Below are 72,089 nucleotides of genomic sequence, written 5' to 3' on the forward strand. Positions count from 1 at the left end.
TTAGTTTTAATCTACATACATGAAAATAAAATAATATTGGCAGAAATGTCTATTTTTATTTTTCAAAGCTGTTATTATTATTTTTTCTTAAAGAGACAATAATAAGTATAAAGTAATAACTAAAGGGAGCGGGGATCAAATTGTTGCCAAAATATTTTTCTACAAAAAACAACACAAAATATACATTTTTTTACTTTTTTATTGAAAATCAAAACTAGAACGAGCATATAGGTATAGAGTAGCCATTCATTCGATATAATCACCGTTGGTATCGATAACGGCCTCAATACGGCCTCTGAACCAGCCGCAGGCTCTTCTGACCATCTCATTGTCCATGTTGCCGAATACCTCCTTGATGGAGTCCATCAGGCTGGCCTTGGTGCTATGGGGATGTCTGTTGGTATGTCTGTCGACATAGCCCCAGACAAAATAGTCCAAAGGATTAAGGTCGGGAGAGTTAGGAGGCCACAAATCCTTGGTTACGACGTCATAACAGTTCTCGGTTAACCACTGCATGGAGATTTTGGGCACATGGCAGGGTGCTGAGTCTTGTTGCCACACCCAGAGCCTGTCTCCGGCCTTCATGGACCTGGTAGGGTCATCCTCAACTTCACCTTACCGACAAAGTCGATGTCCCTGACCCTCCTCCTTGGGTACCCTCTTTATGGTGGCATCAACATCCCAGGTGTCCTCTAGCTTCTTACGGATACACTGAACAGTCCGTAAATTCACCCCTAAGGTTGAAGCAATCGTTGAATTGGAGATTTCCCCTCCATTATTAACCAATGCCATGACTACGGCGGACCTCGAAAGCTCCTCGTTCCACTTATAGCTCTTTATCTCCTTATATGATAACGACATGATGCTAACAGAACTACTTATCGTCAGCTGATGAGAATAGCTTTCCTATTTGGTAACCGGTTTTTATTTGATAATGTCGTCTTCATGTTATCAAGGTTTAAAGTAGGCGATAATTTGATCCCCGCTCCCTGTAGTGTGTGAAAGACGAAATGAAACACGGAGGATTTTTGCAGAGTTATAAGTCCTTGTTGGACTCGGAGTAGAATTGAGGATCCACATTCGAGTAATTCCTATCTATATCATTGCTACATACGCAGTGGGATTGGTGTTTTTTCCCCCTTATCTCACAAATGCTCACAGCTAATTTAATAAAATAGCATGACAGCTGTACTTATCTTCCCCCAAATATAATTCAAATTGTCAGGGCACCACGTTCATTTTCATTTTCGATTTTTTTAACGTAACGCTGTATAATATTATGCTAATGTTACCGGAGTAAGTACAATTTAAAACAGTTCAGTTCTAAACGAACATTGAAATTAACTCCTTGTAGTGCATTACGTCATATAGAAATTTACCAGTAGATGACGCAATCGCCCATTTTTTCATTTATAAATCAATTAAAATGTTTTTCAAGTTTTAATCAAATTTCTGAGCTAGCTCCAAGCAAAAACCCAGAGGAGTCCCCTGTAAATGTATGTATGTAAATTGCCCTAACCAAATTTTTGTTTTATATTTTCAGTTGAAAAGTATCTTAGTATCGAAACACATTTCGGTACTGGAACCTCAAGCGAAAATAATAATTACAAATATAAATTCAATGCAATTTATAGTCTCTTATGGCAGCCTTTTCTCCCAAACATTTTTAAAATTGTGGGGTGATCTCCTTGAGTAGATATGTCGTTTATAAAAGGTGTCAACAAAGTGTACATTTTGATTTAACAACTCTATTGATCTGTCCCTCGCTTCGTTCCTTAGCTCCTCTTAAAGATAGGGTAGGTATGATTATAAAGAAACAGCGCAGTTACCCTCTTTGTTTGCTCACTCTTCTCAAAACCTTCCCCTCGCTGTTGCGAAGCAAACTTTTGAGCGATTAATAAAATAAAACTTTCTGTGTAGATACAGAGAGAGTGGGAAAAAACACGTACGATTATGTAAAATATTGGAAGTGGTGCAAAAAGAAAATGTATTCAACATATTAAACAAACAAAACATTTCGAAAGGGCTGAATTTGCAAAATAGTTTAAACATATTTATGATTTGAGAAATTATTTGAAAATCTTTTTTTTTTACGGGACACGTTTTATTTTTGAAATGGAATTGAGCCAAAAAACAAACCCGCACTTCAATGCATTATACGCAGTTGAAGGATAATCTTTCGTCATTTATATATAGTATCAATTTTTTAACCATTTTATCCATTTTACACTCGTAAATATCAATTAAAATGCTATAAATACTTTGGTAAATATAAGACATCGAGAAAAAGTAAATCCTTATCTTAAAATAATCTTAAGAACATGATTTTGGGGTTTCAACAAGATAAAATTTGCTAATCTCTTAGAAAAACATTAAATTCTTATTTTGATAAAAATTATTTCTATTAAATACCTTATCCAAATTTTGGGAATTAAATTAAAACTCATTAGTTTTGATGAGGTTGAGTGTATTATATAAAATAATAGCTACAATATTATGAGTTTATAGCTAGAATTGTAAACATAAATCCTCACATTGAAAAAAAAAAAAAGAAGAATCTATGACATCAAAAAGAAAAATAAAGCAACTACTTTTAAACGAAACAGTTAATCAAATTCGCTAAGCCTCCATAAAAAATTGCTAGATATACGATAAAATTATACACAAGACATTATCAAGATAAATATAGAAATGCATATTAATGTAAATTGAAATGAATAAGAAGTAATTTTATAAATCTAGGGTTGTATAATATCCCAGCTCACTAACGGAGGGTTAAAAAAGGGATAATCGATCCCTTGGGACGTCATTTAGGATGTTTTTCCATTTTGAATTATTCTGTCATTTGATAGAATAATTTTTATAAATACGTAAAATAATATATGTTCGCCTTATATTACATTATAATGAAAACATGAATATTTTTAGTGAGATGTATGATTTGTTCTCAAACACATTTCATATGTCGTATTTGCCTTAATAAACTATTGAGATTTGTAAGAAAAATTTAAGGTTAAAGACCAGTCCAAAGGAACTGTCATAAGACCGGACTGAATGAATAAGGACTGACAAAACTTTAACCGTGATATCCTTATCCTCGTCTTGACAAGCGCTTCAATTAGGTCATTAGTTGTGGTCATGGGGTTGTTGTTGAGCTATTGGTATCTTGTAAGTTCGGGGAGACACTTTATTTTGTAAACTTTCGTATACATTTTTGTCCGTTAAATCTGATGAACACACGTTTCAATTAAGCATAGATATCAGGGTTACCAAGATATTGTGGTTGACACTTGTTCCGGATTTAATTTCTCAACCCTGTATATATTATATTAACCAAAGGAACACAAAATGATTGAATAACATTCCACTTGCTAATTCGGTTATTTATGAGATTATTTGACCTAGTTTTGGAAGGTGGTTACACCCACACATCCACTCCCACCCCCCTTTTTTTACTGTCTATTAAACAATATGTCAAGACAGTTTACATATTTTATATATCTCGTGTATAAATATATGTACTTTTTAAAGTAAAGCAAACTTCCTGTCAAATAAGGTAAATTTATTCTTCAATTACTCAGTCATCATTTCCCTAGAATAAATTCATTCAAAAAGTACCTACCTTTGCAAAAAACAAAACAAAAACCTTTCTAACCTTGGAGCTTTGAGCCTCACTCAACATATGTATGTAAAAGTCATTATTAAAAACCAATAACAACAAATTTAAAGGTTTTTTGCGTAGGTGGACTCTCAATGACATTTCCTTTCTTGTAGGCTATGGGCCTCAAGGATTGAGTATTAGACATGAGTTTGTGGGGAGGGGAAACCAAATAATAAAATAAACAAATATATATACCTATTAATAATAAAAAAACAACAATTGTTGGTGAGTAAGGTAATTTACAAATATTTGAATATGTAATTAAAATACACTACGAATATGTTTGTTTTTTTCAATTTTGAACAATCCTTTTTTGGTGGATAATTTATTTACTTTTTATGTTAACAAAATGGATGAACCAATTCGTTTAATGAATTATTAAATTATAAGACTGTAGAGTGTTCTCATTTGACATAAGCATTGCTGATGCCAGCCATCTTGGGGATCTAAACAACCAAGATTTAAATATAAGAATAAAGAAGGCCCTTTTCCATGAATTTTGAGTAAATAGTGTTCTATTGCTGTGTAGTTCGATGTCAAAATAAGACCAACATATAAAATGACATAGATCTGATTGTCAAATCAAAAATGACTATTTTTAACATCTACCTTTATTATTTAATATCGGGAGTACTTGATACAGCGGTATTTACAACTCAGTCTTTGTTTCTTGAATATATTTTAACAAATGCCCATTTTATGTTTATTCAAAATAAACAGATCGAAATTACCGAGTTTCGTTGTCGTGTTGCCTTGTCATTATAGCCTACATAGCTAAATGCTTATTACTTGACTTTTTAATTCCTTTTGTCATGATAAAAAACGAAGTTAATTCTTCCTGTAGGTATAAAAATTATTTAAAAAGTAAATCAATGTAGCTACTTCTGTGTAAAAAAACACAAGGCTCAATGGTCACTTTGCAGGGTTGAATCTTTTCTGATCTTCCTAACCCTTTATTTCACACTCATTAATATATTTTTTTCTCCCACAAGTTTGTCAGAACTACTACACATGAGGATATATACAATGTAGCATTATTATAATAATGTTTATTATTAACAAAAACAAGAAAGAAATAACTCTAATGATGGGTCTTCGTGATGTAAGCCGTCGAATCCCTTCCGACTAATCATATAGACATACCCACATAGGCATTTAAAAAGTTATTACTCGCTACTTTTGAGTAGACAGATACTCATTATTTAATACTTTAAAGAGTGGTTAATAATATTTTTTTAGGAAGAAAAGGATTTACAAAAATAACATTACAAAGCGCCATCTATTAAAACTCTTTCAGGAAGTAAAGCCCGTTAATAACCCACTTACTGATTGAAAGTAGTTTTTTTTTTCCTCTCCACCCACGTTGGTTGCATAGAATTTGATATATATGATTTATTACTAATATAAACATGTCAAAACCAATTTTATTTCAATCTAAATGCATTTTATCTCTTGGGGATTTCATTTAGTTGTGTGTAGGACAAGTTATTAAGGATATATATTTTTTTAACCTATGCACATTTTGCTAATTATATTCTTCTTAAAGACTATGAGGAAGAGATGTAAAAACATAAAATAAAAACATCTGTGACCCTCAGTTTTTTTACTATTCACTTAATGAGTACCCTTTTAATAAATCATCCAAATGATTGAGTTTAAAGTTATATGTTATGTTCAATTTGCGAGGTCTGTACAAGTTACAACTTGTACTAGTTTCAATTTCTTAGTCTTCAAATGCATTATTTTAGTACAAAATTGGTCATTCTATTTAGAAACTATGCATTGGCCCTATAATTTTATTTACATATATTCAAGTTATAATGTTATTATGTATTCATTAGTAATACAACTACGGACATTTGAACTTTATAATGTGCCACAGAATACTAATATTTTATTAATTTGCATTAAAAGAGTAAAAAATAACAGCATGAATATATCGATCATCCATTGAATATTCAATTACTGCATTATCCTCTTTCGAAGTACTGTCAATCTTATAATTTAGTTCATTCATTCCATTTTTGGGTGACAACTTGTACACAAGATATACGTGTATAAATAATTTATCTACAGTGTATGGGATAGATTGGATAAATCTCGACAATGTAAAACCTGATCTTAAACATAATACGGAGAAAATAGCAAAAGTTTATCTTTTGGAAGTGCGAGATTATATGTTTGGAAACATATTGATTCTCTCACATCAAATAAACAATCAGTCTAAAGGTGAAAAAATGAGCAAAACAATACAATGTTTGAATTAAATCACGCGAGTTACTATCTTGATAGAATCAATAACTTGCTTGGTTACCCTAATAGTACAGTTTATGATGTTTATTATCGGTGTATTAATGATTGAAAGAATGTAAAGAAAGTCAACAAGCTAAGGTGTGACAAAATGAGGACTCCCCATAAGATATCATTCTAGAATTGCATCAATAACCTGTCGAAAAAACGCAGTTAGAGCCATTCAACTGTCTCCAAAGCAATCAATTTAGACTTAGAGATGAAGTCATACAAACGCCACATCCTTAGAAAAATAAATAAAGCGTCAAATATGGTTAAAAATTGTTCCAAATATGAAGTCTCATCAGGCAATGAGATGTACTGGATCATTAAATGATTATCAGAATGATCGTTGAGCAGCTGAAGTGGAAAATGATGTTTCTCACGTGTTCAAAATAGTAGTGTCCGTACGCAAACATTTTACTAAATGATCACTTTGTCGAACGAGCACATTACCAAATGTTCATTTTGCTGACTAACATTTTCCATTCATATTACTCTAATTTTAAAAGATGAAATGTTTAATTAACCATTTGCCACAAATTGCAATCGTTAGGTGTTCATTAACAAATAATTTATTGACTAATTTCATTATGAGGATAATTAACAGTTAGCTCGAACGCCTATTAGAACCGCTGTAACAAAAATCATGATAGTCCCCTAATAAATCACAGTGCTGTCTTACTAACCCATAAATATACAGTGTATTTACAAGTCCACTCTCAATGTTTGGATTTCTTGAGTGAATATTTTTCGTATTACTTTTCGCATGAGCTTGTGTTTCATGGTTAGTGTAAGTTTCTTGTTCAATGACGAAGCTATTTGAGAATTATAGAGTCAGAGACGATAAATAAAATGAATGAACACTTAATCTTTGAAAGTTGACAAATTATAGTTAAACATTTAATCTTGTAATACTTTTTTAGGCTTAATAGAAGTCATAGTTACATAAAATAGCAGCATGAATCTTCATAAAAAATAGTTATTACTTTTTCGGTAAAGTGCCAATTCGGCAAAATGTCCATTTTCCAAAGTATTCTATAACTAGCAGGGGAACTGAGTAGATATTTAACCCTTGGATGAGGTGGACGCCTATAAGTTTTTGGGATCTCGTATTAAGACAATGATTGTTGTTGAAGAGAATCATGTTCAATAAATGTATAATTTTAGTGTATTTATCTTTCACTACAACTATTTGTTTTTGAAATACGCTTTTAAAATAGCCATGATTTACTTCATCGACCCTGTATGTATTGTAAAGCTAATTTCTAAGTTTCAAATATTACTTATAAACAAATATGGAATTAAATTGAAACGTTGACTGATCATGGATCCTTCAAAAGTAATATACAATTACATAACAAACAGATAGACATACTGCGCATGTTTCAATTTATCATTACCATCTTTTTTGAATGCGAATACATAAAAGTATACTCTAATCAATCTCTCTTTATGTAGAATATGTGGGTGTTGAGAGCTTCTGTTAGGAACATACGTAGATGTATTGTATCCTTTATTTATTTTTTTAATAAAAGGATGAATATGATTTGATAAAAGTCATATACCTGTGCTACGAATTCTTTTCTACTATTCAATGTTATCAATCTAGTATATAATGCATAATAATATTTACAGGTCGTTAAGATCAAATCAGCCCTTGTGTGCATCGGTAATTTTGTTATGATGCAGCTGTATGATCATATGACTCATAAGAACTGTAATACTGCAAAAAAAACCGGGTCAAGTAAGAAATTTTATCATTTCAAGACACTCATGAGTCTATTTATACATAAAGGTATATTACAGTAAGTATTTATAGCTGTATGAATGACGTAAGACTCCGAAGGGTCTCACACATAAATACTTTGAAAGACAGAATAAAAGGTCTTGAAAAACAATAAAGAAGAACCAAACCCTCAATCAAACAAAAAGGTATTAACCTATCATTATACCAACTTATAGGTTGATTCATTCCATTGCATTAATGATACCTTTGTAGAGAAATATCCCTTTTTCATGACGACTTAATACCAAAAAATAAAATAAAATAACAAGTATAATTTTTTTATTACTAATTATAATACTTTGTAAACTAAGTACGTAGATAATTCATTTATAGTAGAGTTCAACAAACTACAGGATTTGTAATATTAATTCATCAGTCGTGACGTATTTGTGTTCGTTTATTAAAACATAAACTATTGACATTTTGATGTAATTTGTGCACTCATAAATACAATAAATCTTCTCTTCCATTATATGTATGTACAAGGAATACTAGAAACTATTCACTGCCTTATAGTATAGGTGTACTATGTACTCTTAATCTGTATGAACATTAGTTAGTGTTGTTAAGATTCACAATTTTAAGTTACGTTAAATGTAATGGAGGTACAATAACGACGCAACATTTTTTTAAATGTTCCTTTAATTGGTCAGATGGAGTTGCATTGATTAAGTATAAATAAACATTATCATATTATAATTACTCCATCTGATATAGTAATTGTTTTTGAAGTCGTTATACATAATGTATATTTCCTTCTCTAAATAAACGACCGAGTATCGAAGAACCTACGCACATTGACATTTAGTTCAAGAGAATAATTTATTTTGAGCGCGTTGTCCATTAAACTACGTTGGAACGATAGAGCAACTAAAAAAAGATTTTGTTCTAATTTTTTGATACTGTAAAAATGAAAAAAATGTGTTCTGTACAAGTTGGAATTATGGTAGAAATTGAATCAATTCTTACTCATTCATAATAACAGTTCTAGGACACATTGCCGAATTTCATTTTGCTGGGATACATTTGCTTTGCCAAACGGACACTTACAAAAAATATTCAACCTAGAAATCCAAATATTGACGACGGACATCAAAACACACTTTATATTTTTGTATTAGCAAAGTAACACCATGATTTATTGGACGATTGTCATGAATTTTGTTACAGCGGTTCTAACCAACTATTGGGAGCATCCTCATAATTAAATGACACCATTAATTATTAATTAATGAACACTACTGATTGCAATTTGAAGCAAATTATTATAAATTCGAGTAATATGGAAGTAAATTGTAATTACATAGTCTATTTTAGTAAGAATCATAATCGATATAATCCTCAGTTTTTTTTTCTGCAAAGTGACCGTTCACATATAATAACATAATCCATTATAACTATTGACAATCATTTGCTAATATCTTCAGCAAATATTTCGTTAGCATATAGCGAACTATAATTTTTATATTCAATTTTTAGCAGACCGTTTGAAGTTTTTTTGCTCAGCGTTTTAACATTAGCAAAAATATATGAAAAAACGACCTTTCAGGAGCTTTTCATACTTTAAATAATTATATACAGGCGTTGAGTATTGAAATGCTTTGTTAAGTGATATTATTCAATCGAAAGGAATGATTCAGTCACATTATTAATTGAATCTCAATCATTGATTGATTTATTGACTGCTTCACTTCTTTAAAACTGAATTATATTTCTAGTTTATTTTATTTAATTCTGGGACGGCTGACATGATTTTTGGTCTAATATTGGTTCGAGTTAACTATTATTAATCTTCATAATAAATGAAAGAATGAATGGTTAATTAATTAACACTAAATGATTGCAATTTGTGGCACATAATTAAACATTTTATCCTTTAAAATTGGTGTAATATGAATGGGAATAATAATGAATAATCATAGAATATATTTTTTTGGCAATATGTCCCTTCCGAAAAGACGTCATTTGGCAAAGTATCCGTCTGGCAAGATGACATTTTACAAAGAGGCATAAGTGTCAACACACGCTCTAAATCAATAGTAATGTTCGTCAAATTTTGGTGTCACGAAATATCGTAATACCTTCAACATTATAAGTATTTTTATTAGGAGAACTATGTTTCAGCGCAATTATGAATGCTTAAGTAAAATATGATCACGCTACAAAAACAAATAAGTTTGCATTAAAAAACCCACTTCCTCGTAACTAATATTAATAACAAGTAACGTTTCCTTATTACTCAATACTAAGAAACGAATAAATAACTTAATATATTTCACACTCTTTATTTGTTTAAAACGTCCTAATTCATACTCACTATTGTTCCAAAAGGCAAACAATTTGACACTCTAATAGTAATATATATTATTATACAGTGTGCGACAGCATAACTTCCTATTTCCAAAAGGCATTAAAACAAATTGTATAAAAGATAAAACTCTCATTTTGGTTTCATAATGATAGTCCACAATTATTTTTCTGTTTTACACAGTTTTGAAAATCATTATTTTAATTCCTAGTGATTTTTGGTTTTGGAGATATTTTAGACGGAAAGTTATTTGTTACAAAGCAAAATTTAATTTACAACCTTTTTATTTTATAATTGTAAATTATTCGTTGATTGAGAAAATTGAGATTGGTGATTTTGTAAACAAATTTTAAAATCCATTTTTTGGCGATATTCATTTTCAAGAGCAAACACACGTTCCCGACAACTCCAACGTATGATAGAGACTGACTGTATTCGAAAGAAAACTTTAGAATATCGTCTCTAGAATGAAACCCCAATAATACTTCTACAGCCTGATTGCCACCCATTATTATATAAAAATTCTGTATATATTCAACGTATAGGCTATTTTACACATTTTGAGATACGAAGGAACCTTATGGGTTTCTCACGAGTAGATTTCCACCTCAGCTCTTCGTTAGCCTTTAGGTGTTTTGACACAGGTAAAACACTACTCATTCTTGAAGGGTGAATAATTGTAAATTAAATCATTACTCATACATTAATGAGCTATATAATGTATATGTCAGTATGATAAACAATACACCCTTCAAAAAAATCTTTGTTGGAAAGTTTTTTAAACGCTCAATGTATTAGTCATTAAAGTATTTAATACGCTCAACTATGTGGAATATTGATCAAATATGACAAATTATATAACATGATCAGAATCCATTATTAAAGGGTTTGAATGAACACCACGCTTTCAAGCACACAAGTTGTAATTATTGAAAAATTAATTACCCTTTGCAATGTCGCTATTATAATATAAAATATTTGATCAATTCTTTACAAATCAGTACGCCACTATTCTACTGACATGAAAATATACATTATATCATGTTGTCAGCAGTGGTTATTATTGACTCTGCTTAGTGTTCTAAACATTGATTGGTTAAACCAAGGAATACTCTATACATGGAACAATCGTGCAATGAATTTCTTCAAAATTTAGTTGTTTTTTTTGGATTGATCTATAAATTTTCTGTCATGATAATAATAATTCAGGAATAAAAATTATTTTAGTTCCTAAAGACATTCATTAAAGGATTATTTTGATTCAATTATCTCATTCATATCCTTACTAAAAAGAAAAATAACCCTTAGTTGGTCAAAAAATGTAAGGAGAAAAAAGAATACAACTTAAATTACAGAGCTGTAGGATAAATAAATTAGGGAAATCGTGATATTTATTGAATCATACGGGTACTACACTATAAATAAATGAAATAATAAATAAATTAATTTTGCTTCAAAAAAGACTACCGATATTGACACATACCCTATAAATATCCAGAAAAAAGTGTCTAATATATTGCAAAATACACCTATTAATGATTATATTTACTTTTATTTAAGTTATGTCATTCCTAAACTTGTTTTTTCATAATCTCTGATGCAAAATACCAGTCTAAACATCAAATGGAAAAAACAAAACTTATATATATAAAGAACGATCTTAATTAGATTGAACTAAAGGAAACAAACAATGCATTTTTCATCATAACTAAATGTACGTTTAATGACGTTGTTTCAACTCACAAAAAAAAAAAAAAAATTAACAATGAAAATATAATTACAGATAAAGCCTTTCTTACCATGTCAGTACTCTATGCAAAAAAAAATGAATGAATGAATTGATATCCAAATGTGATGAAACAAAATATAGTTATACCCTAAATTTGACACTGATGCATTGTACGCTAGAGAGTTGTACTCAACTCAAATATGCAATTCGAGTCGATCACATTAATTTGCATAAACATATGCAATAAAAGATGAAAGTGAAGTTTGAGCTACATTCACGAATAATTCTTTATGGGGATTATATTAGTTCCTTAAATTTGCCCATGCCGTCCCAATCCTCTTAAAAAACCCAAAATTTAAAACGACTATTTCCATGATCATTATAAATGTGAAAAATAAGCAAAAAAAATAAATACAAAAGTTAAATTAAATCAGTATTTGTGCAATAAATAACATGCTTGGTTACCCCAAAAGTACGATTTGTTATGTCAGCAATCACAGGAAGTACATTTAAAAGAATGTTAGAAAAGTCTACAATCAAAGGTGCAACAAAAAGTAGACAACCATCTTTTTTGCTTCCATAAAATAGCTCATCAGTAGTGTCATGTCAGTCCTTATGAAGGACTGAAGCCTGCAGGCATGTCCAATTGAGTCTCAGCCTGGTACAGTTGAGTCCTGCATATACGCCCTAAAACAGATAAAGATCCGTCCTCGATTACCTCACTCAACCTTTTTTTGTCATTTTTTATCAGTTCTAGTACTGATAGTCCGAAATACCGACAGTCATGGGACAAGTCTCAAGGACTGATAAGACTGGACTGGACCGAATAAATAAGGACTGACCCAACACTACCCATCAGGTCTAATCCTGGAATCACATCAATCATCCTAGCCCAAAAATGGTAAGGGATTAATTGGACTTAAAAATTATTCCTACAAAACACACATCCTTACAGAAAAGTATATACATTACTATACTTGTGACAAATGGTAAAACATTGTTCAACAAATGGATTTCAATGCAGAAAGAAGGACTGTCTTCGGTGATGAGATGAACTGGATTGTGAAAAGATGTTTAGGATTATCGCTGAGTACCTAAGATCCGAAGTAATGGTTTTAACATGCTCAAAGTAAAGTTTTTAGCCTTTATTGTGACCTTAGATGTTCTATAGTGCAGTGGCAGTAACATTGGGATGATATATTTTCTGTACAAGTGGAGTTAATGCATATTAATCTTTTTGATCTTGTATCAAGTTGCAAAACATGATCAAATTAAAAAAATGTTGAATTTTAGGTCCATAAATTTTGATAATTATAATTTTTTTTGGACTATTATTTGAGTACATTAAAAAAATATATTTTCATGTTGGTATATACTGGATATCTGGCGCTGCATATAGGATGACGGAATTCTACAATGTTTTTTTGTTTTTTTGTTCTGAAATATACATATATACACTTCATTTTGTAGTCAAAACACCGTCATGAAGTCAACACCAGAAGATTTCTAGCCTATTCCATTTTGAAAGGTAGAACTAATGTGCACAATTGTAAGGGGTTTGATGAAAAACGCTGGGGATACTAGCAATTATCTCATTGATGACAGAGATCGATAGAAGAAGGGTCGCAGAGTTGAGGAAGACCTAGGGAAACCAAAGAGCTCCGAGCAGTGATCACAAGGAAGTAAGTACTAGAACACAGCAGAAGGATCGTACGGAATAAGGAGTGCATCAACAAGGTGCAGGAGATGATTAATGTCGTGGATCGGTTCCACCATCGGTTTGGAAACAGGACTCTAACCCTGCTACACGTTCGAAAAGGCTGAACGTACGAGTACTGCTATGACTGGGTGTCCAGATTATTTCGTTAACAGAAGTCCTCACACCACCAAAAAATCCGTTATCGACTCCATCGTCATGGAATGTAAGAGTTTAGAAAGGGTTCAATGATTTAGGGCATGCCAAATTGCGGGTGTTTTGAGACCAATAGAGACTACATTGAGTAAGATATATTCTCAATGATGTAATCTGCAGCTCAGTTTTTGTTTTGTGAATACATCTTAAAAACTACCATTTTATGTTAACTTAAATTAGATGGATCAAAATTGCGGGATTGCTTTGTATTACCCTATTGAAATAAAATCTATTTCTCGCATGAAAATGGAAGACGATTAATCATTAAACAGAATAATAACAACTTTATGATATAAGTACATAAAGTTGTATAAATCTATTAATAAACAGTCTAACAAACTAATGAGGTCATAAGTACACCATACTTCTATACATTTGACGTGGCGTTTTTCAGGAGATCGATTTACACCTGTTTCTTATCATAAATCATACACTCTTTATCTTCCTCTCTCTTGTTTCACTTTATTCAACCTCATTGAATAAATTATCTCGGATCTTTATTCCTTGCATATATGGAAGGAGAGTGAAACTTTTTTCAATATAATATGTATATCGACAGATAAATATTTCTTTATGCTATTTAAATAGATAGCATTAAATATGGAAAATCGAAGCCATAGTTTGATCTGACTCAATATGGTAATTCATATTTTACTTTTTCTTCAAAGCATTATAAAATGTAAGTTCTCTAAAGCCATTTTTCAAGAACTAATGTCTAAAAATGGTAATAATAATTATAATATATTAAATTTATAAACTCTGTGCCTTGGATTGTGTGACACTGGCTATGTGAGTTTTTTAAACTCCTATGAGTAGTGATACATAAAATATGTTCTGTCATTATGTAAAAATAAAATATACCGAAAATGAACGTGATATCCTGACAATTTGAATGATGTTTGGGGAGAGAGCAGCTTCGACATCTTGAGTAGTCGTGAGAGGAAGGAAATAAATACAAATCCCACTCCGTATATGAAAAGGACATAAATTACTCTGATGACAATCCGCAATTTTGTAGGGGATAGCGAGGATACTTGTTACGGAGGAGACATGTTATACTGACAATAACTTTAAAATGTAAAGTTATCTAACCACCTTGTTATTATACAATTGAAAGTCTTCCCCTGTTTATCAAATCAACATAAAAACGCAGGTTGCTTAATGCTTACAGTTATAGAGAATTTCGACATTGAAATTTTTGACACAAAAAGTTAAAATTTTCGGTAAGTGTTTGTTAAGAAATATTTACACTATAAAACATGAGATTTTAATTTTATTCTATCAAATGTCATAGTCTAGCATATTGTTCAAATTAATTAACATGCCTATAATATATTATTTGTTTCAATATTCAGTTCACATCATTCATTTGATTCCAACACTATGGAGGAGACTAGTTACACCCCATTTTTATTAAATATACTCTTACTATATATATATATATAATATTTAATTATGTTTTGTTTTTTGTGTAATTTCATGCTATACTTTGAATATATATCAATCACAGTAAGTAGAAAAAAAATTAGTTTTTTAATTTTATTATTCACTATGTTCTATGTCTGTAAGTGCTTTATTTGTTTATCTTATATATGTAATTATAAGTATTTCCTTAATACTGACAATCTGTGGTAAAAAGTGAAATAAAGGCTTGAATATAACAAATGACAGTTTTTACAATTTGCCTTCTGTTGTAACATGTCTAATCCTACACTGCTCCATGTCTCCTCCTACCCTGTATCATTTCTCTTCATGGAGTATCAAGTATCCTACTTTTGGTTAGTTTCGAAAACTCAAATAAATGTCTATAATTATTGCCCTACATCAAAAATACTTTGGAATTATTTGTCTTAGGTAACTACCTATGTTATGTGACCCACACGTTGAATTATCTGTTAAATTGTGAAAATTAATAATGGTAACATGTATCTTCACTCTCCTCTACTAATTATTACTTTATACTTAGATGTTCAGTCTTGAAAAATATAAAAATATTGAAAAAAATATTTCCTGTCCGTTGAACGTGGTAATGCTGATAATTTTGAAGAATGTCTGTGAGGATAGAAAATTTGAATACAAAGTATATAAGTGACTTAAACATGTCTATGAAATATTTCCCCTGTATGTATATATAAAGTAAAATTAAATTGGGATCTTGTTCTTTTTTGATTTTTGTTGAAGATTATTTTTATGTTGACGCATAAAAAATTGATATAGAACGTTGCATGTATGATAAATTGATCCAATTTAATAATTTTAGAGTTCTAGGTATATAATTTAAATTGATTTTGATACAAGTTGACGCACTCATAAAAATCATCAGATATGGTTGAAACTATTGCTTGAATTCTTTAACTGAGACTTTCGAAGACTTGTACATGACTCAAACTTGAAAAAAAAAAAAAAAAAACTCAAGGGACACCTGTGTACAATGGTCAAACCATTTCCACATTAGAATAGGACAGTGGCAGTGAAAACCATTCAGCTTCTTTTTATCAGAGACACATCGATACCAATTGAAACATATCTTTAAAAACCTAGCATTGGACCAGTTCTAGTTTATGAGCATTTCTATATTATACATCCTTGTAATCCAAGATTAAATTGTATTTACAGAATGATGCTCTTTTTAACAACAAACTTAGAGCGCATATGCAGGCATGACGTTGTTTGTTCTTTTGGCAGCTAGCCATGAGTGTTTGGCGTCAGTTTAAAAAAAATTGCATCCATCAACGAAGTATTTATTCAACAATTGGGGAAAAGGCAGAGTGACCTTGTTGCAATTTGCGCCAGACGAAACAATGATGAAATTGCAGACTTATCATACTGGACAAGCTCTTTTTGTGGAGAGTCATGAATAAATTGGAAGAGATCGGAGGTGATTATGATTATTTTCTATGCCATACTTCAAAGAAAAGTTGACCTGGTTGTCAGAACTTTTTTACTCTATTGGATACAGTGTTTGCCCTACAAGCTCATCAAGACCTGCTCCTATTTCCGAGGTGAAGTCGAAGCCATTATGGACACTAAAGACAATTATATAAAATAATATATATACCTATTTCTTTTCATTAAGCTTTCATTAGGTATTGATTTTTATCAAAATCGGATGATTATTTAATGGCAAAATCAATTTAAAAAAAAAAAATTGTGTCGGTTATTAAATAGAGTTCGCACTATTCTCTTGAAATTAGAGATTATTAAGATGCTGTTTTTGAACGCAATATAATCTCTTTTTTTCCTTCTCTCTTTCTATATCTCTCTATGTTTATTCCCTTTTCTCTTTCTATATCTCTCTATGTTTATTCCCTTTTCTCTTCTCCCGCTGTCTCTTTCTACATCCCTCTCTCAGAGACTTTTATTCTACCTTCATTCTTTGTTTCTATTTCCTTCTATCCAGCTCTGCAACACGGATACCCTCTGTTAGTGTCCAATAATATATCAAAGTAGATCAGGGCACTAATAAATTAATTTTAGCATTTTTGCAGTAAAATAAGAAGGATCTATGACTCTAAATGACGTCAAATAGACTTCCATGGATTAGAGGACAGATTCATTCAGTATATTGCCACTTGATTCGTTGATTCAAGCAGGCCAATGTATGAGAAAAATAAAATGCATAATCCAGGGTATGTCTGTATTTGAAAAATAAAATGCATATATAAATATGCATATATTGATTTGAAACACTTGAAACATCTTAGAAGCTAACGCTAATAATACATAATTAGCAAACATTATTAATTTTTTGACATGTAATGAATCCCATCTACCTTTTTATTTTTTAGCATTCTTGTCAACGATACCTCTGAAATACTTTCTTTTTGGAAAAATAATTATTATCATGAAGTCTGCACTCATAATAATACAACTTACATAGTCTTTAATTTATTTACATTTATCTATAAGATTCTTTATTACTTTTTCTACATAAACCATCCAATTTCAACACATGAGATACCCATCATACTTATTTAATCATAAAACTGGTTTTATGTTGATTAGTTTGATTATAAACTCATACTTCCACTCATCAAATATATGGTTAAATATGGTCGTCCATAGCTTTTTTCTCCTAGTTGTTACAGCATTATTTTACAAACATAACAGTTTCAACAGTAATTTGTTGTCAGCCCTCATTTTTTTACTCATCTACCAATTATCAATGTTCTGAACGTTGATTGGTCGAATTCGAATGAGCTCTTTTTAATCTCAAAACAATTTTCAACAATAATTATTGAATCCTATCGCTACGCAAACATTAAGAAAATAGAAAATTAATATGGTCACCATGTTTAAGAGGAGAGCTGCTAAGCTGTAATGATATTTTATAAGATCAGCAGTAGTGTTATGCATATAAATTAAATACATCTCATAGTTACATGTAGCAGCCTTTCCTCCTCATGGATAGGATAAGATCACGCATAAAATATCTCCCAGATAACCCATTAAAAAAAAAAAAAAAAAAAAACAGTGCGAGGAGAAAACCGGAGCGAGACATATGGTACACCTGAAGTAAGACCCTTGTAAATACCAATCGACTATTCTATGATTTTGAGGGAGAAAATAAATTGCAGCTATAAAGAAGATAACCTTCTACATTTCAAAAAAAATAACAACAGAGAAAATATTATAATTATATTAAAATTCATATATTTAATAAACACGGAGGAATTTTTTTATATGAATTTTATTTCTAAAAGTAAGGTCCTTCAAATGATGAAATTGACCACATTTTTTTTTTTTTTTAAATTCCATCTCTCCCTCCCCCAAAAAAAAAAAAAACCAACTTATACCAAAGATAGACAATAATTATTTTTATACATGGATATGCTAATACTCACACGAATGATTAAACAACTGTTTGTCCTATTTTTACTACAATTCCTAGTTTTTTCTTTACAAATTGTATCACTCTCACCTTCTCCTCGCGCTCTATATTTTCATTACAAACTACTCAACTCTAAACATTAGTAAGTTAAAAAAGGGAATCTCTACGTAATTTTCAATTAAATACAGATTCACATTGCCCTCTATGTTATTAAAGTAGACCTATATTTTATTTTGAATAATGTAGTTAATTAGGAAGTTGTATTTTTTTCCGCAAGACGACGCCACTATATGTCACTTTGTTTACTATCTAATATAAGTAAATACCGCTCATGCCCTACTAAATGCAGGATTTCCTATAGGTGTAAAGCCTAAAAACAGGATTCCGGGAGAGAAACTCCACTCGTTACTGATTTTGAGCATTTTTATGTATCTCTTTGGAGGAAAAGTTGTGAGATACAATAAAGGGGTAGTGATCATAGTTTTATAAAAATAAATAAATGTACTAATTGACAATAATTTATTTCCGTATTTCTCAGCATTAAGTATTCATTTGATACGCATGGCCTGCGTGAGTATGTATACCCATAAATATGTATATATATATTCATACTATTTACCTCTATGAAAAATTTACTTAATATACAATAGACACAATAAAAGAATATTTAAGTGTGTGCTATGTATATATATGTATGAATCGTCAAATCATTTAACAACAATTCCTCTGAATATGAACAATACGACATTCTACACTTTTTTTTATTTTTTGTTTTGATACCATCAAAGAAATGTGCACGAACAAATAGAAATTTTTGCAAACATTTAAAAAAAAAATGTTTTTTTAAATTAATGGAGCTCTACAGGGTGGGGAATATATATCCGAAACAAGTTTGGACCTCCATATTTTCTAACCCTGAAATCTATGTTTATGAAAATGTATTCATCAGATTTAGGTAACAAAACTATATATGAACGAATACAAAATCTTTGAGTTGTCCTCCGAATAGGAACGCCGTGTAGACATTATTGTATGCCTTCGCGCGAGGAGCATGCCCAAAGATCTAAGTAACTCCATAGATAATGATGTTTGAAAGCTTAAATTGATATTTACAAATTTTGATGGGATATTATCATTTCAAAATGGCACGGTCTCTCTTAATATTTAAATGAATCAACTATTCATCAATAACCACTTAATCATTGCAGTTTGGTGCAAATAATTCAAACTTATCTCTTTTAAAATTGGTGTAACATGAGTAGAATCGTAATTATATATTATTGCAACATCAAGTATATTTTTTATTTTTCAGCAAAGTATCTGCTCGGCAAAATGGCTTTCGACAATAAGGATATCTGCAAAAGACCCGCGCACAATAAATAAATAAACAAACCGAACTTATTCGGTCATTTGAAGAAGTAAAATCACACAGAAAAATTCGCTTTAGATTGTTTCTATGAAAAAATATTGGCCTTTACCAATTTTATAGATGAACCATTATTCACGTAATGTGTGTTTCCAAGTTATGCAAATCGATTCAATGACGCCCTATGAAGTTTAAACTTTTTCATATGTTTCCAACTAGAAAAAAAGAAGAGGGGCTGAGATCTAAATTCTGTCTCTTTCCGTGCTCATCTTAGAGGGAATATAAAAATGAAAGTATTACCCTCTGCAACGATTTATCAAGGAATCCTTTGTATTTCCGATTTTTGAAATAAATATCACAAAAAATCTTATGAAAAAGTGTAATCTTTTTTAAGTTGTAGATAAATGGTAGAATATACTGATTGAATCAGAACATAAATGAAAGTTAATGGTATTTTAAAACTTATTTGGGAATGATTCACAGGAGTAAACTAATTTCAATTACCATTAAATGTCTGACAATTTTACTAATACCCATTGGCGTATCCTTTTATCACATACTATCATGTAATAAAGTAGTTGATCATACATAACTAAAAATATATTGTTCGATACACAGTTTGCTTGATTTATGTACTTTCCAGAAAGTACTTCGTGATTTCAAGGCGAGGCATGTTCTTTTAAAATAATTAATAGATGTTACTTAAAAGTAGGGGCAAGGTGTGTTAAGTAAAAAATTCTCATTTATGATGTGTATGCCTCTACTTTTGTATGTTGTAATAGTAAAATTAAAGAATAAATAATATTTTTTCACAAATTTTTCCATTTTTCTAAAAATATATTCAGTTTGATTTACAGTTTTTTTAATGAATTTTATTAATTTCAGAAATTATTTGTACTGGTGTTGTGTCGACATGAGTCGATTATGTCGAGTGTTTAATGATTGACTTGAGTCGATACATTCAAAAAAGAAAACATTAAGTAGCAACGCACGCTCATGAATACACTGTACAAGTTTACTCGCAAGACTTAATTCATCTTTCTATCTCGAATTGGAAGATCTTGATAGCAAAAAGTTGAAATTCAATTATTAGAACCTTTCAATAATAAGAAAATAACTTCTCTAAGTAAAGTAAAACGAAGCTAATATATGGAATAGAAGGAGATAAATCTCTAATGTTTCATGATATTTCGACAATATTACAAAACAGAACATGGGCTGAAGATTCTCAGGCTTAACAGAGAAAACCATCGAATCAAGCCGATTCGACAACAAACTCATTTTTATCTTGTCGTACACACCTAAAACGTATATTTTTGAATATTACAAAAATAATTTTACAGTCACGTTTCTAACAGTTCCCATCCCACCAGCGTTAGTATGATAGAAAAAATACATACATATATTCAATTCCTTAGAATGACAAGGATATATAGTGAATCGGAAATTAATAATGTCATGAGTTACTTGAACAATACATCATAGAGGCACATAAAAACATCCAACAAATGTTCTTCAAAGTAGGTATATACAATAATAGGCATATCGAAAAAAACAAAAAAGACAGGGAATATACAAAAAAATGCCTTAACGTACATATACTTGGCAACAGGGATTAATAATAATCCAGTCACATGACAGTTCAATATAAAATCATTAAAAATATAATCTATTGAAAGGTTATATCATTTATATGATTTTAATTTATATTTTTTTTTCTCAAAGAACGATATTTCCTCCCCCAAAATAAAATTATAAGGTTTTTCTCATTCCTGAAAATGAAAGACACGGAAATATAAAACTAATGATATCAAAATAGAATATGTACCAGCAATAAAAACCTTGTGAAAGGTCATTAAAAACAAATATAGAAGGACCTTGCTGTAAGGCATCAAAAGGTACACAGTTGTACAAATTATGAGTATTTAAGAAATAATCATTATTCTTTTTGTCATTCAGAGTAAAAAAAAAAAAATATTAGATACATGTGGCTATAAGTAGCTTACCTGGATTAATTAAAGTTTTTATAATATTCCAATTTAATATTCAAAATGTCTATACAGAGTAATTACGTTTATATATTTGCTAAATATTTCGAATAAAGTACATTAATTTCCATCCAAAAAATAATTCATATACTTTTTTAAATTTTTTCTAAATACTCACTCAATGTCTACATTTATTTGAAAAAATCACATTGATTCCATTTATATATATCTTACCTAGAAAATACATAAAAATACACGATTAGTGGACAAATAACGCACTATATACAAGCAAAATCAATATCTATATTAATAAAGTAAATTTTGTCTGTCTGTGTAAAGCTCGTATTTGAGATTTTGCTCAATATCTTAGAAATACATTTCTATTTTATCTCAGAAATAACAACGTTGCAGCAAGGGGGGTGTGTAGCTAAAGCTCACTGGATTATATTAAAAAGAAAAAAAATTGGTTGCATGATTCAATAAAAGTATTGACGTGATCATAATAATTAAGCAAAGTTTATTTGTCATTTTGTCTGTTCGTCAACACATAATAACTAGTAATATAAATGTTGCGTATAAGTTGTAATTTGTTTGTCTTAGAATGTATTGTTTATTCTAATTTATTATTGAATCTATCATTTTTTGGTCTATTCAAATTACATGGTTATTATGTGTTTATGAGTAATCTAATTCTGGACGTTTGAGCTTTATATTGTACCACATAAAACTAAATTGTTAGTTTTTTTTTATATTAAAATGGTCAAAAATGACAATATTAATATATAAATCGTCCGTGGAACATTCAATTATTGCATTATTCTCAACCAAAGCACCTTAAATCCTTTATTTAAAATTATTCATCTCATTTTGATTTTAACTTGATAGTATCTTACTATAAGAACAGCTATACAGGCTCGTCGAAAAAAATTTCTAATTTGGCGCATCAATGTTTATTTATATGTATATATATATATATTTTATGGAACAGATTTGTATTCTTATGATTACAATTCTTAATCAATATAGCTGCCCTCAGTGGCAATACAGAGCTCAAAGCGAGGTCGGAAGGCGGCGCAGGTTTTCTGAAGGTACTTGGCGAACATTGAAGCCCAGGCCTTGTCCATCGTGGCCACGAGGGAGTTCACGTTAGGGTGGCAAACTTTACAGGCCTTGGCTTCAATATACACCTAAATTCTGTAGTCTAGTGAGTTGAGGTCGGGACTCTGGGGCACCGAAAGTCTTTGGCCTAGTAAGCAACGTTCTTGGGGAGATTCTTGACGAGGAAGTTATTGAACGGCTTTAGGTGAATGTGCGGGAGCCCTTCCTGTTGAAAACGAGGGACCCCTCAATTTTTGGGGCCACTGGACTACTTTTTTCTTGAGGATGTCGAGGTAATCAGCTTTAAGGCAATGTCCGGTGGGAAACCAGATTGGTTTTATCATTTTCCCGTTGGATGCGACGAGGCCCATCATCATCACGGACACAACATACTTTGTGGTGGTCACGTACCGGTAGAGTATGACATACTTTGGGGAATGTAAATATCCGGTCCTTTTTCCGATTAAACACCGGATCTACCGTGAGAGTATCCTCATCTGAAAATACAACTTGTTTGGCTGGATTTTGCTTCCTCGCGTTCAAGAGTTTTTAAGAGGCTCACTCAAGCCTCTTGTCAAACTGTTCTTGCGAAATTCTTCTGAGGGATTCGCAGTTTATTTTTTTTATCCGGAGAGATGCAGTCGACCTTGCTACCCCGAGATCATCTGCAATAGATGTGATCGTGGACTTCAGATTGGCGGATACAACCTCCTTGTACCTCGCCGGAGCCACTTTTTGTTGTCTCCCACTTCCACTACGTCGCTAAAGGTCCTGGCCAGCTTCTATGCGCTTTGTAACGCTGTAGACGTTCTTGCGGTTGAACTTGAGCTGTTTAGCGATCTCCTTGGTGGAGACGTTGGCGTCAAGGAGAGCGGATATCTTTTCTCGTAGGGATTCCATCGTGAAAATGACTCATATTAACGTACTGGATAAAAAAAAAATATATTCAGAATCCTCGGAATTTTCTGTAGAAATACAGAAAACCTCTTTACTTAATTTAGAACCCAAGATATAAGCCTACAAAGGTGTAGGGATTTTTTTTTTCGACGACCCTGTATTGGTCAGTGATTTCCAATCTTTTAATCATTGCGGATTTTTTCCAAAAAAATTAATTTTCTGCGAATAGTTATGGATTATAAAAAATTTCAAAATTTGAAATTTTTTTCGAAAAATTTTAAAATTGAAATTTTTTGAGAACACTTATTTAGAATTTTTTTTCAAAAAAATTTCACTTTTAGATTTTTTTCCCATACAATTCCAACATTCCCCCTCCCCCAATAAAAATTAATATATGTATATATAATCTTCGGACGTCCTTGACTATTGATAATTGCTGAGAAGTGTTTGCAGCCTCACAAGATCGCAGAAACATCGACAACTGACAACATATACACTGCATATTTCTGTGTTAGCGAGGTAACTCCGTGATATATGTAAAAAAAAATCTTCCAAATGACTCTATAATTACACCATAATTTTCAAGAATAACGATGGAAATCTCCTAGCTTTTGTAAATCAAACTATCACGTTTTCATAGTCATATTTTTGTATTTTAAAGTTACGTTCAGGTCCTGTTACACCAACTCGACATAAATGTAAAACATGAATTTATGGCGTCACTGTATTGTAGATTAAGCTCAACTGAAATTTCAATGAATCCAACCATATATCTCCAAACAAATATAAGGTTTATCAATGATAAATATTACATAAAGATATACACGACTATGCTGTTATGATCATCTCGTTGCTCATTTCCTGATGTGGTTCGTCCATATTTGGTATTATGAAACAAAGTATTAAAATAAAAGTTATCTACCATCACTATGTAGGTAATAGGAATTGAAGTTCCTCGAAAACGTGTAGAGATTGTTAATGAGTGAGGCAAAGGTTCTTAGAGGGGTAGGTTAGAATCTTTTTATTTTGCTCCCCTTCCTACAACCTCTTCCTTGTATTCAAATTATAGACCACCATAATTTTATGGAGACTACATGGATATAACAAGGCCTTAAAACATGATCACGAAGGAGCAGCTGTACTACTGAGTCGTCGTCTTCATAAACATCAGTGGAAAACATAATACTTATCTATATGAATTTGATAAATAATTCTAATTTCGAGCCAGTTATTAATCTTTGCTTCTTAGCATGTATCATAAAATATGTTTATACGTAATTTCCCGATAATTTTTATTAGAGAAGTCATAGTCATAAAGGTAGTAGGGAAGACCTGGGATACTTTTTTCCGGGCAGGATGGTAGAGTTGTAGACATCCAATTTTACAAAGTTGGATTCGGAGTTGTTGTATTTTACATACAGAGTAGATATTCTTCCCCAAGACACCCCAAACCACACGGGGGGTCAAACATAGAGTACATAGCATGACTAAACTAGCAATCAAGAACAGACAACCATATAGTATTTTTGTATTAAAAAAAGGGACTGTTCCAACTTCTCATGTCTACCCTAGTAAACAGTGTTATGAATATAAAAAAATCTGCTATTAAAGTCTGTGTTTGGTACTCAATGTTAAATCATTTAACATCATAAACAAATACAAAATATGTACATGGAATACATTTCCAAACAATGGTGCATCGTTGGAATGAATAATTAATTATTCATATCTATTATATAGAGAATAATTTCTTTTAAAAAAACAGAAAAACTCATACACAGAAATATGTAAACAATTTCTTAGTCAAAGAATTGAGGAGGGGAGGGGGAGATAGGCTATAAAAATTCCTACGGAAAGTAAAAAAGAAGTACAGTTAAACCTTGGATAGCGAGCAATATCCGTGTGAGAAAAATGCTCGAAATAGACAGTGCCTTCTTTAAAATAGTCTAGTTATACTTAAATGGAAGAGGTATGTTGTACTTACAACTATTCAAAGACTATATCCAAAATAAAAATAGATTCAAATTCACTAACACCGGAACTTAAAAGGTCATAGGTAGTCTTGTGTGAGTCTTTATTTCAACGGTCTCGGTCTCTGCAATAGACTGGAATATTTCATCAAAATGTTGAGGGTTGACTAAGCCAAATAAGATTTTTGCACATATATTGCAAAAAACATTTCTATTTTCATCGTAATACAATATAATTCGAACATTATATATATTATTATTAAGTCATTTAACTTATTACTTATTTTATTATATAACAGAATAATTTAAAAAAGAAAGAAAATCGCTGTTCAAAAATTTTTTAAACGTTCTAAATTTCGAGAAAAAATAATCAATTTTCGGATAATTTGAACAGAAAAATGTTATTTGTTCAAATCAAAATGGGAGAGACGTCACCTCGCAATTTTGGAACTTTCCGCGCAGGGAAAAACGCCCACTGAAATTGCCAAGGTTTGGAACTGCATCCGCCACCGTTTACAGCGTGGTAGCCAAAGGGACTCCTGAGGAGACCACTAGATCTAAGTCAAGGCCTCGAAGGCCGGACAAAATGGTTGCTGTTGTGAAAAGTATGTCAAGGACAAGAGAGGCAAGGTCACCGTCAGGCTAGTTAAGAAAGATCTTGGCCTTAAGGTCTACAAGAGAACCCCTCGTCAAGCCCTCAAGCCGTAAAATTTAAAGGAGTGTACAGTTTTAGACACGCACACCCGTATCAATATATTAAATATCATTTTTCGGCTAAATATTGGAAATGGTATTTTGGGGAAATGTCCACTCGCCAACCTGTCCTTCGGCAAAATATACGTTCGGCAAATCGTCCTTCAGCCAATTGCCCTATAACCGTTTTATTCATCACTACATATTAATGTCACCCTTATTGCACCACTTTTCATTGTTATTTTTGCCAAAAAAGTAAGGTGGAGGAGAGGGCTTCGTGTTTTACCTGATTTTGGGCGCCACTACCTACTCTTAAGTGAGAATGACTGTCCTTTTTTTTGGAACAATTTCTCCTATCACCAATATATTCAAAATGGATTTAAACATCATTTGAGTGTTTTGTAATACAAAAGATGACTATGTGTACATGTATCAATATATTAAACTTATGTTCCCATACAATAAAAAAAGTATTTACGTATTTTATCGATATCTAAATTTAAAATATGTTCTTTTAAAAAATTCAATAATGTGTTGAGAGTCTCTTTTGTGTTAATCCAAGAAATTATCCAAAAGATGAACACAAACTCCTTCCTTTCCTTTTATAGAGATACTTGCAAACTTCTTCTACTTACAAAAAGATAGAATGAATGACTCACTGGGAAAACACTTAAGTTGGACATGAATATTCTACACATTAAAAGATGAATTCTTTATTAGAGAAAGAATTTGAGAAATTGAATGGTTCTTAGTCTAATGGCCTTCGTTTCAACCCACAGTTTAAAAAAAAAATTATATTTTTTAAAGTAATCCAGTCAATTTAAATGACAATACTATTATGTCTATGTAGTATAAATATGGTGTCACGAAAAAATGGCAAGGGAAAAAATGGTAGTGGAAATAAAAGTGAAAAAGTAGAAAAAATGGCAAACTTCTTTTAAACTAATATAATACCTATTACTAATAAAATATATATTGAGTAAAAAGACAAATCAACAAATAAGACAGTGGTTTGAATGGAAGAAGTGCTAATTAATCACTTAATTCTCCGTTATTAATTATAATATCATTACTATTAGACATGATGGATTATACATATTGGATAAGGCTCATGGATTGACAAATAAATATTAGCATAATATATTGAGAAATATAAGGAACCTGAATGTTTGAATGCCTGAACCCCCTATCGAGTTGGCCTCAACCATTTCTAACCCCATCCAACATAAACCGATCACATTTAAACAACGCGAGATACACATTACTTAAGTCATCTATCGAAAAAATAATGGATTTTTTTTACTACACCAATTATTATTGCCAAGATGGAGTGGCAGTCTGAAATTTGTAGTTTAAAAAAAAAGTCACATGCAGAGAAGAATTTTCAGAGCGCCTTCTATGTGGTTAACATACAGCTACATTTTATTTAAATCATATTATCATCAAGAGAGTTGCATTATTTTGCCGCAAAACAGTGCAATTATCTTACACTTTGCTTACAAAATAATATAAATAAGCAATGTTCATGCACCGTTGCTTTATATTCAACTATCAATGACTAGGAGAAAGATATGATCACACAAAAGTTGCCATTTTATGACAATTTCAACTTTGTATGGAATCACGAATAAACGGATTTGAAAATGTATTTTATGATGCTCCGATTACTTTGTTTAAAAAAATCATTCAAAATATTTCTTTTTGTTAGATATGATCAATCTTTGGATCACATCAAAATCTACAAATCCAAAGACATATGTCCTTTGTTGATGGAATCCTTTTGTTAGTTTTGGAAGAGCAATGACTCTTGTAATTATGTTTGAATTAACTGAAAGGCTGCATAGAAAATTTCTAGGATATCTCTAATATATGAAAAGTGAGTTCACTTTAAGTATTAATTTATTACGTAAAACATTAGTGGATATTGCAAATCGTAGGAAATGTTCTATTAAGTAAACGTCTAACAATACAGGTCACTGTTAAATAAATATAGAGAAAATTTACTCCCTCAAATGACAATGCAAGAAAGGCTTTTTATCCTACGCCCATAGTTTGAGTGAAATGATCAAATCACGGCACAAGTGTAAACCCCACACTTAATGATGTACAAATTGACTCCATGATTTAGAGTTAATATCAGTAATACAATAGTGAAACTGTTTTGTAGTGTTCTAGTATTGGTTCGTGACGGTTGTCAGGAACTTGATATTATGATTTTTTGGAGGCTGTGTCTGAGCCAAAATATAATATTTCCTTTTTCATCACGATTTACACCCATACAAGGAATTAAACAAACTATATTGAATCAGTCAGTGGATCAATATCTATGAGCATTATCGTAATATTCACCCATATATACCTATACAGGCTTGTTCCAAATGAGTAAAACATTCAGTTCAATGAATTTTAAATCATTTATGTGTGATTTTTTTGGTTGCAAGAATAAATAAAAAATGTTCCGCACACAATTCCGTTTATGTTACACAAAATGACATTTCAATCAAAATAATAATATCAAAACGATGGACCTTGAAAGGAAGCGTGTATATTTGATCAAAATAATTATGGCCTCCTTACATCTTGATTGTTATTTCCAGACTTTGGAATGTAAGGGATGGTCGAGAGGAGACCAATGCCGTCTCAAGGACCACTAAGGACCAACTAATGTCTGCGCGGAGGTACCAGGCACGTAGTTGAAATATGGGCCCTTATAAAGGAGAAGAATAAGAAAAACACATCAGAGGAATTGAGCATTCCTCCCATGAGCTTACAATCTGTGTGTATTGACACCGACTAACACAATCCATCGAAAAATGGCCTGACTAAAATACAAAAAAATCGACTTTGCTACGCTACCTTGGACGGAAAACACACCAACAGAGACTCGAAACTTGATTTAGTTAAGCAAGCAGACTAATCACAACGTCAAGAAGGAAACAAGCTTCAACAAAAGGGTGCACCGGCATACACAGTACTTTTTGGAGATGGTCATTCTTTCTGGCCGAAAACAATATGGCCATCATACTGACTAGATGCCAATCTGCTCTACTTTTCTATCCAGGGCTTACCGAACTAGGATACCAAATCTCAAAGCTCTTAAGGTTTTGTTTGATGAGCACTGAAACTCCATGAGTCCAATTAAATTATTACCAAAGGTGCATCATGACCATTATCAGAGTCGATGGAGACTATATTGAAGATTAGAAATGGCAACACATTGGGTAACATCTATACAACTTTTAGTTAATGTAGTTCGCCTAATTTCCAAAATTTAGCTTTTTAAATTTCTTCATTCAAAATGTCTAGTTTTCAATAACGCACCCGGTATATCCCAAAGTCATGGTACGTGCCAGCTGTCCCAGCGGTATCAAGAAGTATTTGGCCGTTATTCAGGCCAATGGCGCCCATTTCGAATGAAATTATAATTCATTTTAATGTCAAACATTTCAAAACATATATTATATTATTAATTGTATCCCCTAAATATACAATTTAAAAATATTTGAATCAAAGTTATGTGCTTACTAATTAGGAACAATCAATACATAATTTTTCAAAGAAAAAAGAAAATCCTATTTCACAATCTATTATTACTTTCAGGGGCACCCACATTTAATAAAAAAAAATGGTCAATAACGGCATAACTCTCTCTATCCACAGAGATATTCCATTTTTATATGGTTTAAGGCATTTTACTAATCATGAGTGACCCACGTTTAGTTTTACAATAAAATAACTTGTTTTGTGTAAGGGATATGTAACCTTCCAACTCTTCTTCATCTGTTCGGGTCAATTACACTCCTAATATGTAGATACTAGGTACATTTATATTCTTATGGCTCATGCATCATTTAAAAGGGGTCTTTTGATATGAGATATATGTTTTCTAAGATTAAAAAATCCTTTATATGAAAAAATGGTTTTATTGCCCTAATTATAAACAGGGTGGGGATTTTAAATCCGTAAAATTTAAGTATAATTATATAATTATTTTCACAAAATTAATGGAGCAATTCACAAATCTTTTGCTCTTACATTATGGTGTCCATTATAGGGAAATCAATCACTCAAACAAACAAAGTCAAGCTTCAACAACAGCCTCCAATCTAGTTCTAAACGTGGAACAGGCCTCGATGAGGAACTCCATGTCTATGTTGCCCACTGCCTCGAAAAAAGCTGCACAGAAGGAGTCAACCGTTAATGTGCAGGTTTGTTTGACTCTCTCTACAAGACGTCACACACAGTTTTTTAGTACAAGGGGTTCAGATTCAGGTTATGGAGTTATTTGTGTCCTTGGGATTGTACCCCGTACGGAGGCGGATACTAATGGCCGCACAGTGTTTGTATTTGGAGGACATCTCAAAGATTTTGTAAATTTTATTTATTAATTTTGTGGCTAAATCTGATGAGCACACTTTCATAAACATAAATCCAAGGGTTGCCAAGATATTGAGGTCTAAACTTGTCTATGATTTAAAATACTCACACTATAAATACCCTTTATTTACTGCAAGGTCGATCCTATTCGTGATATAGCAAAAAAATATAGACCGAGCTCAACACGGACTCGAGCTCAACACGGACTCACACTTATTACTTCCAAGCAAACAATCAAAGCAACTCTACTTATTGCATGAACACACTTACTAGTTATTACTTTATACTTAAATTTTCTCCCTTTCTTAATTATAGAGTAATAATACCAGCTTCAGAAAATAAAAAACCCTGTTGAGATTGCCAACTAGAAAAACCTCTTCCGCTTTCTATGGCATATTTTATACACCTCTGTTTGTAATATAAAACTTATTATATTTTAATCTATTAGAATACATTGAAGTTTAATCATTCAACATCCCAAAAAATCTATGAATTTATTCTATTTTTTTCTAATTTCTATCTTATTAAATTATGTATTTTCAACTGTTTCAACCGTCTCTGGCTAATGAGATGGTTGCAACATTTGTGGAAAAACTAATGACTATTAAAACCTTCATATAAATTTAAACAATAGCAGACCTATCTAGGAATGTTGTGTTACTATTTTGACAGACTATGTAAAAACAACTCGGAGTAAAAAAAAAAAGTTTTACAACTATTCCCGGTCTACCCTACAGTTAATATTAAATTATAATTTCCCCTACTTTTTCACCACTGGGGTAAAGTAATTTATTAAAAAGTTTGCAAAGAAATCTAACAGCAACTTATTAACAATCCCACTGTCCATTACTTTACCAAATTATAATAATGATAATGTGTTTGATAATATGTATAGTCTTTTCCAGCCTACATACACCGAGCGTTTTATGTTTCTAAAAATATATTACACTTTTTTGGAAAGAAATAATATAATTTACATGTACAGAGTAGAGATTTTAAATTTGGAACAAGTTAAGACCTCAATATTTTGGCAATCATGAGCTTTATGTTAATATAACTCCTCAGATTTAACTGACAAAAATTGTTAAGAAAAATAAACATTCCATGAGATGTCCTCCAAATATAAACGTCGTGCGCCCATTATTATGTGCTTCCATTCCAGGTGCGCAATAAGTCAGCTGTTGCAAGAGTTCTTTATATAACAACAATAAAAAAAAATTATATTGTATATAGAAAACAAAAGAATTTGTATACAAAATTAATAATCAAATGTATTAAATCAAAAGAAACATCTAACTTTTTTAATCAAATATTATCAAAACCTGCTTTTCTATTCGTACATCAGCTGTTTTTTAAAATTAATAGGTAAAACATGTGCAACACCAGCGTCCTCAATGAGTCTCAGTGGAGGTTGTCGACCATCAGAACAAATTCATACATGGGAAAATATGTAGAGAGACAAGAGAGTTTTTATTGATGAGTTTATTATCGATTCAAGATGACGTTAGCTGTTGTAGGAGTATATATCGTGTGATATTTTAAATCCGAGACAAGCATAGTTCTCAATATCTTGACGGTAGCTAGTCTTCTGTATTTTTCTTGTAACCAACTCTAAATTATTATTTAGATACAGAAATAAATTAATATATACAATGAATTAATCATTTTATCAGAATAAGTATCAAATACAGTGTTTATGAAATAACGTACGTAATTTCTAAACGAAGGTCCTTCATTCATATATATTAATATACTAATAATATGTAATACCTTCCTTGAGTGTATAATAAGTAGAGTTAGCTGCTGGCAATTATACAAGAGTCAAATTATTAAAATTAATGGAAACAACTGTAAGGAAAATACACCACGACTTTTGTTCCACCATTTAGGGTCCACTCTACATATTATAATGTAAGTAAGACCCCTTAGTTAAAGTCTTATCTAATTACTTTATCTTCAAAATAAAACTTTTTCATGCTGTTTATAATATTATAATATATTTATCACTAAATAAATTACTGGTCCACATAGTAGAAATACCCGCAATCATAAATCAAGCTCTCCTTACAGACTAAAAAAACTTTTGGATCATTATTTTTTGTTTAGGCAAATGGTCTCTGCAACTATTTACACTGTGTATTTCCCCTAGAAAGGTAAGGACATTTCTGGAAATGGAGAAATTCAGGGTATACATATGTGCGTATAACAACATATAGAATCATTCATCTCAATCCAAAACTGCCCACAGTTTGCGAATAAAAAATACTTTATAAGAGACAAAGTTAATGCTTCTTCCACGTAATGAGACCTTCCATTTACTTTCGCGATCTTCAAAAGTTATAATTGTTCGAATATACGAAATCCACCAACTCCTAGTTGAATAATATATTCTTTAGTTTAAAAAGTTATTTCATTATTATTAAAAAGGTTGCAAAGATTGAATATCAACTATCTGCTGTCTCTTGTACTATTGGTTGGTCTACGTGGTATGTTTGAATTGCTCCAAGTGTGTTCGTAAGGTTTTATTGCGGAGGGAGACAAAAAAAATATTAGTAGTACGACTAATTCGAATCAAACCTGCAGAATTGGGCGCTTTTTCTGGAATTGGTATCGGAAAAATAAGATGTAATTTCCAATCCTCCTATTTCGATTCTTATATATTATCATTTGTTATTTGTGTTTAACTAAATTTATTACTTTTCTAAGTTTTGAAAAAAATAAATACATATATATGACATTTTTCTTTGTCCGGATACAAGAAACGGTCATATGACTTTAGTCTTATTATTTAATAAAATATATTAATAAAAAAAATAGCACGGAAAATGAGAAGAAAAAAATGGAACAGAAACTGTGTTCTCAACACATGCAGTCGGTGCAGTAATTGTTATTTAAGTGCCTTAAATTTTGTGAAATAATGCACGTAGTTTCATATCGGGGACATACCGAACGTTTCTATACGTATATGATCATTCTACTGTACCAGCTTACCTCTAAGACTCGCTAGTAGTGTTGTTACATCGGTAGATCTACAGTAGTACTTATTAGTCTCTAACCAGTGATTGCTTAGGTAGATAAGAATAGGATAAGATGTAAAAATATCTAATAATCTTTATAAATTATGTTTGAATCGGATGTAGAATTGGCATCGGAATCATCTTATTCCTAAAAAAACTATTAAAGTGCCAAAAAGTTTCTACCGGCCTAGAATTTTAAAATTTACTTTTTTTTTTTCAATAGAAAATTTGATAAATAATGTTTGGTTGGTTTGTTTCTTTTATTTTTATATCCCAATATGCGACATACTAATATTATGCAGCACTAAGGATTATCATATTTTATTTCCAGAAAGTAGTAAAGTTGATCCAATCAGTAAAGGCCTTTATTTTGAAGTTAATAAATTTTTATTTATGTTAGATATTTTGTATCTTTTTTCATTTATTTTTTTAATCCTACATTCATTTTAAGTCGAGTTGCAGGATGTACTATTTGTTTCTCTTAAATCCGGGAATTTCATGAATTGATGAAAAAGTCCAGAGGCAAAATGTAAAAAGAACACATGTCAAAGCAAAACAGAACAATTAGCCACCCAAATAATATGTGACTTTATTTTTATCAAACTGCTCACTTCCTACTTTTAAATTGATTCCAGGCCCCTTGTTAAAAAGGAAACTATTCATCAATTCAAAACATCATCCAAATTGAAAAAGACGCTTTTAATAAACTTCCCTCTTTGACATCCTATGACCTATCCCATACCTATATTATTTGACTCATATACTTTTTTTCTTTTTTTGCTTTGATACAATAATATATGTGTACGTGCTGATTAAATTGACATTGTTATACCTATAAAACATCAAATCATTAAGATTAGATTGTTTAAAAAACTGGGATATGTTGATGAATATATTTACGATCCACTTTAGCGTATTCTTGGGTTGTATCCCCAATACTACTCAAAAACCATTTAGTCGTCAAAATACCCTCAACACCAACTGGAACTATGCATGAATTCGACCAGTACAAATTCCTGCTTCAGGCCGGTTCAGCCATTCTTTATCCATCTGACAATTTTGTACTAAAATTTGCAAGATTTAGTCCTGCATTGATGAAGACATGACATAATTTGTCAAAACCCTCGTCCAACAAATCCTCATGCAAAGGAAGGGGAATGCAATTCCATGCTGTTGAATAATCAGTTTTGAAGTCAACGACAATTTCCACAGCTTTTTCAATATCTGCATCACGATCAACATATACATGACAAACCCATTCAGTATGACCTGGAAATTTATTATACTTTGCTCTTGGATCACAGATACAAGTTCATTATATCCTCAAGGAATGACCAAATCATTGTATTCAATTATTTTTAATGAATCTTCAACGCTTCTATTGACTCATATAATGTATATATTCCAATTTATGTAGGATTTCTTATATACAATGGTACCGTCATCATCGTTTTGTTAATGGGAGAGGGGCTGATTGGAGAAACTATGGATGCCACACCATTTATAGGAGCGATAAAAACTTCTACTGAAAAAATTATCAAGGCACAAGCCCCACAGGGGCCTAGTGTAATAGTATGATTTGACCGATAATTAAGATGAATCACTGATAACAAAATGTGAACTCAGACTCAAATGAAAGTTGGTCTCCCATCTTGTAAGTAGTTATTTGTCCCTCATCATTTTATGTTCGTTTTGAGGACAATCATTATGGGTTAGTTACTCCATAATTATTATCGAACGCCAAAGAAACAAAAAAACTCTACCCTGCTGACATTCGGCATGACAAGAATAGTTAATTCAATTGATAAAGATAAATAGATGTTTTAGGAGCATTACGAAGGCAATTTTATAATAAAGATTCTCCGTATTAAATGAGCCTGTTCCTCATAAAAACATTTTAAATGAATAGGCTCTATGAAATTATATTTTTAAATGAATCATGAAAAGTAAACGATGAGTGTACTGAGTAAAATACAGTAACCCTTCTTGGGGGATGAATCATGATGATGAGCATTCCTGTAGTATTATGCCTTTTTTTAAATCATGTATTTAAGTATAGGTCAAAAGATAATGAATACACTCTCTACTTATACATAAACGAGCCCCATTAGTTTCAAACTCTGCTCTTATTCAATCAGAGTAAGGATTTTGATTAACCAATTTAAAAATAACTATGATTACATCACATCACAAATATATACATTGATTGTGGGCCTCTGATCCGGTCGACTACAAAGGAGCAGTTATTATTTATAATGATTACGTAAGGAATATATTTGCAAAGTAGCTTTAAAAAATGAGTTATTGTTCTAAATAATGCATAAGTAATGAGTATCTTTTAAAACTATGCAAGCTTAGATTATGTTTTCAACGCTATCCATGTATATCCGCGTTGTTCGGGGACTTCTTAGTACTGAAATTCGTAAAATGAGAGAAATTATTTACCATAATATTAAAAAAAACGTCAAAAGAAGGAATATCTATACGCGGAGTCAGAATAATTCAAAAGACCGAGTTATCCGTGGACCTCCTACATTACATAGGCTTATTGACTCCAAGTTCAAATTATCCACGTTTTAACAGGTATGTACAAAATTTGTCCATTATCTATGTTTCAATATATTTTTAATGTGATTTTACGGTTGATGGATGGCCCCTGATAACTAACTACTCCTTTCCATTTATTCCCCCTCCTTTTTTTTCTACAGGGGAACTTTAAAAGGGAAGTTAATTTTTATTTTATTCAAATATCCCTAGAGAGAGAATTGAGAACTTTTGAATGTTAATGGCCTTTTGATATGTGCATACACAAGTTTATGTCATGTTATAAAAGTTAAGTATATTTAATAGATAAAGTGGTCCTTTTTTCTAAATACAGTAATTCTTGAGACTGTGCACCACTTTATTTCAATGCCTATTTGACTAGAAATGAATGTTTCAAATCGAATGACGACAATTGGTGTTCTTCAATTATTTCTTTACGTGCGTATAGTATTTGATTTAAAATTATGTGGCTACTCGTTAGTGAGCAATTTTACCTCACGGAAGTTATCCGAGTGTCCGTATTTGGTACAGCAATTCTTAATAACATGCTATTAGTTATTACTTTCCCCATCCCACGCTACTCGTTGCTTTAGTGTTTTTTTCTTTTCGGAGGTACTCCTTTCATTAAGGATGGAAGCAATGATTATGTATACTACTATTTACAATATGTTTATGTATGGTATTTATATCCTTCTGGTGAAGGCGTGAATTCAATATTCATAACACTAACATAATTTCATTCAGTGACTACATGAACATTCAACTTCCTTTCTCTGAATACAAATACATCCTTTCAACAAGTAAATCATATTTAATGCAACTCTATACTGTATGAAATTTGAGTTCAGTACTCATTTTTAATAACGACCGTGTGAAGCTAAAATTCATATTAAACAAGAAAAGAAGTACATCATATATAATAATAAATTTGACTTTACATGAGGTTACGCACCAAGCGTATATAGAAAAAACTCAACCAGGCACACTCAAAAGATTTAAGTACTCCCTGGCTCATGAAATCCAATTTAAAAAAATCTCAACCTTAAGGAATATACTTTTAAGTATTGAGTATCTAAGTGTGAGTGTGCTAATGAAAAATTGAGAGTATCAATGACTATTTTTGGGGAGATATCTTCTATATTATTTAAGTATTTGTCTTTTTGTCGACACCTAATAACTCCAGGCAACGCTGAGTTATTTCCACTGTAAAAAAAATACAAACTAAGTTAGCTTAACTCTATGTTGATGCAGTTTGTTTAAATCGGGTTGTTAAAACTGGATTATTTTAGAAACAACCAACATTTTTTTTTAACTTTGCAGAGTCGTCAATTACTAATCAACTAATTATACAGCACTATCAAATAATATACAAGGTGACCCATAAGTCTTAGGACAACTTCAACAGCCAGGAAAGTACACAAATATTTATTTCTCAAAACATCTTTTTACACCATTGCAATCAACGTGTAATTTCCTTCAAAATAAGTACCAGTTCATTCCAAATGGCCACCATTTGCACCAACTACAGCTGTTAGACCCTTCTAAACTACTTTAAACGCTGTACGAATGGTCTTCTCCCACAAATTGTCTAATGCAGACAATATGCCGGCATTCAAATCGTAGATGTTACAGTAGAGAGTCACACTAGCCTCCTTTTCCAGAATGGACTATATCTAGAAGTCCATTACGTTGAGATCTGGGGAAGAAGGGACCATATATTCTTGCTCTAAAAGTGTTTGAAGTGGTTTGGCATCATTGTTGCACAGGCTTTGAAGTATGTGAAGGTGCTACGACCTGCTGGAACCACTAAGACCCTTCTAAATTCTGTTCTTGGATCCAGAAAAATACTTGGTACTAGAAAATGTCCAGATAGATACGCTGATTGACTTTTATATCCTCAGGAATGGAGATCAAGGGCCTCTTAATCCCGCCCATACCATCACCAAAGTCTGTTTTTGGCCCTCAAACACGCTGCACTCGTTCATGGTAATGTATTCGATGCAGAATTTAAAAAAAAATTATGCCCGTCTAGAAGAAATATTTATATATACTTTAAGTATTGATTTCCCAATACTTATGGGTCACCCTGTATGAAGTTAATTAAATTTTGCATCTTTTTTTATAAATAGTTGTATCCCTCTATAGCTTTTTAAAGAAACGTTATTTAGAGATAAGTAACAAAATCGCTGGGTATTAAAATACCAAAGTTCGGTTTATTCAGTGTATGGACAATGGAGATCTTGTGATTTAACAACTTGCGACTTCTTCCTTTTGGGCACGTGAAAGATAAGATCTACGCCAACAGTCCAGCCTCGATTCAAGACCTAAAAGATGGGATTATGTATTGAGGGCATACAACAACACCATTGCTATATGGTGATGGAAAATTACATAAAAAGGATACAATGCTGTAAGCGTAGCTTTGGTCCCCATTTGGCTGATATTGTTTACCATTATTAATGGCTATTTTTCTTTGAATATCAAAATAACTCCTCTTATTGGAAAACCCTTAACAAAACTTGTTTTATTGCCTTTTCGAAAAAGGAAATAATGTTTCTGCACTCTGGTTATACCTATTTTGTTTCAAGTAACTTCAAATCCATTTCTACTCTTCCCTTCAAACCACCCAAAAAAAAAAAAAAAAAAATGAAATCATATATCAAGTCATAGCTATACATATAAAATACATTTGTATTTATGTTCTCATATGTATATTTTATAAAAACAACCCAATAAATCTTTTTCAGGAAAAAAAAAAATATATATATAAATATGCTCATTTTTAACCTTCATAATTTTCAGAACTGAAAATAGTTTGTCTTGGACTGGGTACGATATAAGTAAACTTATATTCTCCAAAAAGATTCAAAACCCAACTGGTTTCGGTTAATTGAACTTTTACGGATCTTAAAATACATCTGAGGGGTATTTAAGATAAAAAAACTTATATTATCCTAGTTTTTAAAAGAGATAATCTCAATCTTGAACGTAGCATATCTATTTCTCTTGATTATTGATAGGAACAATAACTACATAAACAGTTTCATCACATACGTTGTTACCATTATTGTAATTTGCAAATTTTCATCCGAAAATAAACACAAAAACATCAACAGCTGACAACAAAATAAACTGTACATTTTGAGTTAGCAAGGTAACAAAATGCCGGTGCTTATTCCTACCGGCGTTACCTTACTAAGACAATAATGTAGACTGTATTTAGTTATCAGCTGTCGAGATTTCTTCTACTTTTTCTTTAGTAAGTGTTCTAATATTGATTGGTTGGATTTGCATTAGTTCTTATGAAGCTGTGAAGAAGTACCAACTATTGTTGAATAATCGCACCATAGTTTGAAGAATTGGCTAACTATTAACTGATTTTGGGCTATTTTTCTGTTACTTTAGGGAACTAATAATCATGCTCTAATAGTAATAGCATTGGATTATTTATTGTTTTGGAATCAATAAATGCAAATGTAATTGTAATTCGGAACCAATTTTTTTATTTCCGAACTTTGGTAAAAAGCTCATAAAATTCGAGAATTTAGGTTTCAGATTTGAATCCTAAATTTAATCAAACATTTACATCCAAGATCAGAATCGACTCAGATCCGAGAAATGTACATCCGTTCAATTGTATGTTAAGAGATTCCGTTACTTATATTAACAATAACAAGCTCATGTTTCAAACATTAATCTAAATAAATATTCTTAAATTATATCTATTATCACAAAATGTACTGCATGATTTAACGATATATGTATGAATATCATGATCCTCTGAAGAGTAAAGTCCCTGCGTACTTGAAAACATCACTCTCTTGAAAACCTTAAAAACTAGAAATATATTAAAATTAGGGATGGATTGGAGTCAGTTCAAGTTTGGTAATTCCAAAAATACCTCAATTATGCTTGATACTCGTATATCCAATTTATATTAATTACTAGTGATGGGACGATGAAAAAAAAAACACAACAAAAAAACCAAAAATCCTGATGCCAGTTCCAATGCAATCCTAATAAAAATTCCCGCTTATTTAATATTTCAAATAATAGTTAAAAAATACTATTTTGCTATCAGAGAGTGCCGTGACTATAAACAACATTACTAAAATTAAGTAATTAAATATTTTGTCAGAAAGAAAGCCTCTATTTGTGATGATTAGATATAACTTCAAGAAATAGCTTTTCTTAAGTACATAAAAGAAGGTAAATATAATTTTTTGTAAAACATTCAATCAAAAACTATCCAAAGATTTAAAAGTATGTGTGCACGAGCAGTAAACAGGAATTGGAATCGTTATTCAAGCTGGAATCGGAATTGACTGAAATTTTGGTTTTGGTACATTCCTATTAAAAGCAATTGTACACGACAAAAATAATGCCTTATGCCAAAAACTATTATATTTAAATATACGTAATATAACTTCCAAGTATTCACTCAGAGAGAAACGCCTTATAATAGACATTTCATGACTCTGTATGGGATAAAACCTTGTCGTAGACAGTATAGATGTTTGCATTACTTAAACTGAATTTTGTCTATTTCATGTCACGCCAATCAACTCAAATTAGTGTTCTGTCGGTCTTTATTTATTCGGTCCAGTCCAGTATAAGGACCGGTCCTATCGATCCTTGGGATCGGTTCATAAGACTTTCGGTCTTTGGAACAGGTCCTTGGAATTTTTCATAAAATATCGATGGTCTATTAAGACAAATAAGATATATGAAATATGGTTTATATGTATATATATATGTGGTTCCATGTATATGAAAATAGGATTATTGCACATATCTTGGAAAAAATCTTTTTTTCATTATAATACAATGTAATACGACCATATTACCATATATTGTTAATTAAATATATAATTTATTCTATTATATAACGGAATAATTAAAAAAAGGAAAAACATCCTCATTGACGTCACAAGGGATCAATTTTTCCTTCTTTAAGGACCAACAAACTGGACTGGATCGCGGTCCTAAAATAAGGACCGACACAACACTAACTCAAGTCAACTACATAAAAACCTTGCTTTAGAACGTTTCTCCAACTGTCAATGTATGTATATACCGTATGGATAATTTATAAACTAATAATTTGCAATTAACTCACATCTAAGTACAACTTTGGCAAATTTCCATGTTGAAAAAATAATGCATGTATAGAAATAGATACAATAATGCAAACTAAATGCTTTTAACAAAGCAGTCCGAGGTACTCTTTCAACTAGAAAAAAATACTAATTTTGACCCCCAAAAAATGAATAAGTGAAAGTGACATATTTAGCACACAAAAAACAATTAAAAAAGTAATTGTCTCCAAAATTAATACACATATTTTAAAAAAAGTCTTGCATTGTTATTAAAACAAAAAATTAAGAGGTTTTCTAGTCATTTTTTTGGAAATATTTGATTCAAATGTTATGAAGCGATAGTCTAAGAAGTCAGGTCAGCTGTGTTCGCCATACTAAATATTCTTGTTTGGAAAATGGAAGCCAAAAGAAAAATAAACGTTATAGTCTGCCCCAGTCACATAAACATCACTAACATATTCTCAGTTCGCAACCAGACGGTATGGTGAGTCAAGAAACGAATGAAGCTGGGGAAGTCTTTGACCAACCAAACTAACTCCAGAAGCTGCCCAAGAGGCCTTTGAATTAAACCCAAGAATGAAAATTACTGTATTAACCAAGAAAAAAGCCATTGTCAAGTCCACAGTGTCAATGGGCGTAAAAATTGTTGATGGTAAGTCGTCCATAAGGCTTCTGAAACGACTTGTACTTAGTCAAGTCAAAAAAAAAGAAAAAAACTAGTCTCTAACTCTGTAAACACATCCTGAATTATCATAAATACCTTGGAAACAGGAAACTTGACTGATCTTCTTTGATTAAATATTCCAAGACTTCTCGAACACCTGGTACCACATAAGTGTTGATTCAAAAGGTTCAAAAGAGTCATCAGGATTACGGGAAAGTAATACAAATTAGCACATATACTTTATTAAAATACGAGTAAGGAAATTTGCATAATGGAAATCACCATCGATCTTCTTTTGCAATCAATTTTTTTTTCTACTTGAGATTAGATCTAATCTGACAACCTAAGAGTGTCAAAATATAATCATAGTTGTTTGGAAGGGAGGGGGAGGGGGAATGTAATAAATCTAATATTTCCTATAATTATTAGCAAGTCATTTTTTTAATATGAAAAAAGGGATACTTTAGAAAATTTCACTTCTCAAATACCATTTAAATATTTACTAAAATAGTCTATACTTATAATATTCAAAATAAGCTACAAATTATGATATTATTGATAGTTTATATTTTTTATTTATTCCTTTCATGCTTAAAACATAATAATATCACACTTATTCGTAATATATTATAGAGTTCAGCTATACCAATGCGTTTAAAAAACAAAACAAAAAAAACCTAATATTAAGATTATCTACCCTATCTTAAGGAAATATATCTAAAAAAATTAACAAGCGTAACTATACATTTGTAGATATAGGATGAGGACCCAAAATTTGCAGTGGCATGACAAAAATAATGAAAATCGTGATTTTTATGGATTCAAGAAAGAACCAGTAAACCCACTAAATGTTATATGTTTAAAAACTATATTAAGCTATATTTTTTTCATTGAATATGTCCTCCTTCATAAGTAATAACAGCCTGGACAGGCTGTCGAACAGATTGTCAGCTCTTGTTTATGAAGATGGTGTCCGTGGGGTACGCTCAAACAACAAGGGTTGAGGTCAGGACTGGAGGAGTGCCACATGGAGGCAGGCAAAAAGTGAGCACTATTGTTGTTGCATAAGTTTTGATTCTTCTTGGTTGTAAGGGGTGTCATGTATTTTTTGAAATTGTAGACAGTCGGGTTGGAGATGATAACGGTATCTACACTCTTTTTGGAACTTACAGGGTACACTCATTACATAATTGTTGTTACTCCGACATTTTTACATTTAGAAACATTTAATAGAGACGAAATTTGTCTATATAAGTTTTAGCTGTCATTGGGTTCCGTTATGAAACAACAATGTAATTAAAAATAACGGGGAAATCTTGATTAAATGATAGTACATTTTCTGGGACCCCATTTTGTAGGTGTTATACTTTTTTTTCTTATTCATACCTAAGGTATACAAATAAAATCTAAGTTTACCAGAAACTACCTCATAAAAAATCAGCACACTTTAACTAGCCACACAATAGCGTCGAGCGTAGCAATTTTTTTAATTTATGAAATATGTATGGGAGAAAAATATCAAAGTTTTTTTTTTTGTTGATAAATTGGCAATTACTCTATTAAATATATGTTCATGATTCGTTTTTAAATTTGCAATCTTACCAAACAAAATTGAGTTTAGAAGTATGATTTGAATATATAAATAAAAACACGACCCATAAGCATATAAAAAATTTCATCTCATAAATAACCCAAATTCAACAAAAAAAAAAAAATGAGGGAACAGGTGTACTATTATCCGAAGAGATCCTTAACTAACTTTCAGATATGGAGTAAGTAAAGTCTACACAAACACCTGTGAATATTTTTATGGTATGCATCCGCCATTCTTTTGCAATCATGAATTCTTAATGCAAAATATAGAACCGTTGTTCATAATGTTCTCAAGAGACTCATTTGAGCTTACATCATCTCTCCCATATATGATTAATTTATTATTCTCCATTCACTTAGACTAGTACATGATAGAACTTCATATACGTAAAATGTCATTATTTTGCATTTTGTATATCATTAGTGATGTATCGGTCTTATTTAGAACTGACAACTTCTGTATAGTTAAGTTTTCAAAACTTATAAAGTTCGATCCTTCATGAGTAGTTTTAATACTGATATTTCTAAATCTGACAGTCTTAAGAACCGGCCCCAATGTCCTAAGACTGGACTATAAAATAACGACCTACACAACACTATATAAAATACATTAGGGCCAATTTCGTGCAAATTTAAGTATGTAAGTGTTGAGTTTGCGTCTGAAAATCCTAGACTGTAATTCATTTTCGTTGGAGCGATTTAATAGAAAATATAGAAAAAATAAAAATTATATCTCAAATGAAATTGGATCTAGATGGATTTTATAGATGAACTATTGATGACGTAATGCCTGTTTCTTAATAATGAACATCGGAACAACGACGTTATATAAAGTTAAAAAGTTTTCCATGTGTAGACAACTCTTACAACTGGGATGGGAAGAAAATTGATCCATAGGCACATTGTTATCTTTACTGCATATCAGAACAAATCCCTCAAAAATGGAAATAAAAAACCCTAAATCAGTTGGTAGCTCGCCAACTTCATCCCAACTATGGAATTATTATTCAATAATTCTGTGTAATTGTTCACAACAACTTAAAAGGAGTGAATTCGAATGCAACCGATCCTCGTTCAGAACACTGGTTATAAGAAAAGAAATATTACATCGACAGCTGATAACAAAATACACTGTATATTTTTGCGTTAGTGAGGTATCGCCTTGAAAGATATGACTGAAAAAATCGGTACATGAGTTAAAAACGACTAAATTTCGGTTCTTGGTCAGAGACCCAAGTCTGGGCTGAAATATCAGTTGAAAAGAAAAACTCATTTAGTAATAAATAATGAAGAAAAAATAGGTCTCGGACCAAATATAACCCCGAATTAAAAATCATTAAGTCAATAAGCGCAGTAATGAGACCTTCAAGGTTAAAAATAATATGATCTACCGATATGCTTAAAAAACCCCAAAAATTAACTAGATCACCCTGACAATTAAAAGAGGAGGAGCATAGCTGTCATGACGTTATATTAAATTAACTGTAAGCATCTATAAAATGAAGGAAATAACCACACTCTCCCTATAGACAGGAATTACAGCGATGTCGATCCTCAATTCTAAATGCAATACTTTTTGAAAATTAAAAAATTGTTATGTTTCAAATCATATCATCAAATTTGGATAATTTGATTCATAAATACAATCAAGGGACACCATATTTACAGTCTCAACTATATCTATATAGCCACCTTTTACATTAATAATCAGTTCCAGCCTCTTGCGGAGCGTTGACAAAGCAGTTCTTTTCAATGCTCAGCTCTAGGTTGGCTCAAGCAGTGATGATGGCAGCCTTCAGTTGGTCCTTTGCTGCGTGTTGGATTCCCTTTTGAAGTGCCCAAAAATACAAAAGTCAAGGGGGCAATCTGGGATGTGGGAGGGGGGGAGGAAGCAAAAAGTCATGTTTTTCAAGTTGTTAAGGTAGATTATGCACCAGTTCACACGCTTTATTTGATCCAAAGGCTTCAAACCCTGACAAGGTATTCTCCTGTAAGCAATAAAGCTTAAGTATTCCTTCACCAAGTGGTAGAAAGTGGTCTGGCTGCTTTCAAATTCACAAGGAATATCATTGAAGGTCACCTTGCCTTTTCTGCTTTCATTGTTGTCTTTAAATGGCTTGGTCAATTCTTTTTGCCTCTTTGTCCTTGATCTGAGCCACATGGAAGCTTTTGGGATGCCTCTTGTAGTCACTTTGTACACAGTTAAGTAGCCACGCACTTAAGAGATCTCTGAAGTTGATTTTACACTCGAGAATAGCTCAAGAATTGTAGGTCTGCGTTGCATTATGTTTTTTCTAATGATATTTTTATTTTTTGGTTGACTTTTCTTATTTTTTGTTTAGAGTTTCTTTCGATAAATATTTACAATAAGGTTTAAACATCAATATATAACAAATGAGACAAAGGTGCGGCATTTAAAAAAAAATGTTGCATTTTAGACGGAGGGGCCTGTACACACAAATCCACTTTGTATATGGAGTATAATTATTTATTAATTTATTTGATAACCCATGGAGAATAAGTGAGTATTCCTCATAAGAGCGATGATAAAGGAAAAACACAGAGTTTTTTTATATGCATAAGTGGAAAAGGGATTTATTTTATTATCAGATGAAATTCAATTTAAATATTTTTATTTTATTTTGCATACGTAAGACAGAATGAATCGTTCAGTCTCTTATCGAGAGTTAGAAAGGGAGGGGACATAAATGGTTGCTCTAACACACTCTTTATCAGTGACGCATGAAATGTGACCTGCTAGGGGTATGTAAATATAAAAGAAACCGAAAATTAAACTAATAATTCTGATGATTTGAAGAATGTTGGAGAGTAGAGCAGCTTAGCTGTCATGACGTTTGATTAGATTTGTTACATGTAGTTGTGAAGTGGGAGTGAGGAAGGAAGGAAAAATGCAAGAATTACTCCAATGTCCATTCTCAATTCTACTTTGAGTCCAACAACCCGCACCAAACCCTCAATGTTGCTCTCCCTCTTTTATGAGTATATACAAATGTTCAATCAGCTTTTGAATATAAATGAATGAAGTAGGAAAAAAAAGTTGACTACTCGGGAGTTAAATGATAATGACAACAGCAAAGGAAAAGAAAATTCATTTTAATGATTACCAATACAGAAAAGAAAACAATCTGGGTAGATAAAATATAAACCTAATTTACAAAACTAGTCCTCAATATATGAGGTCATTCTATGAATTTGTTCCACCCAGTTACCTCACTAACACAAAAGTATAGACTGTATTTTGTTATCAGCTGTATATGTTTCTGTTTTCCCCCTCCAAAAAGTGTTCTGAATATTGATTGATTGAATTTGAATTCGCTCATATAAATCTGTAAACAATTCACAAGCATTATTGGTCAAGAATTTCATAGTTGGAAGGAATAAGCTCATAACTGGTATACTACAAACTGTTTTGTGACCTTTTCCCGTTTATTTTTAGAAGAAAGATTGCGAGATATAATAAACGTAACGGCGTGATGGAGATTAAAAACATAAAGTGATGGTATGTATAAGATGTTGAAGCCGCTTTAGTTGACAGAAACATTCAAATTGTAGTAGTAATAAATAGGTATATTAACAACATAGAGGGCGCTTCAAATACTTTTACGTTCGATTCTCACTGCACTTTACATTTGACTGTATTTTCATTTATGAAACTCTTCAGATTTTTATTAAAAGTAATGGATGACTCCATGCAAGATCTGGAGTCATTGATGTGTAGGTAAAAAGCTATATTGGCCTTTGTTTTGGGCCTAAATTTATGCTTCAAAAAGTGTACTTTGCTTCAGCTCAGCGTATGTACTCTATGTATTTCATATCTTTGAATCGCCCTGACAATTTGAAGATAGTTTGGGAAGGGTGCAACTTAGCTGTCATGCCTTTTTATTAGATATCATTTAGCCGTCAGAGGAAAGAAATAAGAACAAATCTCACTTTTTATATAGAAGGAAATATAGGCTGGAATGGCTCTGACAAAAACTAACATTTATAACCATATTTAGGACATAGTTTATACACCTCTGTTTTTTACAATATATAAAAAACTTGGTTCATATATATTATTATAATACTGGAAAAAGTATTGGAATGTTTTGAAATCATTCCAAGACTTTTCGAACACTAGCCCAATGTTAATATTTAAACTCAAGATTAGTATTGTTTTTCGATTTGCAAGCCCTAGACTTATCTAATTTTTGTTAAACCCGAACTCATTTCGTCCTTCAAAGAGGTTCAGACTGGTCCCACAAAAAACAGAGCTCATTTAAAACTCGTTCAAACCGATTTTAGAGATGAATTAATGATGGGGGCATGTGCATTTCCATATTGTGAGCATCAGTAAAATTACATTATAATAAATTTCAAGTGTTTCATATAGATTACGGTCCACAATCTGAGGCCGCAGTTGTGACCAAACATCGGTCCAAATCCGTCTAAAAAATCCACTTAAGACCGAATCGGAAAAAATCGTCTCAGACCGATTCTTAATACTACTCAAAATGATTGAATATATCAATAGCAAAGGGATCAAAATGGAGCGGAATTTAATTTATTTACAGCACTTTAAAAAAATTCAATCGTGCTATAAATAGAATATATAAAACGTAGTCAAAGCAGAGAATAAATTGTGTAAGACTCATCAACATTCTTTTTAGTCACTTTCAATGAAGATCGCGGAATGACATGCGATCATTTAATTTTGCTTTGTGTTATCAATTTATGTACCTCTTAAATTCAGAATATTTTTTTTTTTTTGATAACAACATAATCTAAGCCTCACTTAAGGATTAAGTATGTATGTATTATGCACATGTGGACAAAGTTACTGTCACCATCATGATGAATACTGCCTTAGTTCACCCGCATCATCTCATACACTACATCCTCATAAATTCACATAATTATCCAAGGAAACAAATAGTGTCGTCAAATGGATGACTCTTATTACAAAATCAAAAGGCACAAAACGCACAAGTAAAGTTATGTCATAAATGATTCCATTAGAAGGGTTTCATTTTAAACTTTGCTATTGGATTATTTTCATAATTCAATGTGCTATAATATCTACCTAAGTATTGCCTTATCTTAGTTATGGCTTCATGCAAAAATAAAATATAAAGCAACACTCTATGTTAATATAGTTACTTTTAATAATATGAAGATTACTTCAATTCTTGTGAATTAATATCAACTATTAGATAAGATTATTCAGAATTGGGGGGAAGAAAAAGACAAAGAAAAATTAAAACAAAACAGTTAATAGTCTCATATTTAGTGCTGCCACTCGTAGATAACTTTATCCTCTTAGAGGTAAATTATATTATTGAAACAAAATAATTCCCTATATCCACCTGAACTAATTCCTTGTTGTCTAATTTGTCTAAAAGAAAACGTTTTTCTATATTATTATTTTTTTTAAAAAGAAGTTATTTACCAAATTTTTCTTACTATTATAAAATTAATGTTTTATCAAATGAGGCATTTATTAAATAACAAAGCATTATGTACAAATGGTCAATATTTATCAAAAATCCCAACACCTCAAGAAAAAATTCTAATAACGCTTTGAGTGTAAAATAACTTTTTGGCTGAAGTGGAAAAAAGTTTTTATAGTGCAAATCCAAATTGAGTCTCAAGTATTTGCTCAAAAATATGTTTTCATCCAGTCTGAGTCCCCAAATTTCGTGTGAGTTCATTTTAAGTCCACAATTATAATATAGGGCCCATAGTGTTAAGGCTTTTCTTAAATTCAGTATAAAATAGCCTTGGAGTCCAATTCGAGTCGCAAGTCTTGGCTATCGAGTTTAAGACGTGTCTTGAGATTGTGTGATCAAGTCGAGCTTGAAGCCTTCAAAATATGGACTCAAGTCGAATCGCAATTCTTGAGTCCTTACCTCTTCCATTTTTCATTATGTATCATTAGTAACAGTTTTTTGTCAATATAAAAAATGTACAAGGGTTTTCCAATTGAATTTTTAATTACAATAGATCCTTTAACATCTACATACCACAAACGGAAACTGGTTGTAATAATCCAAATTAATGGTTATTTTACTAATTTTTCTCATTATGATAACACAAATATTAAGTAAAATACAGCCACATGAGATGTACATATTTCAAACCTTGTGTATCATTCATTTGGGTAACCATTTTCAAATAGGTATGTATGTAAATACAATGCACGTAGATATATTAAAAAGGACGGCCAAATACTTTCAATCAAAATATTATTAAAAACCGCAATTAACTTTTTTATTTTGTATTCAAAAAGATCTTGTTGTAAGTAAAACAAAAGAAGGGCTCAAGGATGAGAATAGCCCTTTACTGAGACGGATTTTTTTCTTCATTTTTTATAGTTATTTTATATTTTTACATTCTTTTATAAGTCTATAACTTGGATCTACTTTCCCTACATACTTGAGAACAAAATATATTTCCATGTTGTTTCGTGAATGAGAACGATCTCATCTTGATAAATAAAGGGCTCCATTTGTAAACAATTTATTTACTAATTCGAAGGTTTAAAATGTTTATATATATATATGCAACACAAAGTAGTATAGGGAAGGGCAACTTCTACTTAACACAGTTCCAAGTATGTATGTGTTCCACCTAACCATTCAATAACCCCTTTCAACTTAATTGTATTACTTTGGAACCTTACTTACAAACATAAACAAGCTACAGAGAAGATAAGAAAAGGCTTTCATTCAAATAATAAGTAAGTAATGCATTTAGATAAGAATCGAATAGAAAGATATATATATATATTGGAGATGTTGTGTGATTAATAATTCAGGACCTTATTATTCAACTTAATTATAACATAATTCTTAAAATAAATAGATTCAGACCTGTATTGTTATGGATATGTGTATTAGTCAATTTATCCACGAGATCACTTTGGGAAGCAGATGCCATGTTCTTATCTTCATTCAATACATTAGCCGCCATTGTAATACAAAATATATAACTAAATCCTTCTTTTTATCAAAAACACGCTTCGGCACACAGTTTATAACTATTAGGATGACAATTCCAGAATAAGTAATAATATTCTTTTTTAATTAAAAAAAAACTTGAAGATATTCAAAATAGAGGATTCGGGAGTACAAAAAAGTAGTTTTTGTTAAAACAGAGGAGAAGAGGAGGAGGATTAAATGAGAGTGCGTTATTACTTAGTAAGATGTAGAATCTCACGCAACATGGCACGCGTAGGAGAAAAAGAGGTTGGTGATTTGGGCATGTGCGGAGAAGTTTCAAAATAATAAAAAAGGAAAGGAAACACGGCTTTAATATAAAGGAACAGATTTGGGAGTTGAGAATAAGGGAAGTTTGTATTTCTAAATATAGAGGACAGCACTCAACATCGACGAAGTTTTGTCAAATATCACGAAATGTTCCGTTCTTTTAAAATGTATGTACTTTGTAAGTTTATAATAAGAAATGCATATTATTGAGAATTTAGATCATGAACATGCGTTAGCAGAAAAAATAGGGTAAAAAAATATTTTATCTCCTGTCATTGAACGTCTACATCTGCACAGAGATACATTTTTTTTTTCGTGCTTCTTCACTTGTATGGTTTTTTGAGCATGGAATCATTGTTTAGAAGACGAAATATTGTTTTTGTATTTGCAATTCCGATAAAATGTATATAATAGTAATTAATTATGTCTAGGTTTACTATTATTACTTTAGTTAAATCCAAGATAAGCATGAAGAAACAACAATTAAAAAGGATCGCAGTAAAGTAAAAGTAAGTTGGCAGTAATGTATTTTATAGTTTTTGTTCCAATATCATTATAGCATATTATGGAGGTTTATTCATGCGAATTTATTCTGTTTTACCTGTCCTATGTGATCCTGACTACAGGGAATGTCTTTACTATGAATTGTACGTTCTATACCTAGGTATATATTTAAACATTCACAATGAAATAATATTAAGAATAATAGAGGAAGAGAGAGAGAGAGAAAGAAGAAAGAATTTAGCAAAAAAACTTCTCAAATCCTTGAACTCCTAAAGTTGTATGCTCTAAAAATGAGTCAACTTTGGGTTTTTGTAGCTAGATTTGGAAGAAAAGGACTTTAGAGTGACTCAGACCCCTAGGTATATCTGCTATTAAGAGCGGATTCAAATAGAGTAAAATGACTTTATAGGATACAAACAAAATCCAACGCGTTTTTTGTAATATTTAATTCTAATTTGCTAAAAAAATCATTCAGATATCAGAACATAAAAGGAGGGAAGAGAAGACAGACATACACACAAGGATTGCAAAAAAAAAAAAAAAAAAGGAAAGAGAAGAGAAGTGATAGAATGACGTAAGGAGTCGTCAGTACATTGTATAGATATATATATACATGTATACAATACACTAACAACAGCCATAGTTTCTCTTTCTTTTAAGCAAAAAACATTGCAAAAAGTTTTTTTTTGTTTTTTTTAGGGGAGGTTTGTAGATAGTGTATAAACAAACAGCTTCAAAAGGGAGAGAGAAAAAAATTATTTGTCTAAATTTTATTACGTTTTGTGTCAATTTTCATTCTTTGCAGTTCTAAATTGCTCGAAAATTCATTAGAGTATCAGAACAAAGATGGAGGCAGGAGTATGATAATCTTAAATAATAAAAAAAGTAACATTGTATTATTATTATTGTGTGTTTTTTTTTTCTTCCTCTCTGCAAAATATAGGGATACTCCTGCCTTTGCGAAAAACCTAAGGACGTTTAAACTCTATAGCTATTATATATCATATATTGTTTATATAATTTTTTTAAATATACATTATAACATGTTTTACTTAAATATAAGTTTTAAATAATTGACATTTATAATATATATATTTATAAGATGTCGTAGTTTCAAACCAAGACCTTCTCTACAACCAATTGCGGGCAGGCATTGCAAAACATATTATGTATATACTATACAACTACATATGAAAATCAGATAACACAAAGGAGCCGTGTATTACACACATACACTAAAAAGTTGAGAGAAGTTTTTCTCTGCCTGAATACGTACGTCACTTCTCTCTATGGAAACGGCCCTTTCCTTCCAGACTCCTTTGAAGTATGTATTACTTATACAATCCAAAGGAACTCCACAATGGATACCAATTAATAATACTAGGTATATGAACAATCCATGGCTTCCTATCTGTGCCTTTGTTTTTACTGTGCATACATTTTTGTTTGGCATTGTGCCATGTACCTTAGTTGTAGGAGATACATATCTATCCATTTCATATCCACATTATTACTCATTAATCCTCATTCACAAATGCATCAAACGTATATTTATTACTTTATTCACTCAGAAAAGTTACATCTTGCAATATAATCTTTTTAGTTCAAAATTACTTCCTATAAAAAAGAACAACAGAGAACTACTATAAACATTAACAAATGATGGCAAAAAAAAAAAAAAAAACTATCAAAAGTTTCTCAAAATTGAAAAAGCAATAGAATAAAAGTAAGAAAGAATAGATTTCGAGAGATTAAACTACTACAGATATAAAAAGGTACATTTGATTGCTAAAATGCAATATTTGTAGATTTAACACAGACTTAATTTCACTTTAGTCTGTACTCTATATCCATTCTATTTTTTTTTTCAAATGGTTTCGTATACGTATCATATTTTGGTTCCGATACGGAGGTACGGAAGATCACTTTAGATACGGAACCGTCCGACTCTGTTTTTTATTGGTAACTTGGAATATATAAGTAAATCCCGTCAATGATCTTCTCCTACTATCGAATATAGTTTATCAACAATCAAAAACCATGATGATCCCCTTTTCTTTCCTCATAATTCAAATCTACTCAAGTAATGAACAAGTTTCTCGGCCCCTCACTGTGCAGCATTACACACACAAAAAAAAAAAAAATAGTGTAGGAACATAAAACCGTATGACGTCACAAAATATCCTTTTCAAAATGATGAATTTTGCAGAGAATGAATTTACTAAGAACTGAATTACTAGAGATGAAAAGACAGATAATTAATTTACAAGGAATGTATTTAGCACCGTGTACATTCACTCCTATGTATTTATGATAACATCAACTCTTGCCCCCTTCAATCTAAAAGGATGTTTCATTAAAGAAATTAGGGGATTTCATTATGTGACCATGATATACAATTTTAGTATCTATTGAGTTACTACAATTTGACAGAATTGAGTGAAAGATTTGTTTGTTTGTTTTTTGCGCAAAAAAATATTGCTATTTGTTGAGAAAAAGTAACATTGACTCAACTTAAGAGTCATCAGGTGCGTAATAAATAACGATGTCGGTATGTATTCCGTAGTATGATTTTTTTATATAAAAAATAACAAAGTACTACTATTAATAAAATTTATTTGACAAGTAGCATCGAGCGTGCACGTCATATATATATATATATTGTTTATATTCTATATTATCAAAGCAAAGCTAGTCTGTTTAACGACGTCTTATAGCTCTGGGAAATATATTTATTGCTTCAGTGCCTTTATATCAATAAAAGCTAATGACTTTTCTTAAATACATAAGCATTAAACACATGTATTTAAACAATTGCCTCCCAAGGCTTAATAGAAACGACAATACGTAAACACTTTGACTATGTTTTCTCCTTAAAATATGCCAGTGTGTTTGCAAAAACAACTATATCAGTATTTTATTTGTGTACTTATGGGTACCTACATGAGAGTGTTTACATTTTTATGGGAATTCCAGATGGGTGCTTTTCAAAATGGATACATACTCTGTCCACAAGCGAGTATGCTTTGTTATGTGAATAGTAGTTTTATTGATAAAGATACAAATACTGTGTAGAAGTTGCAACTTTTATAAGCAAATTGTACAAATTGCAAACAAAAAATCCTCTCGATGCCAATATTGTTATTAATGGCCTTCTTGATGTTTTAACTATTATGCCTCCTTGCCTAAGGCAAGTTTTGGATCTCTGTTGGTGTGTGTTCCGGTCTAAGTGAAGTAGCAATCTCGATTCTTTTGTCTCTTTGTGCGACCATGTTTCGATGGATTGTGTTTTTATTTTAAACTGGTGTCATTAAACATAATTTGTCAGGTGATGGGGGGAATTATTCTTTCTTTCCATGTGTTTTTCTTATTCTTCTGCTTTATTTTTGTTCAGATTTCAACTAAGCACCCAGTATAGCGTAAAGAGTTATGTACAAAAAAGGGCGTAGGAAGTGTTTTCAGGTTTGGGATGTGAAAGGAGATCTTCTTCCTTTATGTATACTGTCCGTCCATCTATGCGAAATCTTGTATCTGCAGAATTTTCAATTTCGAGCTTTTTAGTATAAATTATGTAGATATTCTGGGGGATCATTTTCAAAAATAAAAAATGAGATAAAAGATTTTTGTTTGTTTACATGATTTTATTGTGTATATCACATATCACCATGACAGAAGTCTAAATCTGAAGCGGTTGCCAGGCCTTCCGTTGCCACCTGAAAGCCCTGATTGCCGCGATGGGGGCTACTTTAATGGATTAAAAAAGCTCAACACACATTTATTTATGATATTAATTTTGACATTTGAAGATACTTTTATTGAGGTAATTCTATTATATAATAAATTCTTTAATGATGAGATACTGTCTCCTCTCATCAAATTTTATATTGATCATTATGTTAAATACATATAAAATCAATTCTGACTAAACACTTTGATTTCCTGGTGTAGTAGTTGTAATTTTTTTTAAGTAGGTTCATATCATCTCGAGGGTTGTGTAGTATTTCACAAAAAGGTTGTACCTGGTTTTCTTTATGATATGTTTCCATATCCTTGAATATTATTTTCTGTTGCCATATTTATATATTGGCTGAGAATAAATAAATAAATATTTTATACGAGACTGTGTCTCATAAAAGTTATTGCTTTAGAAAATTATTTTATTTCAGTAAGTTAGATAAACTTGATTACAGGTATTTTTACTTACAGATACTTAACAATATTCTAACTTCAGTGTAAGGAAAGTTCCATACGATAAATAACACCTTGAATAGACTTTTCATTTGAAAAGATCTTTGAGACATTACTTAATTATTTTTTTTTAACTATCTATTCTCTATATATTATTAGTTCTATTATTTAACTAATCCCAATTATTTTGTTCTAAAATACAGTTGCTAGATTAAGTTCTAAATATTATTACAGTTTCACATAATTAACTTTCCCCTACGGTAAACTTTCAGCATAAAAATAAATTTCATGTACTTTACGATACAATGTTTTTTCCAAATTTACAAAAAATGAAATTCATATAAATATTCAGTCCTGCCAGGGGAGTTTTATAGTGGTCAAGTTCTCCTTGAAGGATTTTATAGGTGACGCCACCTCTCCGACTAATTCCTCCAATAACTTTTACCCTATTACTGTTCTTCTAGGAATCCAGGTTACTTTTTGATCTGCAACATTACTTGGTTTGTTGATTTTTGCCGAAGTGTCATCCTAGGTCATTCTCGTATTTGGGAATACCGACTTAAAGTGACCAGGCATGTAGAGATCTATGATGTCATAGGGCAAGAACAGATCAGTTCCCTTAAATTGATTATACATTAAGTTACACCATATTTTAAAGACTTTTCCGACTGAGATGTAGGGTGCATTTTAAAAATAATACCGTCGTTAATGTTCTCAGTTTTTATGTCCTCCACTATCACATCCAAGTACTGATCAGGAGTCATGATCATGCTGTTGTCATCGATAATTACGTTACTGTTCTATAAAAAAGTATGTGTTTATAAATTAAAATTGCTTAGGAAGATTTAGAGACCTTAAACTTCTCCTATTTTCAATGTTGATCAAACAAACATTTTCTTCAAATGGATTTTTACTCGCTTGTGACTTTAACTCGTTTCAAAAGTTGATAAGCTTTTCCTCTCACGGAAGCTAGAGTTTGCCAAGACACTCGGAAATCTTCTAGCTTGAAGGTTTTTTATATAACACAGAGTATGGTAATGCCCTCCAGAGTGAACATTAACGTCTTTTCGTCTCTGACCAATCCACGATTTAAGACATTTACTAACATTTAAAAGGAATCAAAATGATCCTCCTCTCGAGCATCCAGGACAAGATGGTATATGTATAAATTATAATAATTACTAACTTACAACTTACAAACATCGCAATATTTCAATTGTAAATAGGAAATTTTATTAACAACTAATATTAATATAAGTATTATGTATAGCTATTAATTATAAATCTTATAGGTTATTATTGAAAAAGAATACACCGGCGGCAGATAACAGTTGACGTAATCATACGTGACACTACTGCCCCTAAGCAATCTATACTTTATTAGCCCAAGTGACAGTGAGTCACACCATCTTGCAGATAAGACATATATTTTAGTTTGCTTGTCCCCTATTGACGTCAAAAAGTCTTTTAAAAGTTATTGGTTCAACTAAGGACCATCTAGCGAGTAAAAAAATAATGTATGGCTACGTGAAAATATATCATATTCATACTTTTGATCTAAGTAATAACAATGTAATGATATTAACAAAATTTCTCAGGCGTGTTGTAGGTAGCGTTGTACGTATATACAGGGTGCACTGTTCCCTGATGTACACCATAAACATATATTTTATCTAATAAATAACAAATTATTCATATTTATGAAATTTTGCAGGCATTGCTCATCTAGGATTGAGAGTGTGTATATAAGGTAGCGCATAGAGACCTAAGTACTCCCTTAATCATGAGTCATAATGTTATATTTCCCCCCACTTTAGGTTATTATTTTTTTTTTTTCATTCTTAAGGAGAGAACATCCCTCCTCAATGTGTTGAGTAACTACGTGCGGGTGTGCAAGTGAAAAACTTTGAATAATACTTAGGATTTTTTGGGTAGTTATCTTCTATATTTTTAGGAAAAGTTTGTCTGTCCGACGACCGCTAATAATTCTGGGAAGTCGCAATTTACTAATGTTAGTATTTTATACTAGTTGTATAAAATATAAATTGACCTGAAGGCCTAAAAGATTTAATTCATTTTCCATGCAGATTGATTTTGCTTTATTAATTTAGATTGATTAATTAATTAGTCTATAAAACTTTGCAGAGATAATGAATTATTTTAATATTATGGATAATTAAAATACTTCCTTGAAGGAAAAAAATAAGTATAAAATTTCAATTCTGGAGTCATAAAATAAAGAAATGTTTACCTCTGCAATTACACATTATTAGTAAGTATGTATATAGAATAGTTTTAACTTATAATATTCGGGATGTCAATCAAACTCACTGACATTAATGCATTTTGCAAATACATACATAGAGGTTTGATCTTATCTTGTGGTAAACATTATATTTTTCCTATTTTTTTAAGAGTTTTGACAACATCATCTGAAAATAGTGATCAGCACAACCGTTATTCATTATGCAAGCCCTTATCTCTCATAATTACATCAATAGGAGACCTAAATCTCTTGCCCCCATTGACTATCCAGTCAGATTCGGACTTGGTACACTTCTTCTTGATGGAAGCCTCTAGAGACTAGACACTCCTGTGGGAAGTAACAAACACCCTCTCCTCTATACACGCCTGGATAAAGTAGTCCAAGGGGTTTGCGTCTGGAGAGGAGGGAGGCCACATATTAACGTTCCAAAAGTCTACCAAGTTGTCTCCCAGGAAGACCTGGGCCTTAGCGGTCCGATGAAACGGAGCTCCGTCATGAATGAAAACAAAGTTGCCCCCAAAAATATTTCTGACCCAAGGTAGCCCTTTCTACATTGAGCCGCCCCTTCCTTTCCACAAAAATGGGAGGGCAGACTTCACCTGTGCTGGCCACTGAATTTTTTGTTCTGAAGACATGCCTCACTGAAGCTGAGACATTGTATATAGCAGCTGTTTTGCTTATTCAAAGTGGTATGAGTTTGATAATTTTGTCATCAGAAAAGGGCAAAACTTTGCCACAATTTTTGTTGCCCTTGAGAAAATTTAGATTCTTCTTTGCTCTTTCGAACCGCTTCAGCTTCCTTTGCTCAGAGATAAAAAGCCTTGTTGTCCTCCTCCGTGAATTTGCTCCAATGCCATTCCGGATTGAAAATAATAAAATGTGTAGGACTTGATAAGATCACCACTGTATATTTACAAATGATGAATGCAGAGATTAAAGGTCAATGATTCCTTTTCCCATTGTTAATAAATCGTTTCATCACAATGATATTCCCATTACGATCAAGTACTACGTAGAATGTATGTATTGCGTATCGTCAAAACATCAACAAATCTTATGCTTTTTTTTTTTGCATAGTGATAGAATACATAGACATTGCTTACGCAGAGAAAAAGCGAGGGAAATTTTGGAGGCAAAAGATATTGTTTAGAAATAATAGAAAATATAGTTATTTATATATCAATCACTCCAAATCTTTTATGGAATTAAAAACTGAGGAGTTCATAAAGAAAAATAAAATCATAAGTAAAGTACAGTGAGGATAGAGCCTAAAATATTTGAAGTGCCTTCTACGTTGTTAACATAGTTAATACTTTTTTTAAAGGATATTTGATAATTATTCATTGAATAAATTAGGAAATATACATCCTTGTTTTAATATTAAATTTATATATATGATAAAAAAAAACATCCATATATTAGAGAAATTATAAATATATATTAAAAATCATAACATTTCTTCTATATTAACAAAAGAAATTATTTGTGTGAATCTACTACATAGAAATTTTTTGAGTGTATTTTAGGACGACCTAGATACTCAATCTAAAGGATAACAATTCAATCCAGCATGCACATCATATTAAAATTGAAGGGTGATCTAGTGGTAAGTTGATCTTGTGATATATATAGTGGTTTTAGAAAAAAATAAAACCAAAGATCAACATGTTAACTCTGACAAATTTGAAAATGATTTTTTGGACGAGAGCATCTTGGGTACAATGATATTTCGTTAAATCAGCTGTAACGAAAAGGAGGGGGGGGGGGCAATGAAATAAACATGGACATTGGCAAGAATTACTTAGATGAGGATCCTCAATTCTACTCTGAGTCTAAAATGGACTTATAATTAAAACTTCACAACCAATCTTCATGGTTACTTTCCGTCTTTAATGAAGACACACAGATAATAAATGATTAATCAAAAACAATTGATAATCACTGTATCCGTAGCAGTAGATTACTTGTAAATTTATCAATTTAAGTATTATCTTCCGTATAAGAGAATGTGTGTGTGTGTATATATATATCCTTTATGCGTGCCCACATTGTTGGACCTAGGAAGCTGAAATTTTGCGTGGGGCCCTCTTCTGAAGCTGGTATGACTAAGAGAGGGATGTCGATTTTTTGGAGTTCATATAAGGGGGGCTTATACTATACCCGAAACAAAAAAACCGTTTTTTTGCAATATTTGCAAAAATGAAACAGCTATCGATATTTTCTTTTTTTGCCAAAAAATTATTTTTTATAACTTTTTATTTTTGCAAGTAAAGAAAAAATATTGGTAGGTTTGTATTCCTCTTTACAATTACAATATATGCTATTTACAACTTTTTGCAAAAATTACTACAAAAAAGGTTTTTGCCATTTTCTTCGTAAATTTCTATTTGTTAATTTTTTAAATTAAATAAAAAAAGGACTTCTCATCCAGACACTTTTTTTGATGTATATATGTTGGTATGTTATTTGAAGTTTATAAGACAATATTATTTTTTATATATTCATAATAATACTAAGTTTACAAGAGTAATAAGAGTTTTTTTTTTTGGGGGGGTTCATGATACTTTGTGGATTATTTTTGTTAGTTAAGAATATATTGCTGTTTACCATGCATTATAAAATAGTAAAAATATGCATACATTACAAAACTATGCGTTCATTATAAAAACTATATATACATACGACAAGGAACACGACAATACAAAGTGGTATATGTGCTACTACAGACGAAGTTGATCTTAAGTCCTACTTAATTTTAAAGTTATTATCAATCATTTGTTTCATTTTTGTACATTTAATAAATGTAAGAATACAAAGATCTTCATCCTCTTCCGGTATGGCTTGATATCTCTCATATGAGAGGGATGGACATCAGTTAATATGGTGGTCTGTACTTTGTGGTTCTTCCTTGTAAATATTGCACATTGCACTTGTATTTTTCCATTTGCTCAGATGACTCAAAAATGGCCTATGGCTTGAACAAATAAGTCCAAATTTTGATGCGAAAATTTGACACTCTTTTGTTTTGGTTTCTTCAACATGTAATGTGTATGTTACATTCTTTGATCTTCCCTATATCTGTTGCACCAAACTTCGAAGAAGAAGTCGCCCACCATCTTCTTTATGTAGCTAGGAGATTAAGTTGTCCCTGAGTGCCTGTAGTAGTACAACTGGTTTAAGTCCATCTGGTACTGAACTTTAAATGGTCCGAAGGGGTTGAATGATTCTTTGAACCAATAAACTTCCACAAGGTCAAAGTTAGTTTCTCGTCATGGTCTATCACGGGTGGTATTGATTCTGTAGTCAGGGAAATGAGTTTTCATTTGTATTTGCAAGGATTGAGCATGGGATTGTGCATATGCATGATATGTTTTGAGGAGACCAATAGAGTCTTCTATTGGTTTATGAACTACGATCAGTTTTGCAGTATCTTTAGCACTTTCAACTTTACTGCAGAAATGTCTCCATGAATCTCTTTTCTAAGAGCTGTGCCTTATTCATTTTTGTTTTTAGGTATTCTTTCCTGTTTTTGCTATAATTACGCTTAGGCTCGTGTTTGTTGAGAAGATGGCGAGAAGTTTTGTCCACCATGATTTGGCTTTTGTTGTTTTTCTTAAAGAGCAAGCAATGTCATGTGCCTTGATTATAACATTATATATTACTTGCATTGGGAAGTATTTCAGGTAGTGACGTCACATTTTCTATGTGACGTCTGAATATATCCCAGTTAACTTTTTGAAGTTTCTTGACTTTTGAGGAATTTTTAACTTTCCCAAGTTAAAAATTGATCTGACATTGATAGTCGCAGATCTACAAGCCATCCATAAATCTGAAACTTTATAAAAACATGGCGATCCATAATTTTAGTGTCAATGGTTGAACTGGCTCGTTGAGTGACGAAATTATTTCATTTCCTTCATTTTATACCATAAGATTATGTTCATCTATTAGGTTTTCAAGAATTTCTCCTCAAGTTTCAAAGATTATTATGAGCATTCGAATCCATGGCCATAAGAAGAGGTTTTTGTAGGTGTTCATAATGTTCAATAAGACGTAAAAGTGCTTCGTTTTCAACTAAAAACAATTGATCGAGACAGAGGGAACAAATATACGTTACAGAATCATCTTTTTTCAACCATACTGTGCAAATACACGTTACAGAATGATCTTTTTTCAACCATACTGTGCAAATATCTTTGTCAGAGAATTCTGGAACAAACCATTCATGTAAATGATTAGCAGTTCGAATGCATGATCTTGGTTTTGACCCATGTTTGCATTGGATAGTATACCCACTTAGAGCGAGGCTTTTTGTTGAGTCGTTACTGGGGCATGGCTCTGTTATTAAGGCTATTCGAGATTTTCTGAGTTTTAATTCAGAGTTAGCTGCTTTGTACTGTTGTGTGTTGATATAAGAGCAGCTAACAATTTTGGTTTCTTTTGTTTAGCTTAATCCAATAATAGGGGTTTGGCTCCCAAATCGAAAACATACCTATTTTGGACTGATTTTTACCACTACGACTTTTTGAATAAATAGTTGAATTTTTTTCAGAGTCTTTCACGCCTGCTGCTTGATTTAGCACGTCTTCTCCTGGCTCATCTGACATTCCGTGGTCCTCAGTATCAGTTCCTCTAACACTGCCAGTTTTCTTGGCCTTCTTTACAATTATTTCTATAAGTACCAGCATCAACACAGCCATTTACAATTTTCTCCATGCAACTACTTGCACCATCATAAACAATGGTAGTTATTTTTTGTTGTTTTGACTTATCAACACAGGGTTCACAATTTCGATATCTCCTTTTCCATTGTTTCTCCCCTTTCTTGAGTTATAGTCGCGTTCTGAGGGTCCTGAAAGCGCAACTTTTAGGATGACGTCAATAGCTGTGGATCTTTAAATGTTGCCTGATCCAATCAAGGTATAGGACTTTTCCTAACTATCTTTTTCCCGATTTAGTCAGTTCGACCTTACCTCTAACACGAAGGGAGTTACATTGATATACAATGATCTGATCAAGTATCTCATCGCCAATGTTTCCTGTAACCCCTTGATGAAGCCGGTAAGCCTTTTCTTGGAATTTTTTTCCTCTCTCATTTTCTTTACCTCTCCCACACGGGGCTGGCAAGAGAGGTGTACTATTCAATATAACTTTTCGGACGTATTATTCCGAAGTGTCATCACTGACATAGATCACTGCTCTTTTGTTGGGGTACCGGCGACATTCATAGTGAGGTAATAGTTTTGTGGAGGATTCTGTGGTGGATAGGAGACGTAGATAGTCTCTCTCTAATATTTTTATTACCTTGTTCCACTCAACAAGGGAAATGTGATCACCATTTTTTCTTATGTATAATGGTAATTTTTGTGGTCTCCTTAAATATTTCTGCATGTAGAAATTTACGCTGAGGCTAGAATTGTCGAACCTTTTGTTGCTTATCAGACTCACATTTTGAATTTTGAGTTTTTTGGATGAGGAGTTTCGTTAGAATGCCCCTCCCTCTCTTGTTTCTAACTTCAAGGCCCTTGATTTTCAGTTTTTCCATTGAGTTAGGTTTTTTGAATCCAACTTTGTTATTCTTGTTTCGAAGGTCTTTTGAACCTTGTTTTCCCATTGTGGTATGGGCTCTTACACTCTTACCCAATTTTGTCGTATGTGACGGTCTCCCATTTCAGGTTGACGTCATTTCAATTTTATTTGGTTCTGCTAAATTGCTTTGCTTCGGTATATCACTAATACACTTTTCACATTCTCCATCGTCAAAGGTTATGTGACAAATGGGGTAAATGTTCCACTCAATTAGAGAGTGTGCTTCTTATTACAAGAAACGCCACCTATTAGAATGAAGAAGAAAAAGACAAGTGTCCTAGCTTAGATTGAAGATCCAAATATTGGTGGAATGAAGATGGCTGAGGCCCAATCATTTTTCAGAAGATGAAGGATATGCACTCATAACACTTTTTAACTTAATAAAACTCTGAAAATTAACTTTAAACACCTCTAAAACAAAGTAAACTCCAAGATAAAAAGGTGAAATGTTGATGGAATATAGTTAGGAGGTCAACTTGTGTTATTTTGTGGATTACCTAATTTAACCGGATTTATATAGTGTGAAGAATCAAAAAGAATTAAAAATTTCAGGATCTTTTTCGATAACAACAAAACATTCATTTTACAATTATAAGTATATGTTGAAATGAAGTAAATTTGGTGTGTTCTTTAGCTGCCCCGTTACTCTGTAATTGGTAGTATAAAGAAGGAATTTTATTTTTCTAAGCAGTTGTCATTATTATATAGTTCCTGTTTAGTTAATATCCTTTCCTAAATAGATTCAATTATATTCAAAACCAAAAAAAAAGTGAACGTTCGTGTGTGCTCATAAAAGACGGAGTGTAACCCTGAGGATTTGTTGCGTAATTATAATTGTAAGTCCTTGTTGGACTCAGAATAGAATGGGGATCGACGTCGGAGTAATTCTAACAAATGTCGTTGTTTATTTCCTTTTCACCTTCTTCCCTTTTCACAGCTGATTGTAGATGATTTAATTAAATGCCATGAGCATTATTCTTTCTCTCCGTCAAGACATTCTTCAAATTTTTAGGGTTACTATGTTGATTTTCGGTTTTTTTTTATTAACGTGCCCATTCCACACTGGATTTTCCCCCTTGATATGTAGTATATAGTAGTATTTTCTGAATATTTTTTAATTGTATAAATTAATTGGACTATTTTCAACGTGATTTCCATCTTCCTCCTTGGCCAAAACAACGCCGGGTAAACCTTTGCTAGTTACGTATATTTGTGATATTAAGGTAATAAAGTATGCGTAAAATAAATAAAAACACAACTAAAAAAATATTAACAAATACAAAAAGTTTTAATTAATTCTTTTAATAGTAGTTATACACAGAAAGTGTCATCTTCATCACTGGTTATACACCAAGATGCTGTAAAGAAATCAAAGTAAGTTTTCTGCCCAAACCAGGTAAAAAAGATTAGAGCCTGGGTAAATTCTTCAGGCCGATAACTCCTTCTAACTTTATGCTTAAAATAATTGAGTGGATTTAGACTGGGAAGTAGAAGAAGGCAGTCCAACACTCCTCTCACAACAGGCCTATACAAGGGGCTTATCAACTGAGGCGCCTCTTTCACAAGGGATCGATACCATAGAAAAAACCATCTATCAACATCAATGTACAGTAGTTGTCAGCTTTGATCACACAGGTGCATTTGATTATATACAATTTCATTCTGATGATGTAGTAATGGCAAAGTTCTGTATTCCAGGATATCTGATCCTGGTACAAAAATCTACCAGGTACCCGTACGGTCACAGCCAAGCTTAAAGGCAAATAAGTTTGTTTCAATCTAACCTGTGGGAACCCACAAGGGAGCGTTCTATCGCCCTTCGTTTGGAATATGATTATGGATAACTTACTTAATGAATTTAGAAAAGGAGCAATCTAGGTCGTTGGCTATGCAGACGCCATCCTCCTATTAATTTTTGGAAACCATCCCTAAGCCCTTGTCTATGGAATGCAAAGAGCAATCAATACTGTTATTGAATGGGGAAAAGAAAATGGTCTTACCTTTACCTAATCAAAAATTAGGAGTTTTTTGTATTTTTGAAAGCTTATAAACATAGATCAAAATACTTTCCACAATCAGAAATGTATGGCAAAGTGATGGAATATGCCACACATATGGAGTACCTAGGTGTGACTTTTGATCAAAGACTCAACTGGACAGAGTATTTGAAAAAAAAACAAAAAAAAACCTCCCTTGTTCTCGATTATGTAATATGTCCAAGTCAATCCTAGCACAAAAATGGGGACTGCCATCAGATAAGGTTCTCTGGTTATATGTAACTATGATCCGGCCTTTCATCTCCTATGGGTTTATAGTATGGGGACATGAAATCACTATAAAGGAAAGTGCAGGGAAAGTATTAAACACAATTCATAGGAAAACACTCATGGGAATGACTCATACATTTCGATCGACACTAACCACAGGAATGAAGGCAGCTTTGGGTATTGCTCCTCTGGACATATACATTAAGAAACAGACGACAAACTCAAGATGGAGAACGAAACATTTCTTACGTTATATCCGGGATAGAATTGGTAATCTTCCAAAACGTTGTGGGCATTGGTTCCATAGTGATTAAATACTTATACAAGTCGGAATGGATGAACCAAGTACTACATAAAAAGTAATTGCGTTTGGATTGATAATAGTCCGATTAGGAATCCTGACGCGATTATCTATCTGGTCTCAAAAATCCAGACTCATTGCACAAGCCCACACTGGACATGACCCTTTTCTAGCCCACCTAAGCAAATGGAAGGACCTACGCTCAACGTGCAATGTCTGTATGGAAGAGTTGCTAAGTGCAGACTATCTCATCAATAGCCCTATCTTACCAGAGACATCAAGACATTCGTATTTGAAAATTTATGAAATGTAAAAAAATATTACTGGACAAAATTTTAATGTAAACTAGGTTTTAGAATCTACTATAGTAGCACAAATACCCAGTTCTATGGTTGAGTTCGTTGCCTTATATTTGTACAATTTTATTTTATGTATGTATGCCAAGCATTAATTATTTACAAATTACAAATGGATTCAACAAATATTACGGACAAATGTAAATTATATATATATATAAACTTTATTACTTATCCAAAGAGTAAGAAGTTGTATATTTAGGAATGGGAATTTATACCTCCAAAGGATCTTGAGCCAAATTAGGATACCCATTTTATGTTACTTATAGGCTACTTCCACGAATTTTATGTGTATTTTTCTATTATGAAACAATGCCATTTGAATATGTAACTTCATTTGTAATAATTGTGTTTAATATTATTTTTTAAATAGCATGAATATTATAATTCTATATTATCCTTCAATCTAATTTAGAATAATAATCCGGCTATAACTTCATAAATTTGTAAAACTAATTTTAACGTAAATTTCTTTGTCAGTGTTTAATTTTGTCAATTAATTAATTTATTGAATACATTTAGAATGACTACAGAAACGGCTTAAAAAATGTATTCCTCACATTGTGTAACTATCCAACTTGTTATGCTTGCGGTACACATAGTTGGAGCCTACTCCATATAGTTGGCTCCAACCATATTGGAAAATTCCAGGCCCTCATAGATTTCATGTGGCTTATATGAAGATTTTGTATTTTTGACGTTGATTTTCTTTGCTGTAGTATTTGTGAAACTATCTGATATATGTAAATAACGCTGAATTTACACTTTAATTATTGAGAAATAAAATATTTTTTTATGTAATTCTGGAAGCGTTTAAATGTCTAGAAAATGGGGATTTTTTAAAATTACACAATAGTGGTTTGAATGATCCTGAAAAGAGTCTTATACTTCGATCTATGGATAAATGATCTATCAGTGAATAAAAATTGGGGTTGTGAAACGGGGGAGCTAAAAAATACACACGATTTATATCCCTACTATTCATAACAACGTATTTCTTTTCCAAGATGTTATTATTATTCTTTTATTCTTGAGGAGAGACCATTAAGGTATTAAGTGATTAGATGTGTGTGTACTCAAGAAAAACTGTGGGTAACACTAATAATTTTAGTGGGTTGTTATACCAATATATTTTCAAGCAAAGTTTGCTTCAACAAGACCTAATAAGTCCAGGTAATCTATAACTGACATATACAAATGTAAGTACATTTAAAACAATTCAAAAATATACTTTTTTTGAATTTAGATATGTTTTTGCATTTTTTCCCATGCTTTATGTTGTGAAAAGCTCAAAAATCATTTTTTAAGGATCTCAGTATGCCCTATAACCTGTCTCATAGACCTTAAATACCTTTTTTGATGATTTTGCGTAGTTTTTGGTCAAAGAGTATAGATAAAACCCACCATGGAATGCCAAGAAAAGGCATTACACTAAAATATAAACATTTTTAAAGAATACTTTATATATATTTTATTATCAAATATCAAGAATATTCAGTGAAATAAAGGTAAAAAGAAACATCTACGTGCGCAGACCGTACTTGTAAAATTGTATATACCCATCTAACAATGTTCTTTTCTTTGATATTTAGCCATTTTTTGCTGAAAATATATATACTCTCGAAAGATCATACACATATCTCCATTTCTTATTTTTAGATTAATTTTTCTAATACCAATTTGAAAATCAGAATGATATACATTTTATCATGCAAGGTTTATGACATACTTATATAATTAAAAAATGATTTTCGTGCTTCTCACATAGGCAAAAATACGTAAGCACATCAAAATTTTAAGTAATATATTTTTAAGTAGGTTTTAGTGCAAAAATTTGTCGTGTGCTTCTCTAACAAGCTCCTAGTAGTTTTGCTTAAAGCCAAGAGTATTGCAACTGTCTGGTTCTCTTCTACATTAATAAATTTTAAAATTGCAATAAAAAAATAATTCGTTACGTTAAGTATTAAAATTTGTAAATAATTATTGGTGCACCAATTTATAATTATTAGAAGGACAACCAAAATACAATGTTAGTAATGTTTTACTGGGAGTACGAGAGATTAGAATCAAAATATAGATTTCACCTGAAATACGAAGTAAATAAACCTCCTAGTAATATTTCGTGTTCAACACAATCATATAATATTCATCAACTTATTGTAAAGTACCATAACGTCATTGATCAATAATTTTAAAGACTAAATATTTTAGAATAATTATATTCCTTTTTTTTCTAATATTTGAATAAATTTGTATTTAAACCACTTATTATTATTTTCAAAATTATTCAAGTTGGTTGTTCTATGCGTTAATTTATCACAAAAACCTTTGCCCCAAAGAAGGAATTTACTTACGGAAAGTTTTTTGATTAAATAAAATAAATTTTAGAACCCGTGTTGTGCAAAAGTTCTGAAACCCTAAATGATAGTGTAGAATGTTATATACATTTAATAAACAAAACAATTTCATAAATATAATTTCCAATAATGATATTAATAATTAATATATATCTAATATGGACACCATAGGCAGTAATAGCGGCTTTTCATGTAGGTTGTGACATGACAACCCACTATTCATTGACAAAGTCCTTTAAGGGTTCAACATTCGGGGTTTGGACTTTTTAGACATGGAACTTTATTTGCCACCAGATACAATAATCCAGAGGATTCAGATCTGTCCAAGAGTTCACCAAAAACACTTCAATTGAACTGTAAAGAGACTCTATTATCCTTTTTGATGTGCCTTGATACGGTGGTCCTTGAGACATTGATGTCCATGATCAATTTCTTCATGGAGAAATCGCATTGCTCTTCATAGGCTTTGGCTATAATCAATTTTATTGAACGCCCTCCTTAACACGGTGGGATGGAGGTGCTTTATCCTCCCCCAAAGGAATTTTTATTTTTACAATATTTTTTATTACATTTTATTTTGTGTGAATAGTTGTGGATTTTTAATTTTTTTATGAGAAACTGTAGGCTTATGGTATTATTTTCCTTAAATTTTAAATTTCGTAAATAGCTATGGATTTTTGTTATTTTTTTTTTTGAAAAAATGTAATATGAGAAATTTAATTTTTTTTTTAATTCCCAAAAAATAATGTGATTTTCCTCTCTCTTTATATCTCTAGGGTACTGTTCCCCTGAAAACGATGTTTGCGTTTATAAAAAAATAATTTAAAAAAAAAAAACAACATTTTATAAAAGTTTCTTTTACATTATGAAACATGAAAGTGAAGTGCATATCTGCTTGAAGAGTAAAATAGCTATAGACGGTGTACTTAGTAATAACATTGAATTGATTATAAATTTATCAAGTAATAAATATCTAAAGGACATTTCATTAACAATATATGCAAAGAAAAATTTAAAAAAAATGATATATAGCATTAAAAAAACCTTTTTTATTTATGTAGATGAAAGATTGGATTAGTTGATACGCAGGTAATTTAAAAGACTTCAATTTTCTAATGATACCCTAAGTGTTATTCTCCTCTACTCTAGTGAAATAGTACATAATAGTGTCGTAACTATTAAATACGGTTTTTTAAGGTTGGTGAGTAAATCCAATTGTGAGCTATGACTCATTTTCTAAGCTTACAACTTCGAAGTATCTAATTTGTTTCATATACATAAACTGGCAGTTATCAAGGAGCACTTCCAACCATGCCCTGGGACCTCGTCATCAAGGCCTACTCCTACTTCAGAGGCTGTATCGAGGCAAATGGCTATTATATTGAGTTAGTCTCAATACACATGACATACAATGACATTGAGCCCTGTATTTCTAATGGCGTGTCTCAATTGTTCCTCAGTGATATTCATTTCTCATGTGGCCTCTGGACGGTTCTCCCTCACATACACCCACAAAGTGCCAAAAGTTCTGCACAGATAGTATGGCTCAATTCTGTTCCACAGATATATGAGCCCCTTCCTCACCAGATTTGACCCCACTTGACTTTTCTATATGGGGCAGGACCTCATACCCAAATGTGGACTCACTGAAGTCCTCCGTAGCAGCTGTATGGGACAACTTGTCAGAGGAATTTTTTCATCAATTCCTATAAGGCTTTAGGCGGGGTGTAAATACTGTGATTGATAATGAAGGTGGACATATTGAGTGAGAAAAGTTTCCCAAAAACCTTGTATACATGTTTTGTTAACATTATTTTTTCCCCTATTATTGAAAATATAAAATTATTGATGTATTTATAAATTCATCTCTCAAGTCCACGTTTTGCTGCCGTATCCTGCACATATTTATGATCTAAGAAATACCAATATAGTTTTATTAATGAAAAAATCATAAACGTTTTGTATCATCCTTCATCGAGCGTGTGTAGCTGAAAATCAGTCAAGTAGTTTTCTTAAGAATAAAGTACTCCCTTGCTTATTAGTAAGAATGTACAAAAAATGCTTTGAAATCACTAACAAAAATTCTTTTAAATTTCTGCCAAAAAGTATTGAATTTGCTTAAGAAGTTTCTCAAAAATTAGAGATTCATATCTTCTCTTTATTGGTTCTATTAGTATATTTTGAAGAAAAGGTAACTAAATTATCATTTTACTGAATAAGTATAATGTCTTTAATATGTCCCGTTGATGTGTGTCAATATTCTTTAATTTACTGAAACATAATTCAGTACTGTTTTGAAAAACATTCCAATTTTATTTGGATCCACCACTTTAAGGATCTCAGTATAATCTCTATGCCATCGAAAAAAAAAAGTGATTTTTCTTAAGGGCAGGGTTTTTTTTCTCCAAAATTGTTTAGATTTATGGAGATAAAGTGTGCAAAAATAAGTTACTCTTAGATATTTTTCTGTTACGTTCATGCTTTTGGCATTTCTTTTAAGGCAGTAAGAGTTCAAAACTAAAAGCATTAAGTTCCTCTTGACAATTGTAGATTGCTAAGGAATTTCTTCATCTTCAAATAATTATTTTGTTCGAATAATGGATTGAGTGTCATGTTCCAGTTTTAAAACAAATGTTTTTAATTAGTTAAAACTTTTCACATAGTAGAATGCAACTTTCAGCCAATTTTAACTAAAGTAATGTTTTTTTTGTGTCTTAATGCTATGTTGCTCGACAGTGTACTTCTTCATATCTTTAGCATGGCTAGAACAAAAATCTGATAAAAAATAGTACATTTTTATTGTGTGTCTATGCCTTATCTCCATCAAATTGACAAATTAATTATGTGGATCCTTTACTTTCGGCATTGAAAAAAAAAAAAAAAAAATTACAAACAACTTAAAGTATGTTGTTCCTTATTTTGCAAAATATTCCCTTCAAAAGTGTGGTTGACTTCAGCAATTGCTGTTATATATATTTTTCTCAAAAAATCTATAACGAAATGCAGCACAGCACGCAGATTATAATTATTTACTAAACAAAACCTTTTTTTAATCAAAATAACAACATTTCACGATCAAGATACATAGAAACAAGGTAAAATGACGTTTCAAATAATATATTTTAATATTAAAAAATAATTTGGTTTTAATAATAAATAAAAATAATT

The sequence above is a fragment of the Lepeophtheirus salmonis genome, chromosome 1 (genome assembly GCF_016086655.4).
Source record: "Lepeophtheirus salmonis chromosome 1, UVic_Lsal_1.4, whole genome shotgun sequence".
Taxonomy (NCBI): Eukaryota; Metazoa; Arthropoda; class Copepoda; order Siphonostomatoida; family Caligidae; genus Lepeophtheirus; species Lepeophtheirus salmonis.